Source organism: Leuciscus leuciscus (genome assembly GCF_965113295.1).
Source record: "Leuciscus leuciscus genome assembly, chromosome: 4".
Classification (NCBI taxonomy): domain Eukaryota; kingdom Metazoa; phylum Chordata; class Actinopteri; order Cypriniformes; family Leuciscidae; genus Leuciscus; species Leuciscus leuciscus.
Genome location: NC_138728.1, coordinates 28,731,775 through 28,803,863, shown reverse-complemented (window position 1 = coordinate 28,803,863; position 72,089 = coordinate 28,731,775). Strand labels below are relative to the sequence as shown.

General features: G+C 39.2%; 1 protein-coding gene and 1 long non-coding RNA gene across 3 annotated transcripts; one reads left to right on the top strand and one right to left on the bottom strand.

Moving 5' to 3' along the window:
• The first annotated feature begins 16,811 nt into the window (after positions 1–16,811).
• LOC309497713 lies at positions 16,812–22,459 on the top strand. The gene is made up of 2 exons (XR_014205673.1): positions 16,812–21,820; positions 21,913–22,459. It is a non-coding gene; the product is annotated as an uncharacterized lncRNA (long non-coding RNA).
• A 405-nt stretch (positions 22,460–22,864) lies between these two features.
• LOC309497635 (uncharacterized protein) lies at positions 22,865–39,590 on the bottom strand. 2 transcript variants are annotated; one of them, XM_082167923.1, is made up of 3 exons: positions 39,539–39,590; positions 38,631–38,759; positions 22,865–25,210 (listed from the first exon to the last, which is right to left on the bottom strand). In XM_082167923.1, exons 2-3 carry the CDS (start codon positions 38,713–38,715, stop codon positions 23,451–23,453), a joined length of 1,845 nt encoding a protein of 614 aa, XP_082024049.1. In that variant the 5' UTR covers positions 38,716–38,759; positions 39,539–39,590; the 3' UTR covers positions 22,865–23,450. The 2 variants fall into 2 exon arrangements, with proteins under 2 accessions (XP_082024049.1, XP_082024048.1); XM_082167922.1 differs by having other exon boundaries at positions 38,631–38,772; positions 39,539–39,586.
• Positions 39,591–72,089: the final 32,499 nt, after the last annotated feature.

The following is a 72,089-nucleotide window of genomic DNA, read 5'->3' as shown; positions in this document are numbered from 1 at the left end:
TTGACGGCTCAAAAGAAAAATGAATTCTTACAAAAATTACAAATCTGAATCAACTTGAGGATGAGTGACCCTTGGGTGGATTGGGTTAGGGCGATCAAAAGACAGATAGCCCTTGAAGCCCTAAGACCACACTTGAACAGATTTGACCTTCCCAAAACTACCTTTTTGGATTCATTGCTGACTAAATCAGAAATAAAGCTAAATCCATTGTACATCCCATACCTGAAGATAAATGCGTGGTACACTTGGCAACGGGGTTTGGGAGGAGCCATGATTTTGAGGAACATGTATATGGTAGTGAGCTCAAGGCCAGTACATTGGGAAAGTGACACAATCGTTAAAGTTGGACAGGGAGGAGAAATCAGACCAGCACTGGTAGATAATTGGACACTGGAAAAACTGGTGGTCGTGGTAGTTTTGAGGAGCAACCCCTAACCATACCAGTCATATGTGGGTAGAAATTCATGAAAAAGACATTCACGAGTTCACATCTACATATGATTTATTATGGTAAGGGTTATGCGTATTTGGCGTGCTGTCCGGAGGGAGGGCTACGAGCTCGGAATTCGGCCCGAACCCAGAGTACTCCCCCCGGTAGGGGTAGATGGAACTAGAATAGGGTAGATGGAACTAGAAGAGAGGAGCTGGGGTGGAGGTGGGATGCTGCTGAACTGTCGAGGAACAGAGGTAAGTTCAGCTGTTATTTATACTGTCCTGGGTTGATTACTGATTGCACTCCACTTGCTCTTGTCAGGTTAATCATCTGCACCTGTTCCTCCCGAACCTTGTTTAATTAAACATCATGAAGAGCAGTCAGTTGTCAAAAAAGAGTAGTCAGTAACAACGGAGAATGTCGCAACGATTGACAAATAGGAGGGGCAGGAGAGGAAACAAGGAGATTTTTTTTTTTTTTTTTGATTTATTTGAGCCATTAAAATTACCTGAAGCCTAGAAACCTAGAAACCTGCACTAAGGAGGAATTAAACATTTCAATCACCATGTGGGGAAGCCATGAAGTGAAATTGACCCCATCTCTCACTTATCTATATAGGGCAGGAAGTGTAACTGCACAAGGATTCCAAAAAAAATTGGCTTTGTCGTCTATTTGGCCATTCTTCTGATTGCAAGAGCTGTGATCCAGCCGGAGAAAAACAGCTTATCCTGAAAAATAATTAGGCTTTGTCTCTTCATTGTTACAAGAAAAAATTACGAGTAAAAGTGTGTGTGTGCGTGCATGTCAAATGCACAGATTAGGACTGTTTGAAAAAGGACGATATTCATTTATAAAGAGAAACTAGAATTATGAAAGAACACTTGTTCTCTCTCATATAGCAAAAGTAAATGGTGACTGTGATATGAGAAAGAGAGGCAGAAAGGAGGCGCTGCCTCTGACAGAGAGAGGAGGGGCTGCAAGAATAAAGTGAGACTGCGTGTGTGTGTGTGTGTGTGTGTGTGTGTGTGTGTGTGTGTGTGTGTGTGTGTGTGTGTGGCAGGGGATCTCGGAGCAGCAGTGGGCCCCAGAGATGTGGTGTGTGGGCCCACCACACGGTGGACAGGCCCTGACGCCCGTCAACCACTGGCCCAGCTATGGGCAAATAGCCCCACTGCCTTGTGGGTTAGCCTCTTGAGGCAAGGCTAAGGGAGCACACCCCAACAGGAAAGTAATGCGCTGGAGGCGCGCAATATGTGGGTCTAAACAGAGCTAGGTCCCGGCAGCCCCCTGCAGCCAGGACGTGGAGCTGGTCGTCCTGGGCCCACCCATGCCACCAGTCCTACCTTGTCATGGTGAAGTTAGTGCTACTGGGGAGAGCGCACCCCCTTTAGCACTTAAAATTATTTGTGCAGATTTCCACTTCTGACAAACTGTGAATATTACCTGGATCTACTTATGGTTGAAGTCTGGTGGCGATGGGGTGTCTGACGACGGGGGCAGGTTTGAGTAGACTGGGAGCTCTTAGTCAGAGCCCTGCACGTCAGCGGCACAAGGTATATGGTCGCTAACAGCTGGGGCTGAGTGGCAGATCCTTGTGCGACTGAGCAGCCCTATTCAGGGACTGCACTGCTCACCTCAAGCTAAGGAAGGGCCTAGAAAAGGTGGCCTAAAAAATGCCCACTTAACTCACACCTGGACAGGATACCGCGCCTGTCGGGTCATTCCACTTCTGCGGTCGAAACAAAAGAAACAAATCCTACAACCTTAAACTGGCAACACGGAACATAAGAACCCTCCTGAACTCTTACGGTAGGTCTGAAAGACCCCATAGAAGGACAGCCCTGGTTGCAGCCGAGCTGAGCCGCTACAATATCGACATTGCTGCCCTGAGTGAAACCAGGCTCCTTGATGAGGGGTCTTTAACAGAGGAGGGCATGGGCTACAGGAACAGTAGAAGTAAGAGGAAGGACTGCACGATATTGAGGAAAAAATGCGATATTCAATATGCGATACAATATTGCTTAAAGTATGTAAAATAAATTAAAATTGTGTCAGATGGTGCAAGTACCGCAATGAGTTGTATACGCGACATATTGTGCTGAATAATTTTTTTTATGTCAAGCAAGTCACACACAAGTAACAGTCTTTTCTATTTTCTGATATATGTGTTGTTTTAAAACTTTGACTTTTAAAACTTTTTGAAGCAGCCTATTAAAATTATATAGATATTGTAAGCTGTAATGCAGGATAATGAAGAAAGAGAGATAAGCACATCAAGTTACAGGGAAAAGGTCTCTGCATGTCACTGTCTTTTCTCGTGGCAAAGTATTTTTGATTAAATGCATTTCTCATATGTATTTTCTCGTTATTTCATCTAACTCCATAAATGAAAATGTTTTAATGATGTCTATGCATCATTAAATGTGAGCGAATGTTTGACTATTCTTTTTAACTCTTTACTGAAAATAATGTCAGAGTCGATTTAGAATAAAATCAAATGTTTACAATTTATTATGTCAGGTAAATGTATCAGGTCAATTTCATAATCAGTTCAAATATAATTGTAGATGCAAAGTCCTAGGTTAACTTCACTGGTATAGTGGCAGGAAAAAAACGTTCTTACTCGTCACAGAAGTCAGTCAAAAAATCCATAAACAAGTGCGAGTTATGAGGCAATCAGCTATACTTTCCCCTTAAAACAAGTCTCGGTGCATCCTCCAGGCCGCGTCGGCCGGGACACAATTGGGACACAGCTACAGAAGCTGACGCTATTTGGTTCAGGTGTGCTTAATAGTTTCCTGGTCGATGACGTCCCCCGCCTATGATTCCATGGACGCATGATTCCATACGTGCTTCATGGCGCAAGCATGTGCAGGGTTTCTGCAGGTATCTTCAAATTAAATTGAATGCTTTTTAATGCCATATATATATATATATATATATATATATATAATATGTGTGTGTGTGCTGTCAATCGATTAAAAAAAAATATTTTTTTCTGTGATTAACCGCGATTAATCGCAATTAAAAACACTTACATTTTTGAAGGTTTATATTTAGTTCATATACACATTTATAATGTGTTATTTCATAGTTAATCTCCAAATTAATGTAGAACCAACATCTTTTTATGAATAAAGTATTAGTGATGGGTCATTCATGAACATTCATGTGACAGACGTTCATTGCGTCTGTCACATGACAAATAATCCAAAGACTTGGAAGGTTAAGTAAATATTTATGTTCCCTGTAAATTATCTTTGGCTGTATTATAATGATTTCTTAATTCAGAATATGATCAAGATTGCGTAGGTGGATGTGTTTGGGGAATTTGGCTGTTAAAAGTATAACATTTATATAAAAGTTATAACAACTTTAAATTTAAGTGAACTTCAAACAATCCTCACATAAACCCATAATAAATGTCATATTTATCTGTGCCCTTCCTGTCTAACATAAACAGGAATATATATTAATCCTTATGAAAGCTACAAAAGTTCTTTAGTCAAGAGCAGTTAGTAATTTTCTTTGCTCCCTTTGTTCTTTGATTAACATTAATGTCAGACAGAATTAGTGGCTACTGTCCCTTTAAGACCAGCCGATGCTGACAGAGACGTGGATCTCACACGCGGCTCATTCTCTCTGCACGTTCATTTAAGACTTTATTTAACTCAAAAATGCTCTTATGTTATGAGGATATTCGTCCTGCATTCTCTGGGATTTTGAAATGCTTTTTTGTACAAAATGGTACAGTCACTTGTGGTGTTTCCAGTTCAAAGTGAATGGGAGAGATCAAAAAGAAGAGAAGCGTTCAGTGTTAAGGACCATGTTCGTGTTCACATATGTGCTCACTAGTATCTTGATCAAGAACCCAGGAAGAATCTCGCAGTGAAGGTGCATCAGAAGATGAAGACATCACTGAGCATGCAACAACTGACGAGAAACAATCTAATGAAGGCCCAGCCGATGTTGTTACATTCTGATCGAAGGATGGGAATTTGCCATGGTCTTCATCCCAACCTAGTAGGGTTGTCCCCAAGATGTCCCCAGGGCTCACAAAATATGGCATATCCTGGATTGATAGTATAAAATCCTGCTTCGAACTGTTTTTGACAGAACCAATAGAAACATAATAATATCTGTGAATAATTTAGAGAGGAGACAGGTCTATAAAGAAAACTTGAAGGAGGTAATCCAGACAGACATCCAAGCATACATCCGTCTCTTGATTCTGTCTGGGGTCTACAGATCCAAAAATTAATCTACCACTATTTTATGGGATGCAGACAGAGGTAGTGCAATTTTTCATGCCACCATTGTACTACAGACTTTTCATGCGTTGTCACGGATGATTCGTTTTTACAAAAGAGATACAAGACCTCAACGCCATAAACCTGACAAGCTTGCACCAATTCGCAAAGTCTGGGACAAGTGATTTGAGAGCCTGCCAATCATCTGCAACCCAGGTCCGGATGTCAGTTGATGAGCTTTTAGTCTACTAGACATTTTGATTTCAGAAGACTACAGAATCAATCAAAAATAACATTTTATTCTTAAGGTAAAAATGTATCATGCCAATTAGGTAATTAATCAATAAGAAGCCAAGTTTAGAAATTATAAATGCATAAATCAAATGCCCAAAGATGGATCCAAGAATGAGAGATGCATGTATACCTGACAGCAAAGAGACACAAAGCAGTTTGTGAGTGTTCTGGGTGTAGGACTCAAAAGACTTTTAGGGTTAGTCTGATTACAGAACCCCGATAACTTTATTTTAGTTGTTTATTATTTTATACACGTTGTCTGTTCTTGTGAAAATCAGGGTTGCTGCACACTTTGTCAAATCAATTTAAAGACCTTTTTCAGAACCAAACAAAGAAACATTCAAGGGTTATCGTGCGTTCAAGTCATGTCGAAAAGATTGTATTTACGTGTTGAACACACATGAACGCCACCACAAAGTCGTAAACACGAGTGGGAAGCTCAGTATTTTCTTAAAGCCCCAATCTTTACGAGTAGGGGGCGTCTCAGTGAGAAACATGGTGGAATCAATGAATGAAATGTCTGTAGTTGATGGTACATTTTTGTTGAAATTGAATGTTTACTCATCCTAGAAACTGTCATTTATCATGTGCTTGTTATATGCAGCAAGTTAATGAATTACAACAAAAAATGCTAACATTTGTACACCTATAGGCGAGAAATTGTTTGATTTGCGACATTGCACATGGATTTTGTGAGAACATTTTTTTTTATCTCTGTATTTTTATAGCATTTGTTAATACTGAAAACCAGTTGCACTGGGATCGTGGTCTGACAATTCCAGTGACCCAGGTCCTGTACCAAACCGAGGGTTCCCCTTTCATTTATCTTGATAAATTGACAATACGCAATGACAATACGACTCAACATAATCAGCTCCACAGGTAATTGACTATTTCTTATTTGCATCAGTTTATAGTTTCTCACTATGTCTGAGACACATTTTGAATCTATCGACAAATTAAATTGTCAAAATTATAAATATCGGTCATAGAAACATACAGTCTGTGTTTTCGATGTAAAAATATAATAATGTGTAATTTATTTCTGTGATCAAAGCTGAATTTTCAGCATTATAACTCCAGTGTTTAGTGTCAAATGATCCTATAGAAATCATTATAATATGATGATTTGCTGCTCAAGAAATATTATTTATCTTTATCAAGATTATTATTATTATTGCCAATATTGAAAACTGTTTTTGCTGCATAACATTTTTGTGGAAACAATGATACCATTCATACATTTGTGGTAAGATTAAAAAAAGAGAGAAATTATTACTTTTATTCAGCAAGGATGCATTGAATTGATCACAAGTGACAGACAACATTTATAATGTAAAAAAAGATTAATATTTAATAAATGCTTTAATAAATTGAATAAATGCAAATAAATGCTGTTCATTGAACTTTCTAATAATCAATGAATCTTGTACAGAATCTTGAATTCGTTATCAGTTTGTAGTTTGTATGATTCTTGCATTTCTGCTGTTTCCACAGATTCCAGCAGTTCCCCTGCTTTTACCTTTAACACATTGCCATCCTACACTACCTACTCCACTCCCTAAACCTTCTGTCTTCACCACAAAAAACTAAACCACTAAAAACTGCTAGATCTGCTTATTTTTCAACCCTCTTAGAAGAATATCAACAAACACAACCCTAGGTATTTTTTTGAAACAGAGTCTAAATTAACAAGAAATAAAGCTTAGACCCCAGACATTTCCAAACAGCAGCAGGAATGACTTTATGAACTTTACTTACAAGTTTGATATTAGAGAGAAAATTATAACTATGCAACCATCTACTATAGTATCGCATCAGAAAGTGCATTATAGTCTACCTGAGGAAACATTTTATTCATTCATTGCTATAGGAGAGGAAGAATTGTCTAAACTCGTCAAATTATCTAAATCAGACCCTATACCGACTAAGCTACTGAAAGAGATGCTTCCAGAGGTCATTTATCCTCTTCTTAATATCATTAATTTACATTTACATTTACATTTAGTCATTTAGCAGACGCCCTTATCCAAAGCGACTTACAAATTAGGACTAAGTTCAGCGAGTCATCATAAAGAGGCAAAAGCAACAACAACGCAGGAAGTGCTCAAAATACGAAGTTCTGGTATTATTCAGAGTAGCATAAGCCTGATAAGTGATGTTTCAAAGGGAAAGGATTTTTTTTTTTATTTTTTTATTTTATTTTTTTTATAAGGTTAAGTGCTCACGGAAGAGATTGGTTTTCAGCTGTTTTTTGAATGTTGTCAGGGATTCTGCATTCCGGATGAGGGTGGGGAGAGCGTTCCACCAGCATGGAACTGTAAATGAGAATGTTCTGGAAAGTGATTTTGTGGCTTTCTGTGATGGAACCACGAGACGTCGCTCGTTGACCGATCGTAGGTGTCTGGTAGGGATGTAGACTCGTAGGAGTGAGTGAAAGTAGGAGGGAGCTGAGCCTGTGATAGTTCTGTAAGCAAGCGTCAGTGCCTTGAACTTGATGCGAGCAGCTAGAGGTAGCCAGTGCAGAGAGATGAACAGAGGAGTGACGTGGGCCCTCTTGGGCTCGTTGAAGACAAGACGAGCTGCAGCATTCTGGATCATCTGTAGGGGTTTGGTCGCACATGCTGGGAGTCCAGCCAGAAGGGCATTGCAGTAGTCAAGCCTAGAGATGACCAGGGCCTGGACGATAAGTTGTGTTGCATGCTCAGTTAGGAAAGGCCTGATCTTCCTGATGTTGTGCAGTGCAAACCTGCATGATCGAGCTGTCTTTGAAATGTGATCTGTGAAGGTCAGCTGGTCATCAAACGTTACTCCAAGATTTCTGACCGATCTTGATGGGGTGATTAATGATGACTCTAGCTGGATGGTGAAGTCGTGCTGTAGAGACGGATTGGCAGGGAGGACGAGAAGCTCAGTCTTTGCCAGGTTGAGCTGCAGGTGGTGTTCCTTCATCCATGTGGAGATGTCCGCCAGACAGCTTGAGACCCGTGCAGCTACTGTGGGATCATCTGGTTGAAAGGAGAGGAAGAGCTGTGTGTCATCAGCATAGCAGTGGTAGGAAAAACCGTGTGCCTGTATGATGTGTCCCAGTGATGTGGTGTAGATGGAGAAGAGGAGGGGACCAAGAACTGAACCCTGGGGAACCCCTGTGGTCAGCTGATGTGCTCTGGATACCTCGCCTCTCCATGCGACCTTGAAGGACCTACCTGTGAGATAGGACTCAAACCAGTGGAGTGAAGTTCCTGTGATGCCCAGTGATGAGAGGGTGGACAGAAGGATCTGATGATTCACCGTGTCGAAGGCAGCAGACAGATCCAGGAGAATGAGGACTGAAGATTTGGAAGCAGCTTTTGCGATCCGTAGGGCTTCTGTGACTGACAGTAATGCAGTCTCAGTTGAATGTCCTTTCTTGAAGCCAGATTGGTTGACATCCAGCTGGTTGTTTAGAGACAAGAAGGATGTTAGTTGGTTGAAGACAGCTCTTTCAAGTGTCTTCGCAATGAATGGTAGGAGAGAGATAGGTCTGTAATTCTCTACCAATGATGTGTTTAGCGTTGGTTTTTTGAGCAGTGGAGTAACCCGAGCCTGCTTGAATGCTGTAGGGAAGGTGCCAGTGTGGAGGGATGAGTTGATGATGTGTGTGAGTGATGGTAGAAGTGTGGGAGAGATGGCTTGTAGAAGGTGTGAGGGGATGGGGTCAAGCGTGCAGGTGGTAGGGTGACTGGAGAGGAGAAGTGTAGATACTTCTTCCTCGGTTAGCGAAGAAAAGGAGGACAGAGGGGTATTGGCTGTGGAAGGGGTCGGTCTGGGTTCCTGATTAATTAATTAATTAATCCACTGATTAATTAATCTTTATCATTAGGATAAGCCAAACTTTTAAGATGGCTATTATTAAACTGCCTGTTAAAAAAAACGCAACTTGGTCCTACAGAATTAGTCAATAACAGGCTGATCTCGAATCTACCTTTTCTGTCAAATATACTAGAAAAGGCAGTATCCGTACAACTATGTTCCTTTTTAAATGGTATCTGTGAGGATTTCCAGTCAGGATTTAGACCGTATAATAGTACTGAGACAGCTCTCATTAGAGATACAAATGATTTGCTGTTATCATCCAATCGTGGTTGTATCTCTCTATTAGTGTTACTCGATCTTAGTGCTGCATTTGACACTATCGACCACAACATTCTTTTGAATAGATAGATAGATAGATAGATAGATAGATAGATAGATAGATGCCTTTATTCATCCCCACAGGGGAAATTCAGATGTCCAGCAACCTACAGTGTGTGCTGTTACCAACAAACATTCTCACTACAAGACACTCATAAAAACACACAAAGAGTCACAAAACAGTTAGTAGAAAATAATTGATGCACTTCAATCAGATCCATTATGCAATCTAATGGCAGCCGGAACAAATGACCTCCTGAACCTCTCAGTCCTGCAGCTCATGGAAAGGAATCGGTTACTGCGGCTACTTTGCTGAGCAGCCACAGTGTCATGCAGTGGGTGGCTTCTGTTTCTGAGGATGGATTTCATCATGCTCCTCATTCTTCCCTCCAACAAATCTCCTACAGAGTCCACCCTCCTCCCCAACACTGACACACACTTCCTGACCAGTTTGTCAAGTCGGTTCCGATCCCTGGCTGTCATACAGCTGCCCCAGCACCCCACAGCAAAGAACACTGCACTGGCCACAACCGACTGATAAAAAAGGTACAGCATCTCATTACAGACTTGGAAGGATTTTAGCTTCCTGAGAAAAAAGAGTCTGCTCTGACCTTTCCTGTATGCTGCATTTACATGTACTGACCAGTCCAATTTATGGTCCAAGTGGACTCCCAGATATTTATACGTCTGGACCACCTCAATGCCCTCCCCCTCAATTACCACAGGTAGATGGTGTGACTTACGCCTCCCAAAGTCCACTATCATCTCCTTGGTTTTCGATGTATTAAGGATGAGACCATTGCACCTGCTCCAGGTCACAAACTCTGAGATGACCCTCCTGTACTCCTCCTCGTCTCCTCCTCTCACACAAGCCGCCACCACAGTATCATCAGAATATTTTTGTATGTGGCATGCTGACGTTCTGTATGAGAAGTCTGATGTATATAGAGTGAAGAGGAAAGGCGATAGTACAGTTCCCTGAGGGACCCCAATACTTGTTTCCACAGTGTCTGAGACCGTGTTCCCCAATCTGACATACTGTGGCCGCTCTGTCATGTAACTGATGATCCACTCAATGAAAGCAGGCTCCATGCTCAGATTCTCGAGTTTGCCTCTCAGGATCTGAGGCTGGATGGTGTTGAATGCACTCGAGAAATCGAAGAACATCAGCCTCACATACCCCCCTGTCCCATCGAGAAAAGAAAGGGCTCGATGAAGCAAGTAGAGGACAGCATCTTCCACTCCCATGTTTGCTCGATAGGCAAACTGCAGGGGGTCAAGTGCCTGCTGTAGTTGTGGGCCCAGGAGCCGGAGGAGGAGTCTTTCGAGGGTCTTCATAATCACAGACGTCAAGGCAACTGGTCTGTAATCCTTGACCCCGGAAGGTCTCCCACCCTTAGGCACTGGCACAATGCAGGATGTCTTCCACTGCTTTGGCACCTGACTCGTCTGGAGGCTCCAGTTAAAGAGTGTGTGCAGAGGAACCGCCAACTCCGCAGCACAGTCCTTAAGAAGCCTTGGTGGTATTCCATCTGGTCCAGCTGACTTGCCAGGGCGCAATCTTCTGAGCTCCGCCCTCACCTCCTCCATGCTAAAATAAGCCCTGTTGGGTACTTCAGCCAAACAGGAGTCAGCAGCAGCGGTGGCGCAACCGCTGAAAGGAGCAGGGCAGGAGGCAGCAGCAGAAATGGAACAGCCGCTGGATGGAACGGGGCAGGAGGCAGGAGCAGAGATGGAACAGCCGCTGGATAGTGCGGGGCAGGAGGTAGCAGCAGAGATGGCACAGCCGCTGGGGGGTGCAGGGCAGGAGGCAGCAGCAGCGATGGAACAGCCGCTAGATGGAGAAGGGCAGGAGGCAGCAGCATAGATGGAGCAGCCGCTCGATGTAGCAGGGCGAGAGTTAGCAGCAGAGATGGCACAGCCGCTGGATGTAGCAGGGCAAGAGACAGCAGCCAAGGTGGAACAGCCGCAAGATGGAGCAGGGCAGGAGACAGCAGCAGAAATGGAACAGCCGCTGGGTGGAGCAGGGCAGTAGGCAGCAGCCGAGGTGGAACAGCCACCAGGTGGAGCAGGGCAGGAGACAACAGCAAAGGTGGAACAGCCGCTGGATGTGGCAGGGCAGGAGACAGCAGCAAAGGTGGAACAGCCGATGGATAGAGCAGGGCAGGAGGCAGCAGCAGAGGTGGAACAGCCGCTGGGTGGAGCAGGGCAAGAGGCAGCAGCAGAAGTGGAACTGCCGCTAGATGGAGCAGGACAAGAGACAGCAGCCAAGGTGGAACAGCCGCAAGATGGAGCAGGGCAGGAGACAGCAGCAGAAATGGAACAGCCGCTGGGTGGAGCAGGGCAGGAAGCAGCAGCAAAAGTGGAACAGCCGCTGGGTGGAGCAGGACAGGAGGTAACAGCAGAGCTAGGACAACCACTAGGTAGAACAGGGCAGGAGACAGCAACAGAGGTGGAACAACTGCTGGATGAAGCAGAACCAGAGGCAGCGGCAGGGGTGGAACAGCCGCAGGGTGGAACAGGGCAGGGTGGAACAGGACAGGGTGGAACAAGGCGAGAGGTAACAGCAGAGGTAGAACAGCCGCTGGATGGAACAGGGCAGGAGGCAGCAGCATAGATGAAACCGCTGCTGGTTGGACGTGGTGGAGAGGCAAAAACAGGAGCAAACCTACTATAAAAGTGGTTAAACTCCTTAGCCAAAGAGACATCTCCTTGAGTCACCTCTCCGTTATCCTTATAGCCAGTAATCACTCTCATTCCCTTCCACACTTCTCTTGTGCTGTTGTGCTGCAGTTTTTTCTCCAGCTTTTCCTTGTAATCTCTTTTAGCTTGTCTTATGGCCTTCTTCAAGTCACGTTGGGCAGCTCTAATCCTTTCCCAGTCTCCAGCTTTGAAAGCTTCCCTCTTCTGATTCAGAAGGTGCTTTATGCTGCTTGTAATCCAAGGCTTATTATTTGGAAAACATCGAACTTCTCTGACCGGAGCCACCACATCCTTGCAAAAGTTAACGTAATCAGTCACACATTCAACCGCCCCATCAATATTATTGTCTGACCTATGAGTGTCCATAAGTGTGTTCCATTCAGTAGACTGGAAGCAGTCCCTTAGAGCTTCACTGGTCTCCGGGGTCCACCTCCTATAAGATCTAATGGTTGCAGGCAGTCTCATTACACAAGGTCTGTAGGACGACCTGAGATGGATCAAGTTGTGATCTGACTTGCCGAGCGGGGGCAGGGCACATACAGTGTAAGCATTTTCCACATTAATATAACAGAGATCTAAAATACTGTTATGCCTCGTGTGACAGTTAACATACTGTGTAAAGCCGCCCACAAATGAGCTAATGTCAACATGATTGTAATCTCCCGAAATGGCAATCAGCGCATCTGAGTGTTGTAACTGTATTCCTGCAACTGTGTCCTGAATGACGTCACACGCTACTAATGACGTCACACGCTACTGAGGGCTAGACTCGAAAATGATGTTGGCATTAGTGGAATTGCATTGGCATGGTTCAAATCATACTTATCTGACCGTTATCAGTTTGTAGTAGTAAACGAAGAGATGTCATATTGATCACAAGTTAAGTATGGAGTACCACAAGGGGTGTATATGTAAAAACAAATATTGCATCACAATAAGTGTAATTGTGATTGTCAAAACATTTGGTAACTAAATAGAATTTTATGAAGTTTAGTGACAACATGTTACAATGTTTACATTGTACAATGACTGGTAGGATACAGTTTTTATTATTGTTTGACAAAAATTTCAAGATTTCAATTCCATTCTTGTGATTTGATTCTGATTTTGATTCAATATTGACTATTTTGGATACATGTTTATTTAAAATTTTATTTAAAAAAATAATCTTACCTAATGCTGTAAACATAGAGGGCCCAATCTGCTGGTATTATTAAAGGTTAAAAATAACAAATGAAATTAAATATAATGCAGTTTTTGTTATAATAACAATTATTTAATGACATAAGTAAAAATATAATAAATATGTAATATAGTGCTCAGCAAAATCTCCTCTCTAGCTATTTTTTCTATTCAATTAACATGCTATGGTCATTAAATGGCTTTCCTGAGGTAAATGTAACGTTATGTGACATAATTGTTCTCCTGCTATTATATATTGACCTCTTTCCGTGGTTGAAAAACACGAATTGGTCGATATTATGTATACTTTCGGTAAGTTGTACTGCATCTTTAAATAAAAAAGTAACATGATCAGTTCACGTGCACTTGAACTGAGGCGCTCAGCGATCTGTCATGTCACATTTACAAGCGGCAAACGTATTTTTGTCTGAATTTCGTAATAAAATTGACGGAATCTAAGAGCTGAGAATTAGTTTAATATTAAAAATACCTCTTTGCTCCACAATTTTTCTGTGCGTGAGAAAATGGATGTGTGGCGTGAGAGCGTGTGAAAAGTGTCAATTGCGTGAGTCTCACGCTCAATGCGTGAGAGTTGGCAGCCCTGAGATGTTGTATGAGTTATATCAGGTCAAATTGTAGTTTCTCTAGTAAAGAATGGTGTATCAACCTCCTGCTAATTTCAAAGCACCATGCTAATACAGCTAGCTAAACAATGGGTGACAGTGGCGGGGTACGTTGTAACGTGTTTTGAAAGTGTTACAACCATCCCCTTACATACAAATAAGAAAATGTTTGTGATTTAAAAAATTCTATAGAATGCCTAGAACTTGGGTGTGAAAAACAGATCATGGAGTCGATGCCAGTCTTTTAAAAAGAGCAGCAGAGGAAGTTAGGAGAGGAAAGTCTGTCAGGGCAGTGGCAAAATCCCACGGAATCTACCATGTCACCTTGAACAGATATATAGCGGAATAGGCGGAAATATAAAGAACTGAAAGACCAGGGATCGAGGGACCTTCCTCGTGTAGGATACTACAGTCCTCACCAAGTCTTCACCAGGGAGTAGGAGGAGACTTTGACACAGTATATAAGCCAGGCAGCCGATATATACTATGGGCTTACTCCACGTGAGGTGAGCATGATGGATAAGCGTCTTGAGAACAGGGTAGAAAAGGCAAGATTCAAGACCTCTTAATTTGTATTGGACCTTTCATGCAAACTCAATTTAATGTTTGTGAATGATGGATAAAATATTTAAAATCAGGCAAAAGTTAAATAAATACCAACACATACATTTAGACAATTTCAAAAAAAAAAAATGTGTGTCCCTACTCAGACATTGTGTTATGATTTCTTTTAGGTCAGAAAGTTTGCCTATCAACTCGTGGTGAAATTCAACATACAGCATCCACAAACCTGGGATGAGAAGAAAATGGCACGGCCTGATTAGTTTAGCTTGTTTATGAAGCGGAACCCCAGACTTTCAGCGAGGAGTCCACAGGCAACTAGTCGTTCAAGAGCCACCAGTTTCATTCATGCTAATGTGGAACTCTTCTTCAGTCGACTGGGGGAGGTGATTGATAAAAATGGTTCGATGGCAGTGACATATGGAATGTCTACAAAACCGGCGTGACAACTGCCCAGGCACCACACCGAGTCGTAGCATGCCGGGGTGTGAAGCCGGTCACAAACACACACAATATGCACATACACTCCCCATATTCACATTTTATTGTTGCAGCCATTCATTTAAAATAAAACTATTGTTGTGGCATATCACTTGGAGTACCCTTAGTTTTTGTGCATTGTGTCTACCTATTACAACTTACCCCAGTATGTGTCACTACAACAAAGGACCACCTTGTATTTGTCATCATCTCACAAAGTCTGTGATATAGTTGAAGAAATTTAAATTGTTGCCATTTGTAGATAAATGTGGGTACTTTGCCTAAAAGTTTCAGACATGTAGCTAAAAAAAAAAAAAAAAAAAAGGTAGTTTTAGCTGCTGAAGAAAAAAGTGTTACAACCATACCCAGTCTCCCCTACAACAGAATGCTCTCCAATGTTTTCTTTTAGCATCTTTTATGACTTTCCTTACCTTAGCCTGTGCTGTTATACTTAATAAAATCCTCAAATACAAATGTTTTCCTTACTTTTCTTAATGCACGGTTTCTATTCCTTATTGCTTTATTACTGTCACGCTTGGACTCAATGAGGAAGATGAGGCAACAGGTAACAAAATAACAAGAAGCTTTATTCCAATAACGATAGTATATCCAAGAAGAAACAGCATGTGAGGCACATATAGTGTGCACTGTCCACAAACAATCACCGACAAGGACATGAAGGGAACTTAAATACACAGATGATAACGAGACAACAGCTGAAGACCATGATGATGATGACTGGCAGGTGCGGGTAATGGTAGAGGAGGTGCAGGTGTGGGCCAAGGAGGATCATGGGAACTGTAGTGCAGACAATTACGATGACAGTGACAGTGAAGAAGATGATGACAGTGACAATGAACGTAATGGTGACAATTACATTCTTCCGTCCACCATGGAACTGCTTTCTTCTTAGACTTTTCTGTGTTTTTGCAATAATCTTTTTTGCAGTATTAATAACAGCTCCACATATTTTATCATTAAATTCCTCAATATCTTCATTTACATCATTTATGCAATACATTTTTCTTAACTTTTTTCCTTTAAAATATTCCAATCTGCTGTTTTGAATTTCCACCTAGGTATTATTTCTCTAATTGCTATATCTACTTCAACCCCTAATTTGCATATTATAGGGAAGTGATCACTACCCATTAGAGTATTATTCAATACTCTCCCAACACTTATTCTAGCTAGATTTTGAGACAAGTTAAATCTAAAATTGAACTTCTCTCTGGTGCCATATCCAATCTTGTTGCATTCCCATCATTGACATATTAGGTTCTCCAAATCTAGAAAATCTTCTACGACTTTCCCATTTTGGTCTGTACACCTACTTCCCCATAATGTGCTGAGAGCATTAAAATCACGACTCCATATTATCCTACTTATTCCTGTACTAACGTTACCTAATATTTAATTATTTACAAGGATAATGAAAATTAACTACTCTTATATTCTGTTCCCCAATCTACACCTCCGCCACTAGTGCTTCATGTTCAGAATTTATTTCCACTTTCCTAAAACCTATTCCTAATTTAATGAGAGTAATTACCCCTCCACCATTTCTGACTGTCCTATCCCTACGTTAAGCCGTATAACCCTGAACTACAAAACTCAGGTAAGGTTTGAGCCATGACTCTTGAACACAAATTATGTGTGGTTTATTTTTAAGTCATAAAGTTATTATAAAGTCATCTATAATTTTTTTTTATTTCCTAACCTGGCAACCACCGTACCCTGAACTATGGGCCCCTCCACAATTGCAACACTTTATTCCATAGTAGAAAAAAATACTATGGAAGTCAATAGGGTCCATCAACTGTTTGGTAACCGACATTCCTCAAAATATCTTCTTTTTTGTTCAGCAGAAGAAAGAAACTCATAAAGGTTTGAAACAACTTGAGGGTGAGTAAATGATGACAGAATTTTCATTTTTAAGTGAACTATTCCTTTAAGTTTAACAGTTTGAAAAAGATTGACCTATAGGTAGTTTTGATGTTTTTTTTATGTCTGAGTGAGAAAATAATTCATGTAATTTGACAGCCCACTGTCAACTAAAAAAAACATTATGTAGATGTCAGAAATTAGTCATTGTAGAAAAAAGTTCTCTCAAATCAAGGTTTTCTAGTTATCGTCTTGCACTGAATCAGTTGAGTTGATTTTACTTAGAATATTCAGTACTGTCAACATAACATTTAATGTTGTTGAACCTATAAAGTTTAATTGGAACATCTTTATGAAAGCAACTTTCATTTTTAATTGCACAAAATCAAAGTTAGAGTTCAAAACCATAAAAATAGCAAATATGGTAAACACACCTTCCATCTAAAACACCATTGTCATTTACTTACCTGAATTTATCAATAAACCTGTTTGAGTTAATTTTCTCTCTCTCCCTTTCGCTCTCTCTGAAACATGATATAAAATAATTATTTACAATTGAAATAAAAGAATATATTTTTAAAATAGTTTATTTGGTTTAACTAAGAAAAACAAGCCAAATTGGTATTGCAATCTTAACACCTTAGACAGTGGGCCAAAAAAACAGAGTGATCTGTGGAATTCACAGATCTGTGAATCAATTACTGTCCATACAGGTTAAGAAAGCAAGGGCACCTGTTGCCTATGGATGCCAGGACACTTCTTGCTACACCACAAGATAAAACATCTGTCAGATAGAGAGGAATGGTGTCCTTCTCAGTGTAAACATTGATGGTATCCCTCTTTTCAAAAGTAGCAGTATTCAATTTTGGCATTACTGGCAAAATATTTTGTGGACAAAAGAAGCCTAGTCCCCTTGAGGAGTTTCCTTCTCACTTCTTGAATGAAGACGAGCATCTTAAAGACAATGGAATAAGTTATAAAGACCAGACATACACCATCAATATTGAAGCTCTGATCTGTAATGCGCCAGCAAGAGCATATCTAAAATGTATTAAGAATCACAATTCCTATAAAAGTTGTAAGAGATGTGTAATCAGAGGCGATCATGTTGAGGGAAGAATTGTGTTCAATGAACATGAATGCCCTTCTCGATCAGATGAAGCTTTCAGTAGAGCAGAGTACAGCAACCACCAAACCAGTGTCAGCCCCTTAATTGCTGCAGGAATTCCTTGTGTAAGCTCATTTGTATTAGATGACATGCATATTATGTTCATCTTAGGAGTAGTCCTCTTGACATTCTTGACTCGTGGCCCAAAACACTGTCGTTTGTCTGTAAGGCAAAAGGAAGAGATATCCCAAAAACTACATGTGCTGAGAGGGGAGATGCAGAGTGAATTTGCACAGCAACCCCAGGGTTTACACGAACTGGACAGGTTAAAGGCCACTGAACTACGGCAGTTTTTGTTGTACACAGAACCTTTGGTGCCTGGTTCAAATGTTTACTTTTTTAACATTTTGATTACAAAATGTATGCTTAATATGACGTTGCATCACTAAAGCTAATAAAACTGAGTTTTTCTTTTAAAAGAGTAATATTTTAAACAGCACACTGAACTGAGTAATATTTATGTATAAATTATCTTGTGAATACCTGCAGAGTAAAGAGATGATTTGTGTGAGGATCTGTATACAGTGTTTAAAGGGATGGTTCGGAGGAATTTCAACCTAGGGTCCTTTGCACCATGACCTCGAGCCAAACACCCCCCCAGAAGCCTTCTTTCCCTTGGTCCTTCATTATTAAAGTTAGAGCTTATTTAGAGATATCAGCCGAATCGCTTAGTGCAGGCGGTAATGTATCCAAGTTAGTATCTCGTAAATTACCCCACTAATAATGCCAGGAATGCTACCAAACTTCTACAGTAGTACAAATAGGTTCTGTACTCATAAAACGAGGCATTGGAAAGTTTGTAAGTACATCAGGAGTTTATTTAAATAACACTTGTTTGATGGCTCATGCTACCGCTAACCCAGACATCGAGGCCACTTCCGTGATTTGGGAAAAACCCATAAAAGTCCTCCCAGAAAGTAATGCATAAGGATGTAGTGTAATGATGCCCAGTTCCAGGAATGCACTAATATTTTGTTGGTAGTACCAGTTTGCAACAATTATTAGGTTTTTTTGGGGATATATTTTAGTTCAAATTTGTTTATTATTAAGATAAACCCCTTGAGATGTATCTCGTTTTCGAGGGGGTCCATATTTCTATGGAGTGTTAAATTCACTAGCTTTTCCCCTACACTTGTGAGTTTTGCAAAGGACTTTTACAGGCTCTAACTTTAATAATGTTTGGCTCGAGCTCATGGTGCAAAGGACCCTAGGTTGAAATTACTCCGAACCATCCCTTTAACAGGTAAGACAAAAGCAGGGCCAGAAAATTGGCAGAAGTCATTCAAACAAATCCAAAACAGCAAGGTGGTGGTGGAGCCTTCTGTAAAAGATTGTCCAAGTAAAGTTTGAATCAAGTGTAGTTTGTTCAAACAATGAGAAATAAATAAGAAAGAAAGAAAAAACAAAGACTTGACTTGAACAGACTTAACAGAAACCTTGAATGTGGACTCAACAGCACAGGGTTACACATAGCAAGGAGATGGTCAGGCCACAAGTGATAATATGTACATGACAAAAGGGGAAAAAAGCATCAAGGTCAAAGTAAAATGAAGTGAAGTTTGCAAATAAAAGTAGTAAACATGGGCAAATCACTTGTTAAAGGAGCATTTCACCCATGGGAACATTGATCTTTATTGAAAGTGGGTCATATATGTAGTCGAAATGTAAAATAAATTTTGAATTTGGTGCCTTCTTGACTGAGGAAAAAAAGAAAGTAACTTCAGGACGCATTTGTATGAAAGACAACAACTCCCACAATGCACCACATTGCACAGATGCGCAAGCCACTCCCACTAATCCAGAACAGCATATGAATCACTCATCCGTCTATAAGGCTAGCTAACCACCGGAGCTTGAAATTCATTTCACACAAAATGTCTAACGTTAGTTAGTTGGCGAACTCATTAGTGAATTACTCCTCATTTGTATTTCTTTCGAAGTGGTGAATTATTGCATGGTAACGTTACCGGGATGTTCAGTCAGATGCGGTGCGAAACTAGGATGGTTCACAACACAAACGTCCGTGTCCTCGTCTGATTCTGAGATTTCGTCCAGGAGAAATTGGCATCGTTTAAATTCTTCGCAGCAGACGGACTCTATCTCTGTGTTCGTAGTTGCATAGTGAGATCACCGGCGCCACCAGTCCGCCCCCAGCTCGAGCCAGTCTGGGCTTCTCGTCCGCGACAGGCAGGTCTTCTGCCTCGGCTGCTCTTCGCTATGCGGCTTGTAAAGGTAGCCACAAACACCTGATTCGAGCATCAGACTTCCGAAATCCTCTTCTTCTACATCATATTGAGTAACGTTACCCTCCGCTATTGTCATATCTTCACAGCTGGCTCCACAGTGCCTGTTAGCTTAGCTTCCAAACAAGATGGAGGATATTACTTTTAGTTTCAGAAAGTGAAGTCCCACCCACTGATCTGTAATAGGCCTGTAGCGTGAGCGGGTCCCGCCCCCTGGAATAATGAGGAGCTAGTGTTTGAAGTCTCTATACTTTTCAATGAAATGTGACTTCCTGCTTATTATGACGCAAAATGATGATTTTTACGTCATAATAAGCAGGAAGTAAAACACTTAAATCCTTATTTCTCCCATCTCAGGGAAAAATTAATGAAAAATCCACGTTTATTATAATATATGACTGGGTTTCTAACAATACAAAGCTTAATGCAAATGGGTGAAGTGTCCCTTTAAGTCAAGTTACCTTCATTTATTTAGCACTTTTAACAATATAGATTGTTTCAAAGCAGCTTTACAGTGATAATGGGAAATTAAAGTAACAGAGATTGTTTTGGCTTTAGAGCAGCTCTGGAATAAAGTTATTGTCCAAAAATAAAGTTAGTTTTGATTGATTCACTTCCGTTGCAAAGATCATTGTTTATTAACTTAGGGTCCGCTTACACAACACCATTCTAACAGAAAACACCTAATGCGCTCCGACCTGGTGCCTGTTTCAGAAAGGAGGTTCAACCAACTCTGAGTTAAAACTTAGCTTTCGGTTACAGAACAGCTGAAATGAGTTAGTTCGATCAACTCTGAGTTGACTGACTGAGTTAAGCACGTGCACCACAACTATAAAAAGCCCTTATCAATGGAGCACAGATATTATGACTCACCATGGCAACAGCGCCAGACAAAAAGAGGTCTTCATATTTCTCACCAGCAGAACTGGATGAGCTTCTGCAAGCATGGAGAGTACAAACACATTATTATTATTATTATTATTATTAAATATCGGCTCCGGCAGCGAAGGACAGAGAGTTAGCTAGGAAGAAAATAGTTGCTCGAGTCAATGCATAAGTTTACATTTTAATTACTGTTATACAGTGTTGGGTGTAATTAATTACCAAGTAATCTAAATACTGTAATTTAATTAAAGGGATTACTCTTAATTCTTCTGTAATTTAAAGTAAAATCTGATGTAATTGCATTAGACTATAGAACAATTCTGTATATTTAACATACATTTTTAAAAGGTATATTTTTAATGTAACCTTCTCCCTCTACACACTTTGGTCAATTCAAGAATAATTCATGCAATTGTATATTGTTTATTTGAAAGCATTAAAAGTGCAGTTTCTTGTCTCTCCTTGTATTGTTCAAGTGGTTGAGGTTGATATGGGATTTAGTAATTATTAATAAGTAGACCAATATTTTCTAAAGATTATTACAGTCATTATTACATTAATCTAATTACACTGTTGAAGATGTCATTTGTAGTTAGTAATTAATAACTATTTTAGAGTAACTTACCCAACTGTTATAATATCAGAGGTGAAACTGGAAGAACAGTATGTTATTCAACCTAATCTTAATTTTCATGTAGGTGCAATCCTGCAGGTGTTAAAAGAACATGGCAGCAGCTGAAAATTAAATATAAAAACATAGTTCAATCAGGTAAGGCTTGAGCATATCATGGGTGTAGGCTACCTGACTTTACAAACATTTGACATATTAAATAACTAAATAGCATCCAGTGTCAAGCAGTGCAGCAGCATTTTTGGCTGAGGGAATTCCTGGAGGAACTTCAGAGCCAGTCACTCCCGAAGATCCAAGGGCCTCATAAAATGTAAGAGGTTTACATGTGTTTTATATATATAGGCTATTTTTTATATTTCCATTTATTTTACTTTGGGTTGGGTTTTTTGTTGATCCCAACAGATTCTGATGGTAATATCTGTCTTTTGGAGCCTCCTGTCCCAACAGAACCCCAGGCAGTTGTAAGTCGCCTACTCAATACACCAGAAATTATGACAAATAGTGCTATAAAGTGTACTCAATCAAATGCTCATCTTCACAGGACGATGGGGATAAAGAAGGAGTTTCTGCTGCCACAGAGAGGCCTACAGAGGTAATGTTAATATTATGTGTCTACACATCAAACAATCTACACATTCACATTACATTTTTATGTGGAGTAGCCTATAGAATCTAAGTTTATATCTAAGTATAAACAGGTATTCTTATCTCTCCCCCCGCCCTCAGAGTGTGGAAGAACAGCAGGAGGACGGTCCATCAACTTCTGGTGCACAGATGAACACAGTTCAGTGATTTTCAGTAAATGCCAATGTTTAATTCTGTAGAATTTGTTTAGAACTACATTATCATAACTCCTTAACTGGCAACAGTTACATATAGACTTCATCTTATTAAAAAAAATTGGGGGGGAAAACAGCAGTAAAAATAGCAATATTTTATTTATTAATAAGATTAATTTTATTAATAAAAATGTACTGAAAGAATGAATGAGGTGTTTAAAAACCACTTCCTCTTTAAAAAGGGGGAGGAGACCAATAGAAACTCTGGGTTTACCGGAGAAAACCTGCTCCTGACCAGGTTAGGTTCACAGAGTAAGTTACCATGGTAACTGTATAAGTTACCTCTCTTTCAGAAACGGGCTTGACTTACTCTGCTTTCTCAGGTTTAACATACCTCCCATTCTGAAACAGAAAACCCAGAGTTTCCCTCATTTCAGGGTTAACATACTCCGAGTTTTCACTTAACCTCCTTTCTGAAACAGGCCTCTGCTCATTCGCACAACAACAGTGCCTGGCAGCTCGAGAACGCAAACTTTGAAATAGGTGCCAAGGTGCAAGCGGTATTTTTTTTTGAAAAACGTTATCGTGCAAATGCACAGTACGTGTTCAGTTTATAGGTATGCGTGTTTGAATATACTGTATATGTGCGCAGGTGTGTGAATTTCTTTACAAATTCATAATACTATTTTTTTTGTCGCTTACGCGTATCCATAGGAACTGGAATCATCGTGACAACGTTTTATCTGTACAGAGGTAGGAAAAGGGTAGGAGGCCTTCACAGGGGAGAGACTAGTTGACACTTCAGGACTGCATTGTCGTCGTGTCCAGGTGCAGGTCCTTCATCAGATCTGGATCCGGCTTGGATCCGGCGGAATTGCAGTAAACCTCAGAATAAACAGAGATACTAATATTAGCGTAGACGCCATTCTTCTTATGATGTAACGAGTACATCAGGATATATGGGAAGTGTTCCCGGTTCCAGCTGACTTAATCTATGCAGCCTAACATTGATGCGATGAACATGCCAAGGTGGAGCTTCACCTGTTCAGAAAAGCATCTGATATAGGCCACATTTAAGGGTCATGTGAACAGCATAGAAAAAAAGAAAAGAAAAAAGGAAAAAAAACTGCATTTGAGCAGATAATCAGAATGGGGCCACATTCAGCTGCGACGTGAACGTAGCCTTAATTTAACACATATCCGTATTTTCTGGTGCCATTTTAAATGGCAGAGCCATTTAAAATGCTTTCTACACAAAGAACATGAATAAGTTCTCACATTTGCATGACTTTTCATATGTATTTGTAAGTGTGATGGCAAAAGAAATTCTTTATGACACCGATCACAATTAAATGATCTTCCTCCGGAGTGGATAAGCAGATGATTTCTGAAATTACTCCTTTTTATAAACCTCTTGCCACACTCTAAACACTGCATTTTCTTTCCAGAATGAGTTTGCAAATGACGTTTTAGGTCTCTTTGATAAGTGAAACTCATCTCACACTGAAGACACGTGAAGGGCTTGTCTCCAGTGTGAACTCTCATGTGAGTCTTAAGGATTTTTTTGAATCGGAAACTTTTTCCACACTGGTGGCATTTATAAGGCTTCTTTCTGTTGTGTCTGGATGTAAGATGCCTGTTAAGGCTTTTCAGGGAACGGCAACTTCTTCCACACTCATGACATATAAAACAGTTCTCTCTTGAGTGAATCCTCGTGTGCTGATTAAGGGTTGCTTGACGTCTGAAACTCTTTCCACACTGATCACATGTGAATGGCCTCTCTCCAGTGTGACGGTTCATGTGATATCTCAGATTTATCACCCGTGTGAAGCCCTTCCCACACAGTTTACAGGTGTAAGGACTCTCTCCAGTGTGGTTTCTCATGTGGACGTCAAGGGATTTTTTATATGTGAAACTCTGTCCACACTGAGTGCATGTGTAAGGCTTCTCTCCAGTGTGAAGTCTCATGTGGAGTTTAAGGTTTCCCTTTTCAGTGAAACTTTTCCCACACTGATGACATTCAAAACAGTTCTCTCTTGAGTGAATCTTAATGTGGTTATTAAGAGTTATTTTACGTCTAAAATTCTTTCCACACTGATCACATCTGAATGGCTTCTCTCCATTGTGAATGTTCATGTGATATCTAAGGTTTAGTGCTACCGTGAAACACTTTCCACACACTTTGCAAGTGAAAGGCTTCTCTCCGGTGTGAATTCTTATGTGCCTGTCAAGGGCTCCTTTTTGAGTGAAGCTCTTTCCACATTGTTGGCAGGTGTAAGGCTTCTCTCCATTGTGAATTCCGATGTGGACTTTAAGGTTTCCTTTTTGAGTAAAACCCTTTCCACACTGTCGGCAGATGAAAGGCTTCTCTTCATTGTGAATTGCCATGTGGACTCTAAGGTCTTCAGGTTGATTGAAACTCGTGCCACACTTAAAGCAGGAGAAAGCATTCTCTCCATTGTGAATTCCCATGTGGACTCTAAGGTCTTCAGGTTGATTGAAACCCATTCCACATTCAAAGCAGGTGAAATAAAATCCAGTTCTTGTCTTCTGAGCTCTTTTTCGTGAGGAAGTCTTTTCAGTCTGCAAGGAACTACATGATTTTTCTCGAGTTATGAAAGCATTATGTTTCTCTTCCATTTCAATCAGGACTTTACTCTCATCTTTCAGTGGCATTTCTCCATTGTGAATTCCCATGTGGACTCTAAGGTCTTCAGGTTGATTGAAAATCGTTCCACACTCAAAGCAGGTGAAATAAAATCCAGTTCTTGTCTTCTGAGCTCTTTTTCGTGAGGAAGTCTTTTCAGTCTGCAAGGAACTACATGATTTTTCTTGCACTATGAAAGCATTGTGTTTCTCATACTGATCTTTCTCTTTCATTTCATTCAGGTCTTCACTCCCCTCTTTCATTGGCATCAGGTCTAAAACAAAAAAAGACAAATAAAAGTGAATCCCACTTTAATGGCACAAAGCAACAGATATAAAAAATATTTAGACATGTAAAACATCAAAAACTAACATAAAGCATCAAAACCAAAAACATGTATGCTAGATCCCATAACTACTAAGCTACTGAAAGAGGTGTTTTCTTTAATGTCAGAACCTCTTCTCAATTTTGTCAACTCTTTTCTTTATTTAGGACACGTCTCAAAAACATTCAAACTGGCAGATCACACACAAAAAAAATGTGTCGCCCAGGGGAACTGGTTAACTACAAACAGATCTTAAATCTGACATTGATGTCTACAGTAGAGGTCGACCGATCCATCGGTTTTGCCGATTAATCGGCACCGATAGTTGATTGGTGGAACTATCGTTATCGGCAAAAATACATAACAATAGTTTTTCCTGGTTGCGTCCGTTGCTGGAGCAGCTGAGAAGCGCGCGCTGTCATTCATTACACAGTAAGAGAGAGCTGAGAAGGGTCTGCTGGCATCATGCAGTACAAGAGCGGCCTCTAGAGGTGTAATAAAAACTATCACTGATGCCTCGTGTTGTTTATTTCGACACGTGATTCTGCGTGCTGCACTGAGAGCACACGCTGCGTGGAGAGCGCTGACATCAGATGCGTGTTTAAAGCACCGACAGCTAAAAGGTAGCCTATGTATACACTACATTTTTTCATATCATTATAAAGTGATTAATTTGTTGACTAAATGCTGCATTAGTAGAGAAAGAACAGCACAACAGTATGTTTGTTTGCCTTCGAGGCTGAGAGGACGCTAATACCTCAAGCGGTTAAAACACTGACAAAAATAAACGTCCGACCCGAATGTTTAATGTCACAATTGTTACCATCTATTTGCATTAGTTTACATCGAGCTGGTCACTTTTATGCATTAAATATGCAGAGAAGTTGCATATTTAAAGCTAGAGACGTAAGATAGCAAACTGATATGTTCATACAGCCGACAGAAACATAAACAAATCAGAAAAGCATTCGATTTCGGTTATTTTTTCATCATCACTTTAAAACATATTTTGTTATTTTGATTAGATAATCATCAAGTGTTTATAAAATAGAAGCAAAAGTGTGAGACTACATGTAATATTTATGTCACTTCAATGCTCTGGCGTTGTAGATATTTAAAGTTGGCCATCTTTAAGCATGACTGTTTGGATTTATATGAAATGATAACACTTACAGTAAAATTCCATATGTAACATTAACTAAGGTTAATAACTGCTGTATAAGTATTGTTCATTATTTGTTAATTAACATGTACTAATTTATATTAAGTACAATATATACATTTAAATTAAGGTTTTTATTTGTTAACCATAGTTAATGCACTATCAAACTAACATGAATGATCAAGGTGCAATTGTATTGCTCAAATATTTTACCGATCAAATTTTGTTACTTTTTTATTCATTAAGTTGGCTTGAAAAAGAACAGTTACATTTTAATGTTACTGGTTTTATTTGTTATTTAGAGTATTACTTTTTGTTTCAGTTTGAATGAATGTCTTTTATTGACTTCAATATTTATTCATATTATATATTTATTTCATTTAGCATGTTTTCATGGTTCAATACAGTTTTATTATTTTTATAATAAAGTTCAGCACTGTTTTACTTGGAGTGTTATGTTTTTTTTTAATCCAGAATCAATTTGAAAAACTATCGGTGGATTAATCGGTTATCGGCAAGTATGGCCCAACCTAGCTATCGTTATCGGTAAAATCCACTATCGGTCGACCTCTAGTCTACAGTATTAGAAAAAGGTCCTCTCAACTATGATCAGTCATGCAAAGTAATTGTACGTGTAAAATAAATTCAGCCAGGATTTAATCCCTATTGCAGCACAGAAACTATGCTTATTAAAGTTACATCTTTCATCAACACAGACCCCAACATTCTCTAAGGGCGCTTTCACACTGGCAGTTTAGTGCGGACCGGGGCACGGTTCGCATGAAAAATCGCTAATGTGAACGGTGTCATCGCACCCGGGTGCGCACTAGAGTACCGAACCCGGGACTACCTGGAGGAGGTGGTCTGAGCTCGGTTGCTCCCGAACCGTGGTGCGGTTCGCGTTAATGTGCAAGCAACACGGACTCGGGTGCGTGCTTGTTCAGGAAGTATAGTATCCCGCACATGCGTATCACTGTCGATATCATTGTTTCCTCACACACGACAACCATGAGTGGCAGGGGAACGTTGTGGGACACTGAAGAGGTGAGGTGCCCCATTCAAATTTGGGAAGAACAAACCATACAATAACCATACATAAAACAAACCATACATAAAAAAAAAATCTTCTGCGAGCAGCAGAAACACGGCGTCCCCTGGATATGTGCTGAATTACACCATGTAATGAACATAAACGTAGTTGTCTCTCACTATGTTGTGCATAATAGCACCAAAAAAACAGACAAATTACAGCTATGCTCAGTCGAGTTGTATTTTCCATGCGTTTTCCGTGTGCGTTTGCGATGATGTAAGATCACTGCAAACGCACCTGGGTTCGATACAACTAATTGAGTGTGAAACCAGACCAACACTGCGGGGGGCGCCGGGAACGAGCGCACTCGGGTTCGGACCGCAGCAAACGAACCCAGTGGAAAAACGCCCTTAGACAGCTTGAGAATTGTTGACATTTATGGACAACCATTAGCAGGTTCGGGTCCCATCTACCCAACATTCACTCTAAGTTGTGCACTTATAAATGTCTCAACAGCAACATTAATAAAATAAAATGTAATAAAATACAGCCTAGAGGACAGGCACCAAATGTGTGAGGAAATCCATTTGATTGTAATCTAAATGAGAAATAATTGCAGTACTCTGGTCAACCGCTATAGAGTTAGTACCAATGAATGCGGTTTACAGTATTCATAGAAAGAATTGTGTGAGTGGCAGTGAGCCAAATCTTTAAGTCGCTGTTCTTTAATGTTTCTGGACCAAATAGCTCAATACCAGAGGCAACGCGAAATGCAAAGATGTGTAAAATAAAATGTCATCATGTTTTAAAGAACAGTGGCTTGATTAAATGGTGGAAATAACTGACGATAAACACCGCAACGTAACTCCCGAGACATTTACAAATGCAAACTCAAAATACCTGTTCGGTATGAGTATTTTACTCATTCAGAAAAAATTCACAGTTCGGATCATTTACGTTTTTTGAGCCACGGATCGGATAATTTTTCAATCAGCAAAAAAATTAAATGAAATATAAATGTGTGTGTAGGGCTGGGCGATAAAACGATAACGATAATTATCGCGATATAATTTTTCTCGATAAAACGATATCAAGAGTTCGATAAATGTTCGATAATGTTTATGCGCCAAAAGCGGAACGAAACTCATTTGAACCGCGCGCCACACGGACCCTTTATCCGCTCGGCTCAAAGTCCAAACGGCAGCGCAGCGCGAGCTCACTAGAGCCGATGCGTTTACTCTGACCGGTCTCGGTCACGAGATCCAGTGAGAAGCGCTTGAATTCAGCGAAGAACACAATGTCTGTGTTAAACCAGTTTAAAGGCAGATGAAACAGCGCTGACAAACAGGAGAAACACGGAGCGCAACGATACAGTCAGAAGGCTTTTCCATCTACAAATTCCCATCATTTACTATGGATTTACTGTAACGTTAGCCTAGTAATATTAACTGCACCATGAAATGTGGGATATACGTATTGAATTGTATTATATTATTAATGTAGACAATGTATTAAAGGACTGATGGAATATAATTACAGTATTTAATAATGTATTTAGGCTACTGTTTTTCATACAAATACCATAGAAACCATAAAGTTACATTTTGCCATGATAGTGAGGTTATCATGATCTAAATGCATGATACTGGATGACCAATGGTTAAGTTTAATAAAACTCAAACAGTCAGAATATTACATTTTACCAAATAAAAATGAGCACATGCAGAAACTAAGAAATTAATTGTCCAATAAAGATATTAATTTTTTTAAGGAAAAATGACAAATGTTTGAATGTTCTACCTCAGATTTGTGAAATGTTCACCAGTTTGGCAAGTGTTTGTCCTGATATGTTCTGACAATAAAGGGTAGTTTAAAACCACAATTAACGCTCTGGTTTCTACAACTTTCACTTAGGAGCAAAAATCTGCCTTTAAACTTGAAAGAAATAAAGATTTGACTTTTATCGTGATAATTATCGATATCGACTGATATAAAAAAAATTATCGTGATTTTTTTTTGGCCATATCGCCCAGCCCTGTGTGTGTGTGTGTGTGTGTGTGTGTGTGTGTGTGTGTGTGTGTGTGTGTATGTTCGCACATTATTTAAAACAAGTGAACAGTCAGTAATAAAATAAGAACAAATACACAAATTACAATTTGTGTTCGATTGAACTGGTCTGATTCAAGATTGCCCCTGTGTGTTTTGCATGCCGTCTGATGCTCTCGTTTTTGATTATCTGGTTGTTTGCTGTGTCTCTAAACTGCTGAAAGTTTCTAGTCTACGACCATCAAGCTCTCCTAAACATGTATGTAAACAGGTATGTAAAGCACCACTTACTACTTACTATAAGGTATAAGTGTGACACTGTCACACCCATCATACATATTAGGTACACTAATGTTTAGTTGTTATCATTAAGTATGGTCATTGTCAATTATGTTTTTTTTGTAGTGTCGAGTTGAGTTTCAGTTGTCCTTATCTTAACCCTAGCCCTTGAGTTATCCTAACCATAGCCCTTAGCCCTAATAAGGTGAATAATAACCTTGGCACTTTGTCATTGCTATCAACTCCGACTCACTCAGGGCTCGACATTAAGCCTTTTCATGTGCTTGTCCTCTGGACAAGTAAATCTGTCATTCACTTGTCCGAGTAAAAAAGTTGACAATTTCTTTTCCTTAAAGTTATTTGACAAATTCATTTCCTTAAAGGAGAACTCCAGTCAATTTTAACATTGAGCTCATTTTGTTGTAAATTTGGAGTGCTGTCGGTACAGAGAACAATGACAAAAATCGGTGTTGCCTACACCGTGTTATCCTCTTTTAAAATTTGCACCCTGTTGACTTCAATGGGGCATATTTTAAACCTGCTTTTACAAGTGCAAGTTTACATTACAAGTGCACAGGTCATGTGAGTGATTCCTTTAGAGTTAACACGGGTGAATCTGACTGCAGTAGATGTGAAAGATATGAATAAAGTTAATTCGGCCAGCGCTCATACCTGTGTTTACATCCTGTTTTCGGTTGAAGTCCAAAGTAGTCGATTGTCGAGTTCACGCGCATATGTTTAGTTACCTATGATCACGCGCGTGAACTCGACAATCGACTACTTTGGACTTCAACCGAAAACAGGATCTAAATACAGGTATGAGCGCTGGCCGAATTAACTTCATTTTAACGGATGGTGTAGCAATATTGTTGTCCAGGTGGAAATCGGGAGAAATTCGGGAGAAAGGTCGGTCCGGGAGATTTTCGGGAGGGGCTTTGAAATTCGGGAGTCTCCCGGAAAAATCGGGAGGGTTGGCATGTATGGGCGACCGTCTTAATGAGCGAGTCATTGAGTCATTCATTCAAACGATTCGTTCAAACAACTGATTCATTCAAGAATGAGACATGTTTATGAATGGGACATTGAATCTTTGACTCAGCCAATTCGTTCAAAACGCTGAATCATTCAGTAATGAAACACGGTTAAGTGTTGCTGTGAGATGCGTTACGGTTCTGCTGTGATATTTGTTTGGAACTATTTTTGCTGCTGAAACAGAACAAAAACAGTCAATATTGTGTCTAAGATGTAAGTAACTTAATTTGAACTGTTTATTGAACTGTTGTATCAAAACAACAAAAGCAACGACCATTTCAGTCGTGATGGTACTAGAAAACAGCACTCGTCGTGTGAGGTTGCTAAACTGTATCATATGTTAAAAATATTAAAACACATTTTGAATTTTGGCACTGGCAGTATGTTGTTAACTGAGTTTAAACTGAGTTTACATTTGTTTGGATTTCTCCTCAAGAGGCTGCGCGAGCCTCAACAGCACAACCTTGTTACCGTCAGTAATACTCATCCACTATCGATCGCAACTTACAATAAATATAATACAATCAGAATCATTCTCTCATTTTAGTGATTCCCTAGTTTTTTTTTTTTGTTTTTTTTTTTTTTATTGACGTTTAATCAGGATACTTGTCCGGTCGGGCAAGTAAAATTCTCTTTTACTTGTCCCTTAAAAAAATCCACTTGTCCCGGACAAGCGTTAATGTCGAGCCCGTCAGGTCCTGTTGTTAGCACCGTATATATTTTTTAATTATGCTAGATGAAGTTAAAATATGGAGACACAAATATTAAGCAAAAAAATGGAAACTCATATATTGAGGTGGTGATGAAAAATTTACTACCAAGTCAAATTGCGTTTGTTACCTTTTACTACCTTTCAAGGGCCTTCATTTTGGTAGATTCTTTTTACTACCTTTTACTACCGCTCGGACACCCTGTACTGGTGGCTGATTTTAATATTCATGTTTGCTGTCTGTCTAATCCATTGTCGCAGGAGTTCCTTAATCTAATAGAAGCTTTTAACCTATCACAGTGGATCAAAGACTCTACAAGATCCAACGAATGGCCCTGAATATGAGTACTCTCTTATGGATTTGACGTTACTGATCTTGTGTTCTCAGATGTTCTGCTCTCTGATCATAAGCCTATTTTATTCTCACTGTCTTTTCCGGATATCTCTCAACTTTCTATTATACCTGTAACATTGTCTCAGTTCTACTCTCCACAGTTTAGCACAAACTTCAATCTGTGCTTTGCTGAACTGCTCACAGTTGCACTTGGGTATTGACATGCCCCCACGGAAGAAAATTTTGAAAAATAACCCCTGAAATTATGACTTCTGGTGAATATTGTGGAAACTAATTGATACATTTAGATAAATATATTTCATACATTTTAGCATATTATAATACAACTTATTAGGCCTATATATTTATAGAATAGCAAAGTAGGCCTAATCAATATAAAAGACTGAACCACATAGATGTGAAATATAAAGGCTATCATGATCATTTTGCCAACAATGAACCATGGATTTGTTTACTTTATAATACGTTTTATTTTAACTTAAACAAATACAACATATAACCACTAGCGGCGCCAGGATTTTGATTGTAGGTGGGCCTCCAGAAAACTGGATGGGCCAGTTAAAATAAGGCAAAAAAAACAACAACAAAAAACGGGTTCCCCTTCATATCCGTTTCAGCGCTTTTCTGGGCACTGAGGACAGTGACTCAGTAGCCTAACAGTTACCTGAATTTAATGCGTAATTAGCATAGGTAAAACAAAGAAAAGAAAACTTAAACAGGAATTTTTTGTTGCTTTTTTAATACAATTACAATTTCATTTAATTTATTGTTTAGTAAAATTATAGGCCTATTATTTTTAGTTTATTAACAGCAACAACAGCTGTAAAGATGAAGTTGACGATCGCCATATCTCCGTAGTGAACGCGCCTATAGAGAGAAATGCACATCATGGATTACATCTCTGATTATGTAGCCTATTTCTTTTCGTTTTAAATTGTTAAAAAGACATTTCAAGCTTTCTTAAGATATATTTCATGTCTGTGAGGCCTACGCTGAGTTTCGTTAGGATGAGAATGAGATGCGCTCCAGTTCACAAGCGGACGCCTCCATGATTAGGCCTATATCGTCTGCTATATTTGCTTCTTGGTTCCAGGCAATTGGTTGATAATTTTTTTTATTAAAATTAAGATACAATTTATACAAAACGAAATTCACTTAAAAAAAGTCTTTCTACAAAACAAAACTTAATTAAGTGGTCAAAATCATGTCTGACCCACGCCATGTCTCTCGAATATATTGCGCATCCTATCTTACTCGTGCGGTTCAATTTTCATAATCAACATAGATGAAAAAATAACATTATAATATTTTAACAAATATGAAACTAAATGAGCTTATTTAATGGCTACAACACGTATAGTAGACCTACAGACTCTCTATTTGTACAAATTGCTGCATTCATTTTATTCTGAATTTTGCACACATAAGTTGAAAGTCATTTGTTTGTGCATAGCAAAACATATCTGCAACATTTATCAAGTTCACTGATAATTATGCGTGCATTTATTCATTATTATCTTAATGAATAATGAAACAAGGACGAAGCATGTAAACTGTGTTGTTTGTTTAGAATGGAATGGATCGCAAATAGATCCGAACGAAGAAACGTACAAAACCATAGTAGAAAATGGGTGGGCCCAGACCTAAAATGGGTGGGCCCAGGCCCACCCGGGCCCAATGGTAGCGCCGCGGCTGCATATAACATTCAAAACTCATCGGCTTAAACTGCATTTGAAGAAAAATAAACACAACAGTATTCATTGTCCCTCACGCATTCCAGCCACGGGTAGCTGCTAGTCATTTTCCCATTCGATTCTATATTTTTGTGCTCTTTTCTTTTTCGCCAGATGCTCGGAGGTAGTCATTTTTACATTTCCCGCTGTTGTCACTTGTCGTCATCGTTGCTACGATACGTGACTCACAATGACTGAAACGACCAATTAAAAGGGCATTCTCTGATGATGTTCCAAGATGTTAAAAACGCTACGCTGATCATAGACAAACAGAGGAAGAAATTAGTATCTACCGCACCGTCTGTTTTTTTTTCTTGTCTTCGTTCTGACATATATTAGAAGCTATGTGTCTGTCATGGATTTGCACTGAATTGATTCTCAAAAATACGGAACAAAGTGCGTTCCGTATCAGTTCAATACGGAACAAGACTTTTATGTGTCAAATACGGGACGATTCCGTATTATATGGAACGGTTGGCAAATACTGCCAAGTCTGTGAAAGCTGCTTATTTTTCTACCTTAATTGAATCCAATCACTCTAAATCACTCTAAAATCTTGCATCAAAATAATTGTATTGTGATTGTCAAAACATTTTATTAACGAAACAGAATTTTATTAGGTTTAGTGACAACATGTTACAATGTTTACTTTTTTTTCTGGTCAGCTATGGTTTTCTATTATTGCTTGACACAAATTTCATTTCAATTAAATTCTTGTGATTTAATTCAATAGACTCATTTGGATAAATATTAGGTACATGATAGGCGTACATTTTTCTCAAGAAAAAAAAACTCACCTAATGCTGTAAACATACCTAGAGAGCCCTATCAGCTGGTAGTATCATTTAAGGTTAAAAATAACTCAAATTAAATATAATGCGCTTTTTATTATAATAACAACTTTATTTAATTTTGTGCACCTGAGACCTGCTGTCAGACTCTCTAAAATGGAGAGTTTGCTCACAGGGTCGCAAGACGACGTAAAGTACATGCATCTGATGAGTTTTATCGAGTTGATGTCAATAGCACGCGCTCTCTGTAGGCATATTCATATTTTGCCGCTATGTGAAAAAATCCAGCAAAATGCGCCGACGCGTTTGTCGACCCCAGAGGATTAACTTTAGCATAACCATAAATTGTGATTAAAATATATATGATCACCCACATCAAGACGCCGCTGTGATGGTGGAGTCCATGCAGGAGGAGCAGCGTTTGGCACTGCGTCGCTTTTCAGCGCGAGCTGTGTGGAGAAGCCCATTTCCACCTCTATTGCGTTGGAGAAGCAATCCCGTGTAAAATGCAGGTTTCCCACTCACGGTCTTCCAGGCCAAGTGCATGCAACCACTGGCGCCTAATTTACAAGTCTGCTGGAAAGCTATGCAGTCCAGCAGTGCTGTTGCAAGCAGCAACACTACACATACCCTCCTGACCACTGTACAATAGAGATAAATCTACGCTAGCTCATACCAAGGGCGTGGTGAGCTGGAACCTGCTTACGTCACCTGCCACCGCTTACATCACTTGCCACCGCAAACATCCAATAGGAAAATTCAACTGCAGTAGCCATCGTTCAACCTGAAGAGGGCAGCACTCAGACATATTTACACCATTTATTGTAAAATTAAAACACTTTATACCCAAATGTCAAAAAAGTTACTTGAATCAACAAACAGCACTAATAAAGCCCCATTCTTACAGATCATTAACTAAAAAAAGTTGGTTTAGGGTTTAGTTACCCTTTAAAATATTGTGTCTGTATACAGTACTTTAGTTGGTTTGTTTATGTTTGTTTGCTGTTACAGTTATAATCATGTAGCTAGCCTACATTGTTGGCTTTTCATGTTGCTCTGATTTGCTATTGTTCTAAAGCTGTATTAGCATCTAGCCTATATCACTAATCTTTGTAGTTTAGAGAATATCGCACTCTGGCTAATTTTTTAATGACAAAGTTCTCCATGTCCACGTATATTGAAGTCATGTTACACATAACCAGAGAAAATAAAATTAACCCACTGGTTCTTCAGAGGCTCGGATGAAGGAACTAAAAAAATACTTTTGTGTTCATTTGTACATCCAAACACACAACTACCATGCTTTGCTCGTTTACAAGCCATGATGTCTCAAGGAAAAAAATTAAATATCGCGCTCGCACAGTCGTAGCTCATTTTCTCATGGGCAGGACAAATTCTCTGGGTGGGCATAGCAGAGAAAGGGGAGGTAACCTTTCCCCGTATGATGACATATAGGGAAGATTCCAGATTGGCCCATCTGAGCTTTCATTTTCTCAAAGGCGGAGCAGGATACCCAGGGCTTGGTTTACACCTATTGCCATATTCAATATTGCGTCTAAAATGTAAGTGATTTATAACTATTTGTTTATTGAACTGTTTTATGAAATCAGTGTCACATTTTCAATCTTGATAGTATTCAGGAAAACCGCACTCTTGGTCGTGTGATATTGCTTAACTCTGTCATAAGTTATATACAAATTTTCACCGCAGTACGTTAAAGGAACACTCCACTGTTTTTTTGAAATAGGGCTTATTCACTTTCTTTCCTACATTTAGATAGGTGGGCAAATGCATTTTTGTTTTAGTTTGACAGGGTCGGCGCTAGCTTAGCTTAGCATAATGAATGGAATCCTTTGTTGCCAGCTAGCATGTCCTGAGTAAAAGTGATATAACATTTTTTAAAAACCCACCTAATTACTTCTTGTGGCCTGCGTATTCACAACAAGTACAAATAGTGATGCAGATTAACACTAGGCGATTTCCTAGGCAGATATTGACTTATATATTAAGGACTATATTAGGGGGAAGCACAGGCGAAGCACTGCTACTTGGGCGTGATATCTCTGCGCCCAAGTAGCAGTGCTTCGCCTGTGCTTCCCCCTAATATAGTCCCAAGTCAAAATGTGCATAGGAAATCGCCTAGTGTTAATCTGCATCGCTATTTGTACTTGTTGTGAATACGCAGGCCACAAGAAGAAATTAGGTGGGTTTTTAAAAAAAATTTATATCACTTTTACTCAGGACATGCTAGCTGGCAACAAAGGATTCCATTCATTATGCTAAGCTAAGCTAGCGCCGACCCTGTCAAACTAAAACAATGCATGCACTGAGACAAAAATGCATTTGCCCACCTATCTAAATGTAGGAAAGAAGGTGAATAAGCCCTATTTCAAAAAACGGTGGAGTGTTCCTTTAAAGCTACACAGTGTAATTTTTTTAGTTGATTCTTAGCAAAAAACACTTAGTTCTTTCAAAAATATATGTGCTCATTAATGTATATTTACTTCTTTCAAGTAATAAAGTATTTTCGTGAGTTCATAATCTGCCATTGAAAGTACATACGGGTGAGTGGTTCGAATGCCGGGCGCCATGTTGCCCCTCCATCTTGAAACTACATTAGCCAAAGAGGGACATACCTTTAAATTCAAGCATCGCCTTTCGCACTTTACACTCAGTGACACAGAGACGAATGCGAGGGGGAGATTACTCACGACTGCCGGCAGATTTGAAAGATTGCTGAAGATGGAGGATCACGCCTATTTTCAAGGACATGTAGCAGAGTCGCCAAGGAAGCGAAAGAGAGAATTAAAACGTCAACGCGACAGGCAAATCAGCAAGACCAAAGTCAATACTGGAGTAACTTTTCCCAGATGGAAAGAGCTCGAGGAGCAAAGATTTTAAAACGGACGCCGAAGTTGCCTGCTTTCTTCTCGGCAGGTAATCCAGCCTATTTGTGTAAATTCGAAGTTTTATAGTTGCTTGTCTAACCATAGCATGGTTGTGCATAACGCCAGAACGACCTCTAGTATAACTTGCGTTACTTTTCCTCACGTCAATGATGAAAAAGTATTGTTTACCTTGTAACATAAATCTGTGCTGCGACGGATCACAGGTGATAGTTTTAAAGGCGCAATTGGACGAAGTCGAACTGGAAGCCATGTTAATCTTGGAATAATATGGCCACCGAAGGAGTTAAAACGCCCTCGAAATTTAAAGGAACAGAAACTAATATTCACTGGGTAGTCATATACAATTTCACCGCTAGATGGGGGAAAATATCACACAGTGTAGCTTTAACGGAGTTTCTTTGTGTGCTGCGCTCATTTGTTTAGATTTCTCCTCAACAGAGCAACCTTGTTACTGTCAGACAGTACATTATTAAATTATCCCCTATCAATTGCCACTTACACTAAATTAAATCAGAATCATTCTCACATGTGGTGATTCTCTAGTTATTTTATGTTATTGACATTTTAATCAGGCTACTTGTCCGATCGGGCAAGTATAGTTCTCCTTCTAAAATTCTATTTTCTTTAGATACAAAGAAGATGACGACATATTACTCATGTATGAAAATGCAACGCGCAATATGGTGGAATAAGTCCTGCCTTCTGAATAATAGAGCCAATCGCCGATTATTAATGTCATCACGTCACTGCAGCTGCTGTTACATGCTTCGGTTGATACAGAAACGGTCAGTGTTTTGAGACGCACACTTAGGACCGCATATGGGCATCATTGACATCATTGACTGGTCCAGTCTGAAAAATATGCTTTTTTTTAACACTTTAAAAAGCTTTTTAAATTTGAGCATAAGAAACACAATTTATGGGACATTTTGACAAATTTTGTAGCACATTTGAAATATGTCATTTGATTGTGAATTTGGTAAGCAGTTTTTGAGATTTCAGAATTGTCCAATTCAAGTAAATAGGACGGTCCTGAAATAGGCGGAGACAAATATGCCCGCAGAGTGAACCAAATTTCCTTGAAAGGGACTTTGGTATATTATTATTTATTATTACTTTTTAGGCTACATTCATTTTTTTTATTGTGTAACATATAATAACAGATGCCCAACTTTGACCGATCCGTTTCATGTCAAATAAAACCACTTTAATTAGGACATAAACACATATCTGACATTCTTCATAAATATCATTCATTTCTGTAGAGCTGGACATTTTAAACAGTATCAAATGACTGAGTTCAGTTTTGAGAATGAAACCAACCTGTTTGTTCCTCAGTATCTTCTTGTTTGACACTGAATGTTTCTTCAATCTTCATGTCTTCACTCTCCTCTTTAATAAACGCCATCTTTATAACATTGTCTCAGTTGCTTCACCACCAGTTTTTCCTCTCTGTTTAGACACTCTGTCAAGATTAAAATGAGAATAATTATCAGGATGAAAAATAAATCCAAAATCTCTGGGTATGTCTCATTCAGCTCCTTAGTTCAGTAGTCAGTGCACTGGTAATAGTCAGTCAGAGAGAATGGCTTTAGGCTAAATGACCTGATTAGCCAAAACAAACTCAAAACTAGCACAATAAAACAATTTAAACACAAACTATGCAGACACTTAACATTTAGTTGTATTCAATGATTTGTAGATTTCAAAACAAACAAAAAAATAGGACTAGAAACTAATAATAATAAAAAATAATTACACCTGACACTTAATGTTTAGTTGAATTTAATTATTTTAATTAATTAATTTCAAAATGTTGTTACTAGTTAATAAAAGTTGTCATCGTTTATGTTCGTTTTATTTGTACTAGATTTAATCCAACATGCATCTTCAGCATGCGATGATTCGAGCGCTTCAAATCACTAAATAATTTTGCAAACCTTATTTGGTTCATTTGACGTGGAGCTTTGAAAAGCTGTTTCTTCATCATTAATTGCCGTTACCAAATTCGTGTTTACGATCAACTGATTCATAGGGAGCAAAATGAGAAGCACATCGTGTGTGTGGATACGCTTTACTTACAAAAATCACGTTCATTAATGTTAGACAAGCAATGCAATATTACTTTAAATAATAATTCACTCATTTAACATCGTTAGTAAAAGCTATACATTTGAGTGAACGATTTGTATAGATTTAAACGCTTTAAATAGCTTCTTAAAAACACAAACCTTTCTTCAGCCGAATCACAACAGACGCGGGATGCGGCGCCGCCTTATGACGTCACATCACAGACCAAAATAAAAGTCCTTCTTGAAAGTTTTAATGCTGTTGGCAAATCAGTTTATGGTGCATATTCTGCCACCTACTTGGAGTGTGGAGGATTGACGTTGAATTTATTTGTGTGTATATATAAAATAAAGTAGCAATTGTATACCTAACTCTTCAATATTGTTTCTAATTTTGTATAATTTAAACATTTAAACAGTGTGTTAAACACTCTTAAACATTTTTAACTGAATCTGCAATGACATTGAGTAAGCTCTTTGTGTCTCTATAAGTTGTGATATTTAATTCTCATAACCTCCACACTAGGAGAAACAACTGTTTCAAGTAGATAAAATCTGGCATAACATACTGATTCATGTTTTCTAATGTTATTAAGTGACTGACTGAGTGAAGAGTGTCCAATTCTGAGATTTTATTCTATCTTCACTTTTATTGCCAAAACTTATTTTGTGTACACATCCTTCGACAAGTTCTGTATTATATTACAATGAATCCCCCCCCCCCCCCCCCCCCCCCACACACACACCTACACCTTTTCTACATCAGCGTTGCAAAAAACAACAACAAAAGAAACACAACAAAAACATTTGCTTTTTAACATTTGTTTATTAAACAAAGAGGAATATTTTATTATCACAATTGTGTTTTATGTTATTGCCAATGCATAAAAAGCATAAAGAACTAATGCACACATTAACTTAACATAAACAGGATTTAGAAACTACAAAATGCAGACTATTACAGCCTCTCCTTTAGCTAAATTAATTAAAAGACACAGGTTTATCATCTTAAGAGCTTCAAAGTAATTTGAAAGTGAAATAGCTTGGATATATTGCTACGTTTCTTTTCTTTTTTTTTTAACAAAGATGAATGTGAATTTTGGCAAACAACAATAAAAGATTAACAATCAGTTATGCATTCTTATTTATTTTGTTCATGTTATAGAAACCAGACAACACATTCTTAGACAGCAATCTAAAAGCACATTTCGGTTAATACATTTACATTTAATAAAATCAATCCATTATATTTGTGTATAAGGACAACCCCCCAAAAATATGAAGTGCTGCTTCACTACATTAAGAGCAGCTTGTGTCTACATCTTTTTATTTTTTAAATCTATGCTTTGGCTATGTAATAATTTAAATGATACTTCCCTTAGTTTGTTAGTTATTAAACTATAAAGAGGATTTTAAAAATAAAAGAATCAGGGCTCGACATAGCTAGGACCCCTAACCGAGGCCGTCGTGATGTCCATCTACAAAACACGACTGAGACAGTTATTTTGAAAAATAAATAAAAATGTAATTAAAAAAGAGGGAGGAGACATGGTGAAGCCTTGCCAAGCACAAGGGGGAAGACTGGAAGCTGCTCTTGCCAGTCTTAGAGCTTCAATAACCGAGAGCAGGGCAGTCTCAGTTGAGTGGCCGCTTTTGAGAAAAGTGTGAGAAAAGTAGAGACTTGGTTGAACAAGACTCGCTCAAGTGTCTTAGCAATGAATGGAAGAAGGAATACCATTCTGTAGTTTTATAAAAGTATTTAGAGTGGGCTTTTTAAACAGTGGGGTTATCCAAGCCTGCTTGAATGCTGTGTGAAAGGTACCAGTGTGATTAGAGGTGTTGATGATATGAGTGAGTGCAGGCGCAACTGTAGAAGAAAAAAGTAGATGAGTGTGGATAAGATTAAGCGGACAGGTAGTAGGGTGATAGGAAAGGATGAGTTTGGAGACTTGTAGAACCCACAACTAAAACTGAGCGTTATGTATAAGTCAAAAGACATGGGATGAAATGAGGTAATTGATTTAACACAACTGTGACGCATGAGAATAAATTAAAAGCAATAGCAACAGATAAACAGAAACCAAGGAAGGTCTCCGGTTACTCTCGTAACCTTGGTTCCCTGAGAGGAAAGAACAAGGCTATGAGGTTTCCCCCTCCTTCCTCGGATTTCATCTCAACAGTAAAACAGCAATTTGCTAAAGCTTTGCATTACGATTTGCATTAGGGGTTTAATCATTTTGATTACAAGAGTATTTACTATAGTAATAACTATTTTTTTATTAAATTAGGCATAATCACATGCAACTAACCCTAAACCACACCCTAATCCTACCATAACCCTATAGTAAGTACATGTAGCTAATTAAGATTATGCAATCCCAGAGTTTAGTGTAGCTGTGGTTTAGTGGGGAAGTTCACGACACCAAGCAAAAAGTATCTGTAGTGTCACATTATGACCAACAGATGTCACTGTGGTTTAACCTTGAAGCTGTATGTGCGCTAGTAACACTAGAACAGCCAGCCTGTCAGCCTATTATTGTTGTAATGGCGTAATGGCAGAGAGAACATACTATACGAAGATAATCTAAATCTTTAGATATGTATATAGATAATTAAACTTAAATTTTTTTTTTTGTCCAACTGGCCATAGTGGGTGCTTCTTAAAGGGGGATAGACATCCTCCTGTATGTAATATTAATTAGCTGCTTGTTTCTAATTAATGCTCTTTTATTAATTTCAGTTTCTGTTACACCTACTTCTGAAGACATTCAGCAGCATGTCCCCTGCAAAACTGGAGTGGACCATTTTGAAAAGCTGTCTAGATCTTAGTGATGATCTCTTATATGGAGCAGATGCTATTTTCATGACCAGCACACCAGATGCCACTGCAGTTTTTGAAGACTCCCTTCCACTCTCACTGATGGCACCAGGGCCTTCCCTCGATGCACTGTCTGCCGTCATTCCCTCCATGTCACTCCCTGAGCTTATCCACATCTATGTACCAGACCTACAACTTACACCCGCTGCACCAGCCTCAGCCCCAGAGATGACAACCCCTCAACCCTTGTCTGTCCAGAAGCTTGTCCCAAGCTGTGAGGCCACAGCAACATCAACTCTTCAGAGCCCATCAGTAGACCACCATTAAGTGTCGGCGGCAATGCTCTGCCAAATTTTCAGAGTGACATCAGCATCAAGCTGATGTTCTACTTGGAGAAAGGCCACCAGTGCGGCTATGACACATATCGAAAAGCTGTAAGCTCTAAGAACATCAGTTTTGCCAAACTCGGAGAGGAGGAGTGCGAAAGCTGTTTGTTGCAAGACCAGCACACAAAGGAAAAGCACCAGAAGGAGGCCCCAGAAAACTGTTCGCAGTGTGACAAGTGGAAAAACCATAAGGCCAAAGCTGTTGAAACCAGGCTACACTACTGTGCCGATGCAGATCGAGATTGGCCCGAGAGTACGTCAGTCAGAAGTGTAGACCTGTAGAAAGTGATAATGCTTCCTAGAATGCCTGGTATGAAATCTGCGCTCTTCACCAGGCGCATCTGTGTTTACCACGAGACATTTGCATCCGTGGGAGGGAAAACCAACAAAAAGAAAAACATCTCTGTTGTCTGGCACAAAGGAATTGCAGGGCGGAGTGCAAAGGAGATCACATCTGCATTAGAGAGTTTCCGATAAAAAATTTTCCCTCCCGATACCGATTCCGATACTCGTGCTATGGGTATCGGCCGATACCGAGTACGATACCAGTGTGAAAAAAAAAAAAAAAGAAAAGATCATAGCCTACTACGCCTGCATGACTGTGATATGATTATCATTCTGGTAAGGCCTTGCTCAGGTTAAACCCTTTGTAAAACATGAATGAATACAGCAAATGGAAGCCATTTATTTTTAAATGTAATTTTAAATAGAACAGTATAAAACAGTAGTGCAACAGCAACTTAAATAAATATAGGAATAAATATATATTTTTAATTAAAGTGCATCCACAATATTGTAAAATAAAGACATCAGTTTCCAGAGTTTGCTGCTGCAGTTCGTCCTTCTTTTTGCCCTTAGATTTGGTAAATACGTCGTGCTCTTTAGCGTGACGCGTCTTCAAATGTTTGATTAAGTTGCTGGTGTTGAAATTTGCAACACTTGTGCCACCCCTCAAAATTGTAAAGTGCCACCGCGGTGGCTGAGTGGCACCGGCGGTGGTCCGGCAAAAAAAAATTTTTGTATGTGAGTATTGTTTTACATGAATATTATGACACGAGTGAAGCACAAACCTTTGTTTACAAAATAAATAATAGGTTAGCAATTAAATGTTACATCGCAGCCATGGAAAAGTTTGGATTCATGACGAATGAGAGAGTTGTGCGTGAGCCCATAAATGTACTGTAAGCTTTGTCGGCTTTGAATTCTGGTTTGCGATCTGGTCACCCGATTATCAGTACATTTAAAAATATTCCATTAGTTATTCCATATAGAAAGCTTGAATTGTCTACTTTTAAACAAAACAATTCAAAACAAAAATAAACCGACTATGAATTCCGTATGAAGTGTGCATTTCTCTCTATAGGCGCGTTCACTGCGAAGATGGCGAGTCAGCATCGTCAACTTCATTTGCAGCCCGACACTGACACAGAAAACACTAGTTTATTAATAACAATTAAAATGTCTCTTTGCTATATTTGACACATTCATAATCATTACTTTTGCCGGTTCTTTTTGACAGCTGTTATATGCGTTATTGGCAGCGTCACCCTCCGGTTACATGAACGCATCACCACCGCATCAGCACCAGAACATGGAGATTTTATTTGAGAGAATAATCGCACAACCCTTTTAGATATTCTATAATTAAATCAACTAATCGAATATTCAAAAATCGTGACTCATTCCTGTGTGGAATCTCGTTTCTTTTCCCAAATCTTCACTCACGTCTCACCCATTTTCTAAGGGGATTATAAATGTTTCTTCCTTGGTTCGCTTTTAATTAGGCCTATTATATTCGTATTCTTTACTGTGGTAAAGTAGAAAAAACATTGTAGGACAGATAGCCAAAATTTTTACTTGTATGTCAGATTCCTTTTAACACAGTTTGTGCTTTTTATTAGACATATGGTAATTGGTAAGGCACATCAAGTTTACTTGTAAAGCTCGTTTCACACGCGCAGGTGATTTTTGTTTTGCTTTCTCTGGCAGCGCAGTATCAAACATAGCCTAAATGCCTTGTCCTTGTGGAAGATAAAACACCTTTTCATACCTTTTACAATAAGTAGAAATCATGAAGATATCAGAAAAGAGATCGATATGGTCTCTTTCCTGCTTGTGTCCCACATCCCTCTCAAAGTGCAGAGTGGTAAGTTATATCAAGCGTCTTTGTGTGGAAATATTAAACAAATTATTATATATTTTTTTATAGATTCAACTTTATTATATTATTTAAGTTACCAGTATTTACTGATATTTATTTCAATGCTTTACAGGCTTAAGTTGGTTGTTTCTTTGTTTTTTTTATATTTCAAAACAACCCCCCAACCACTGCACCACCACCAGTAGTTGGTCCATTACCAATGCGGTGGTAAAAAACTGCCACCGTCACAGCCCTAAAATAGATTCCTATTTCTAATAAATTACGTGGTATCGGATCGGTGCCTTGACTCCAGTACTCGCCGATACCAATGCCAGCATTTTCGGCAGTATCGGAGGCATTTTCGATACTGGTATCGGAATCGGAACAACTCTAATCTGCATATGTGGTGGCACTAGAAAAAGAGAGGGACTGCAAACATATAATCTACTGGGTTGACAACTGCAGTGCCCAAAACAAGAACTGGTGCCTTCTTTCATCTCTTGTGTCCTTGGTCAACTCCAATCTTGTAGCAACTGAAGATATCACCCTAAAATTATTTGAGCCTGGTCACACTTTCATGAGTGCTGACAGTGTGCATCATGGCGTGGAACAAGAGATGAGACGCAGACCAGGAGGAGTGGTGTATGATTTTGAGGATTTTGTGTCAATTGTCAAAAACTCTAATTCTAAGAAGATGGAGGTCATGGAATTCAAAAACGAGGCCATCAGGGACTGGGTGAATGGCCATTCCATCTCAAAGCTTAAGAAAATGCCCAGACTGGCGGACCTGAAAGTGATCCAACTGCGACGTGGGTCAAGGTCCATGTGGGTCAAGACATCACATACGGCAGAAGAGTTCATGGAGTTTGACTTCCTACAAAAGAAGTTCAGCACCTGCATACCCTTTACCTTGAGATCTCAGGACCTAGGTGTTGAGGAGGTCAAGAAGAAGGGGATTTTGCAGAATCTTGTTCCCCTGATGCCAGCTACCAGGAGCTTTTTCTGGAGGTCACTAACTGTACGAAATGACTGTGAGGATGAAGAATAGGGAGGGGAACAATCAGGCCTCATGTCCATCTGCAGACTCACACAGCTCTGATCTTTAAACACACACACACACACACACACACACACACACACACACACACACACACACACACACACACAAATTCAGTTTTAGAATCAGCTTTTCAAAAAAACTTTAAATATTCCACATCTTTTATACTTTAGTGTTGTTTTATGAAATTCATGTTAATTAAAACCATTCATACTTTTCCAACTATTCTCACTACTTCAACTTCTTGTTGATACATGTGAAGTCATTTTTATCATAGTGAGTCCAATAGGGTTAATATTGCTTACATTTTAAGTGTTATCATAACATTGTGCTATAAAATAGAAGTTAAGGACTTTTGCCTTGGTATGACCGATTGTCATTTTGTGGGCAATGCTAAGGCAGAATACAGTAACTTCCGAAAAAAGGGTCAAAGGTCAAATTTGAGTTCAACATTTTTTTGTAGATAGGTTAATACAGGTATACACTACAAAATGTGAAAATTACAATATTATACCTATAACTCAATTCTCAGGACATTAACCCCCTGGGGTCGGCTTTAAACAAGCCCGCACTGGCCCTTTATGGGACTAGCCTAAGGGCCTAAGGGCAGGCTGCCAGCGCAGGGCCCATGAGAATTTGCTCGTTGGCAAAACGTTGGCCCCTCACTTAGCCCCCAGGAAGCCCGCACTATTAATCTACAACAAAACATTTTGTTTCACTATAAATACTTTTCAGCTACTATAACTATAAGTCTTTGGGGACAACAATTATTCTATACATCTGAAATGGATGCAGTCAACACATAACTAATGTCTGTATTGTCAAAAATGTACAGTAGTCAGAGGGATTTCAAATCAATGTATTTATTAATTACAAAATATAAAACATTCAATTCAGGTTAATACAGGTTAATAAAGCTCATTTAAGACTCTGAAAGGAACTAAAAATTCTCTATACAAATATAAAAATAATTCAAATAAACATAAAAATAAAAAAGACCAAATTATTACTTTGACCTTTGCTGAAAATATGTTTGGTGTGCTAATTATTCATTGGCAAAGCTCACTCTTCCCCCGAGGTCTCTTGACTAGTCAGCAGACAGTGGTAGCGCTCCTTTCGTCCACCCGTTCTGTCTCTTGAATTCCGCAGCCACACCTTTATCTCACTCTCAATTTCAGAATCAGGAGGACTTGGCTGAAAGGAACATTTTCTTACAGCCTCTGAAAAGCAAATAGGCATGAAACAACACTGTGTGTGGGAAGTAATTAATAAATGCCATTTCTAATGGCACATTCTAGCTTACCTGTTACAACCCTCCTTAGCCTCAGGTTCTGAAAAGGTCTCTTTTGGTTTGAGCCATTCCAGTTCAATTGAGTGGCTAAAGAATGGCCAATCAATGTTGTCAGTATTCTCCTAGTTGCAACTTGGACATTACACCCACCAATGGTTCCTAGATAGGCAGTCTAACAGGAAGGAAAAAACACAAATTAAAAAGTGATTTGCATTGGTAAAAAATTAGGTTCAGGACAACATTTTTTTTAAAACTTCCAGTCAGTGAAAAGTACAGTTCTAGTTATGGCAGAAATTCAGGTGCAGTTGCACTGTTGCCAGTTTGGGGACAGTAGGTTCTCTTACTTCAGACCCCCCTGGTGACTACTTCTCAAAAGCAATTTCTTTGAAATTTCTCTGCGACACTTTGTTGAGAAGCTACAGTTGTTAGAACAGCGCCACTAGTTGATCAGGACAATGGGTCAATTCCCAGGCAAGGGACTGTAGGTACACACAAGTCTTAGGCATGTTAATATCCTAAGGCATGTTACTAATGTTTTAGTAACACTAAATTTAGTGTCATTGTAATACTAAATTTAGCATTGAATGCTAAACACAATAGCATTGAATGCTCTACAAATAATTATTATAAGTTAATAACAAAAGATAGCCTATAAATTACATGAAAAATAGCGCTATGTCGTTATCCAAAGAGCGCTCAATCTCTATCTCGGCAGACCCTTTCCTTCTAAATATTTTTAAATTGAGTTTATAGCCTAAAGTTAAACTTATAATCTCCAATGTTGTTTTGAGTGTTGTAGACAATGGTGTGAAAAGCAACTATAATGAATAAACATTTATTTTACTTGACTGAGGCGTTATTATATCCAAGATGGCGCCGCGGATGGCTGCCTCGGTGTGGAGCTCTCCAGTTATTGTGTTGTTTTTGTTGGTTTGTTCTGCGTTTAGTCATTCTTTTCCTATCAGTTTCACCAAAGACGAACTACTGGACATTAGGAAACACACACCAGACAACTTTTTCACAGATTTTGATTACTCAGACGTTTTACTGGACATTCTCGTCGGAGGGGCAGCGGTGTTGTTCAAACGCGCGGTCAGACGCAAACGCGGGAAGCGCGCTGGCGCGCTGGTTAAACTCCGCGAGCGCGGCCTCCGCACTGCACTCCCTAGTATTCATCTTGCGAATCTCCGATCTCTTCCTAACAAAATGGACGAACTTCTTCTCCTCACCCGCACTAACAAGGATTTTTTAAACTCCGCTGCTCTGTGCTTCACTGAAACCTGGCTGAGTGAAGCCATACCGGACAACGCACTACATCTGCCGGGCTTTCAGCTGTTCCGAGCGGATCGCATCGCGGAACTAACGGGGAAAACGAGAGGTGGTGGATTGTGTTTCTACATTAACGAAAGTTGGTGTTCAGATGTAACAACACTGAAGAAGATGTGCTCTCCTAATTTAGAGGCACATTTCATAAACTGTAAACCTTTCTACTCGCCGCGGGAGTTTTCCTCATTCATTCTCGCGAATGTTTACATTCCTCCAGACGCGTGTGTGAGCGCGGCGATACAACAGCTGGCTGAACATATAGCTGAAATGGAACAAAGGTACCCAGACTCTCTTTTAATCATTCTTGGGGATTTTAACAAAGCAAATCTCTCCCGTGAACTGCCAAAATACAGACAGCATGTTACATGTCCTACCAGAGACAGTAATATATTGGACCACTGTTACACCACGATAAAGAATGCGTATCACTCCGTCCCACGGGCAGCTTTGGGGCTCTCTGATCATTGTTTGGTTCATCTTATACCGACCTACAGGCAGAAACTGAAATCAGCTAAACCTGTAATAAGGACTGTAAAAAGATGGACCAACGAAGCAGAGCAGGATCTACAGGCCTGCTTCGATTGCACTGATTGGACTGTTTTTGAAGCTGCAGCCACCGATCTGGATGAGCTCACAGATACTGTAACATCATATATCAGTTTCTGTGAGGATACATGCATTCCTACCAGGACATTCTTATCATTCACTAATGATAAACCATGGTTTACTGGGAAACTCAAACAGCTTCGTCATGCCAAAGAGGATGCTTACAGAAGTGGGGATAAAATCTTGTATAACCAGGCCAGAAACAGACTGACAAAGGAGATCAGAGTTGCTAAAAGAAGCTACTCTGAAAAGCTGAAAACCCAGTTTTCAGCCAACGACCCGGCATCAGTCTGGAGAGGCCTGAGGAACATCACCAACTACAAATCACCATCCCCCCGATCTGTGGAGAATCAACAACTGGCTGACACTCTCAATGCATTCTATTGCAGGTTTGAGAAGCCCAGACTCACACCTCACACCCGCTCTGATGTGCACTTCACACATCCACCATCACCTCCTGCAACCCCTCTCCTCCCCCCTTCTGCCATCCAACCTGAGCTTAAGGTCTGTGTGGAGGACGTGAGCCGAGTCTTCAAAAAACAGAAGACTAGGAAAGCTTCAGGCCCAGACGGCATCTCATCTGCTTGTCTAAAAGCCTGCGCTGACCAACTGGCCCCAGTCTTCACGCAGATCTTCAACAGATCATTGGAGCAGTGTGAAGTTCCCTGCTGCTTCAAACGCTCCACTATCATTCCGGTTCCCAAAAAACCTAAAATCACTGGACTTAATGACTACAGACCTGTCGCTCTCACGTCTGTGGTCATGAAGTCGTTTGAAAGACTGGTGTTGGCCTATCTGAAGGACATCACTGGACCCCTTCTGGATCCCTTTCAGTTTGCTTACAGAGCAAACAGGTCTGTGGATGATGCAGTCAACATGGGACTGCACTATATCCTGCAACATCTTGACAGACCTGGGACTTATGCACGGATCTTATTTGTGGACTTCAGTTCGGCCTTCAATACCATCATCCCTGATCTTCTCACAGCCAAACTGACTCAGCTCTCCATGCCATCCTCAATCTGTCAGTGGATCTCCAGCTTCCTGACCGACCGGCAGCAGCGAGTGAGACTGGGGAAGCTCACATCCAGGACCCTCACCATCAGCACTGGCGCCCCCCAAGGGTGCGTTCTCTCCCCACTGCTCTTCTCCCTGTACACTAATGACTGCACTTCTAAAGACCCCTCTGTCAAGCTCCTGAAATTTGCAGACGACACCACCGTCATCGGTCTCATCCAAAATGGTGACGAGTCTGCTTACAGACTGGGGGTTGAACAGCTGGCTGTCTGGTGCAGCTATAACAACCTTGAGCTGAACACGCTCAAAACAGTGGAGATGATTGTGGATTTCAGGAGAAAATCCCCAGCACTCCCCCCTCTCACCATCATGAACAGCACTGTGGAAGCAGTGGAGTCATTCAGGTTCCTGGGCTCTACCATCTCTCAGGACCTGAAGTGGGCAAATCACATTGACTCCATTGTGAAAAAGGCCCAGCAGAGACTGTACTTCCTTCGCCAGCTGAAGAAGTTCAATCTGCCACAGGAGCTGCTGATCCAGTTCTACTCAGCCGTCATTGAGTCTGTTTTAAGCACTTCCATCACTGTCTGGTTTGGTTCAGCTACCAAATCGGACATCAGGAGACTACAACGGACAGTCCGGACAGCAGAGAGGATTATTGGTGCCCCCCTGCCAACCCCCCAGGACCTGTACTCTTCCAGAGTGAGGAAGAGAGCAGGTAAAATCATCACAGACTCCACTCACCCTGGACACCCCCTGTTTGAACTGTTACCGTCAGGACGGCGACACAGATCACTGGCCACAAGAACATCCAGGCACAGGAACAGTTTCTTTCCACAGGCCATTTCCCTTCTGAACACTTAACATGCCCCCCAAGGCATATGCCTGTAAGTGCAATACTCCCACTGTCTAGTGCAATATTCTCTTAACTCAGGTGATATTTATATTTATATTATTCATACTACTCAAAATACTGTAAATATGTTCATAATCTGTAACATGCACTAGACTCCCACTGTCTAGTGTAATATTCTTTAACTCAGGTGATATTTATATTTATATTATTCATACTTCTCAAAATACTGTAAATATGTTCATAATCTGTAAATGTTTATTCAGACTAAACCCAACTGTGACCCCTTTTTTTTTTTTTTTTTTTTTACTTTTTATACTATTTTTATTTTATTTTTTTAAATATATTTTATTCTTAGAATTTGTATTACTATGTTTCTTGTTGTATTTGTATTTGTATATGTGCACTGGAAGCTTCAGTACCAAGAAAAATTCCTTGTGGGTGCAAGCACACTTGGCAATAAAGCTCTTTCTGATTCTGATTCTGATTCTGATTAGTCATGTGAACCTGTGTTTTCTTTCAATTTAATGTAATTTTTATTGTTGATTTTTTTTAGCTATATTAGAATGATATAAATGGCATTAGGCCTATACGTCTATGGGAAATTGTATAAAAACAGACAAAAAGAAGAGAGAAGTTTAAAATTAAATTTAAAATCAACTAACTCTGCCAGAGTGATGGATATCATAATAACTAGTTATAACTTCTTCATATCTCTGTACCATCAGTAACTTCACAATCTGACCTTCTCAAATAAATTAAAAGCCTATTGTTTTATTCCTGATATACAGCAGCCCTTTTAACATTAATCGGTGTCCTTTATTGATATTACGAAGATAGAACTAAGAAAATCGGAAAAGGTGAGCAAAATATGACTTGTTTGCAGCGAGGAAACTCTCGATGCATGATGTTTGTCCCGTGCTCGTGAGCAGCTTTAAGTGCGCGTTTGAACAGGAAATGCTTGTCAATTGAAAATATCTTATTTGCATCACGTTGGATTAATTCAATATTCTCTCTATTTGGAATTATTCAAAAAGAATAGCTAAATCCTAAACAACAAAACTTTATAGATTTTATTACAGTAATTTTTTAATAAATTTAACACAAAAAAACTGTTGAAAAAACAAGAAATTAATTTTGTTAAATAAAGTTTACATATTAAATTTGATGAAATCTACAAACCCACAGAATTACTTTTTACAGTGCATTCACCTCTGAAGTTCAATAGTTAATGCTCACGAGGCCTGTTCTGGAGTTTCCCGCTGACTGACAACCCAGGAGGCAAAGCTGGTCGGTGCTCTTTTTTTCCAATTAATTCCTGACAAAGGTAAGGAAGATTATTTAATTTATATATGAAAATGTAAAAACTTTATGTAATATGAGCGTCATTAAAAAAAAAAAAAAAAACTTAGATGGTAGTGCAACGTTAGTAGTGCTCTTGAAATATAAGGCAACGAAGGCACTAATCCATTCATGTAGCCAATTTATTTAAAGATTAAGTTATTTTAACTGTAATGGGGAACGAGCATCATTATCTTTAATGATGGCCATAGTGTCGCATTTGCACGGAGCACAGCACATGCTTGGGACACACAATGTGTGTCCTATATCCACGTCATGCTTGCTCCATACATTTGAACTTGGATGTTGCTCATTAAAGCTGCAGTCCGTAACTTTTTTTGAGTTAAAAATTATCCAAAATAATAATAAATAAAAAAACATAACCAGCCAGTGTTCAAAACTATCTGCTTGTGTAATGGGTAGAGAAAATAGCCGCATATATTAGTTTCATTTAAAAAAAAGCCTTCCTCTATTTTTTTACTTTTATTATACTTAAAGCCCATGTTGCAGGTTAGAGTACCCAGTAAGCCAATGTTAGAAAAATAATGTAGGAACTAGATTTAAATATAAACATATACTTATAAAACGCTATTTAGGCTTCTGGAGTCGTTTTTGTGAGAAAATGTTACTTCCGCATTTGAAAACCGCCGAACCGGAAGTGACGCAACATGAGGGAGAGCGGTCAAAGTAAACAATAGGAAAGCAATGGATCGCAATGACAGCTCGGAAAGCTGGGGGAATTGTAGCCTAAATGTTTACTCGTATGATATAATTCATATAATTGATATATATGATGATATCATATAATTATGAGCCTGATATGAAGCCAAGTGAGCAGGACAGGCCAGGGTTAGACAGAACAACGGTGAGTTGTGGTGTGAGGAGAACAGGGCAAGAGAACAGTGTTAGCTTATAGATGTATTCACGTTAGCCGACGATATGTACAACACTATGCTCAGATCACAATACTGTACAGATTATTATCATCATGTATCAGGCAATAGCAAAGCTAGTATTTAGACCCTTACCTGCATGTGTTGTGTGTGTCAGCCATTAGGAGACAGTTTCCAGAGGAAGAGGGACTTTATAAAGGCTTTGAATTTACCCATTTGGTGACGATGAATACAAAAAATTATCACAATCACAACTGTCTTACTGTATAAAAACTTTATATGTAGAAACAGCCAACACAAACATTAAAGTCGGTTTGTACAGATTGAAAATGAATTATAGAACATAATATATTATATTTATAATGATAATAATAATAAGTGTTGGCTGCAGACTAATAACAAACACATAAATGCATTACAAGTTTATGTAGGATATGTTAATGAATTAAGACAAGGCACATTTTGTAAAACAGAATTTTATTATACGGTACTTAAGATAACATTCCCATGTATATCACTTCATGCCGGTAGATGGCGCTGTTGCACTGCTTCACCGTAGTGGGTTGCCGTGGAGACGGTAGCTTGAGCGCTCCGCTCAGAAATAAACATCCAGCGCTTGAGAAAGACATCATTTCTGTATCTCCATTTCTTTCCAACCCACAGGTATATTTTTAAACCTTTCCAATCTCTGTCAAATGGTATCGAAAGAGTATATCACCAGTACGGTTGTTTAGGTGATGAATGTTGTCATGTTCCGTGTAGAAAGGTTATTATGCTGTGTTTATATTGACTTGCAGCTTTAGCTAGCGAGCTAGTTGAAGTTAGCCTGTCACCGTCAGTGAAGGTTCCGTTCTCTCGTCTTTTTGTACTGACTGTAAACAGTTGTGTCAAGTGAACATCGGTTTGTTTAAAGTGTAACGTTAAGATGTAATGTCTACATATTTGAATTTGCTATAGCAATTGTTTCAAGATATAATATAATCTATAGTGTCATTTGGTTATGTATATTTGATATATTATACAGTAAGACTGGTATCTAGGCTATTTCACAATATGTTATTGATGGGTTTTGTATTTTATGATATCAATGCTTTACATATTGGTTTGTTTATTGTATTCAGTAGCCTATAGTTATAGACCATTTCTATATTATATGGTCCATGTTGATGTATATTTGATATATTATACAGTAAGACTGGTATCTATTTCACAATATGTTATTAATGGGTTTTGTATTTTATCTGATATATACCAATGCTTTACATATTGGTTTGTTTATTCCATATTATATGGTCCATGTAATGGCTAAAGTTACGGTTTATGATCTCATAGTATTATTGAGATATTTGATCCAAAAAAAAGAAATAAACATCCAGCGCTTGAGAAAGACATCATTTCTGTATCTCCATTTCTTTCCAACCCACAGTGCTATCCAGCCTGTGGCTTTGTACCTGCCCAGATTCCCCTAGGTCTGAGGCCGGTAACACTTGCCTTAGCTCGATTCAAATCGGTTAGCTTTTAATAATGATTTTAATTCCAGTGGTACTGGTGGTTTTCCGCGGGAAATTCGAGCATGTCTTTGTGTCATGACTCATTACGTCACATCTGTCCACATAAAGAAGGAGTCCCGGCTAGTAGGCTATATTGCGTATGAGGATGTTGGAGGTGGAGATTTATAGCCTTTTCTCACAGCACTTGAAATAATTTAAACTTATGGCGGATCCAGAATGTTTCAAACGACAATCACCAGTAACAACTGGAGATTCACCAGTTGTAAAACCCAAAAGACTTCGGAGTGGCTAGAGAAAAAAAAAGAGACTGCAACCAGGCCCATGCGAAAACAAGGATAAACATCAGCAGGGCTTTTGAAAGATGGCGTGAACTCAGTGTTTTAAAGGGGTTCAAAACGGACGCAGAGATGGCTTTATTTATTTTTTTGCTAGACAGGTAAGACAGTTCAACAGTTCAATTACGTAACAGTAGCTCACTTGTTCGCTTAATTTACACAGTTACGGAGTTTCCTTTGTTGTGCTTTTCTTGTTTTGCTATTATGGTAAATATGAATTATTTTGTGCTAGCTATGAGAGGGAGCAATTCACCTCTACTCCAAGAAAATCAAACCCGCCTCCGTTGTCAAGTATTGGATCTGAATCAGATCGGTAAAGTGAACATTTTCCTGTCGTAAGATGTTTATATTATGTTATATTATAACACATTTATGCATAACAGGAATTCCGTTCATACACCGTTTATTTCAAAGCACTATGATTGTTATTTGTTTGTACAAAATAACTGCTCTTCTATGATTTGCACGGTTTGATATGATATGATAAGCGATCGTTAGATTTAATCAGCGCGTTTTACTGCAATGCTTTTTCCCCCTTAGTTGATCAGAACAAAAGTGGATGTTACTTACTTGTTCAGACGTCATTTTCCGTTGAAAATTTGAATATTGGTCATACTTCCAAAAAGTATAATCTGTGATTCTGAATGCCCGTATCCACACCGGCGCGGTGATTGACAGCCGCACACTCTCCTCAAAACATTGGATTCATCCGTGCTGTTTCATGCCGATGTACAACCCCTTAAAGTTGATAATTCCGCAAATAACTGCAATTGCAGATTTCGAACAGAGATGGCGACAAAGAGGAAAAGCTACGGACTGCAGCTTTAAGTATGGGAAATAGCATTTTACACAGATTAATGGCTGTAGTTGATCATCGGATAACTTATGTAAACTGTTAGATAATTAATTGCATTTTTGGGTAGGTCACTTTTAGACAACCTTGTTAAATTGAGGTCGTAACATTTTGTTCGCTGTTTTTAAGGTCCTTTTTTGGACGTTAAGGCGGGCTGAGTGAGAGCAGTCGCCTCAAAACAGCTCTCTCCCCACCCTTCGCTCTTTAAGCCACGCTGCTGCTTTTGGCATCCAGTTTCGTCCGTGTTTATGTCTACGTATTTGACTTATTTGATTCTGTCTGACTGAAACGATCTCCAGGCGTTTTGCAGTCAGCTTGGTGTTTGGTGTGAGTTTCTACATTTGTGACAGTGCTTTTGTGTATTTTCTTTCTTTAATGTGTGTTTGCAGTATTCATACCTTGTTTATTTTGAGTATATTGTAAACTTGTTTTTCTTTCATATTGGTTGATATGGCCTAATTTAGTAAATTGACTTTGAATGTGTTTTCTCTATTTGATTTTGTTTATTTAAATTTGTTTAATTTATTATCTGTTTTTTTCTTTCTTTCTTATTTCTTTTTAGGAGCTGAGGGCTTCTTGGAGTGGGCTGGTTGTCTGCTGCATTATTGGCTTTGCTTCACCAAGGGTGTCATTATTGCGGTGTTATTATTGCCGTGTCACTACTTTTGTGTCATTTGCAGTGAATTTGGTGGGTGTGATTCGGATTGGCGTGGTTTGTATTGTAGACCTGCTGCTGTCACACTAGCCTGCTCCCTATAGGAAGGTTTTGTTCTATTTGACCATGAAATTTGTTAATTGTTGGTTTTAAATAATTGTTGGCCAACTTCTTTTACTGTACGTTCACACCGCCGCCGACTTGAGCTGCAAAGAAGCTCTGGCCGCCCTGTCAAGGACGCTTGTCAAAAAAGTACGGGGAAGCTTGTTGACGCTTTGGCCGCTCTGAAGTCTGTGTCACACCATGAAATGTAAACAGAAAAAAAAACAAGCAATACATTGATACTAGGAACCTTTTATAATGACAGCATTTTTATAACCGATTTGGTCGAAAAAAAAAATATTTTGATTAATATGCGCGAGGGAGAGAGAGCAAGACGTATTGTTTGAAGACGGTGAAGGTGAGTGCGCGCGTGCGGCCGGGGCTCTCTCTCTTTTGTAACTGGTCCCTATATGAAAATAACGTCATATCATAAATTATAGGAAACCCAGCAACAACGATTATCAGTTTCTCCTCCATTTTCTCGGAACTAATGTTTTGGTAGGAACGAAAGTTTACATCGTATGTTTCTCCGGAATCAGCCAGCGCGAAGGACGTCTATATTCCGATTGGTTGCTGGCGTTTGCCGCTGCTTGCCGCTGAACCGCGTCGTAGCTCATTACCATAAAGTTGAGATACTTTCAACTTTCAGATTGACGCTCAAAACGCCCAAAACGCGACGCCGATGGATTTGACGCTCCTTGCAGCTGAGAGAAGCCAGCTTCCATTGAAAATGAATGACTTCCGGTAACTTTGGAAGCTCAAGTCGGCGGCGGTGTGAACGTACAGTTAGCCTTAATAAAGACTTTTGTAAGGGTGCCCACCATGCCTCTTGCCTTTCTAGGTGGAACAAACTTCTGTGCTTTAGTTGGGTTGTTATTCCCCATTAACCTGGGGTGGCGTAGTCACTAAAATTGAGCCACTTGCTACATACACACACATATATATATATATATATATATATATATATATATATATATATATATATATATATATATATTATTATTTTTTTTTTTTTTTTTTTTTTTTTTTTTTCATAACAGTTAAATTGTGAAATGTACTCATGAGTCTTTTTTTTAATTGGTGCAATGAAATGGAGCTGTAAAGTTTGCAGATATAACGCAACAACGAGGGGTGACCTCTTACAACATTACAGATTATAACATTGGACATCTGGAACCTCAGTGGCGTGTCTTCATTTGGATTGTCCATGCTCTTTTAAGCAGTGTTGTTTTTGGCAGCCCTTTTAGTTTTAGTTTTAGTCTTAGTCTTTTGGACGAAAATGCTTTTTAGTTTTAGTCACATTTTAGTCACTTATAAACTTGATAGTTTAGTCGACGAAAACGCAAAAAGGTTTTAGTCAAGTTTTGTCAAAAAAAAAAAAAAAAGTAGTCTTTAACAAATTAATTTAGGTTAAAAAGTATTGGAAATGGGCTTAGGTTTGACAGGTTGTACTGTAGCAAGTGTTGCAATTCATAAAACAACAGTTAACCTTAAAACCTTTGCATAATAAACTAGACTTTCTCATTGATGGAGATGCAGTGCTGCCAAGCTGTACTTCATTGTCGCATTGGGCAGAAACCTTTTATCCCCATATTTCAAGTTATATTTTTTCCATGAATTGATGCTCTTCTAAAATTTCAGCACATTGGCTATTTTCACCAGTAATCACAGTAATAAAGGAATGGTTTACAGTTTAAACAGCAAAAAACTTTGAGCTACTACAACATTACACACAGATAAAGTGGTAACAGTGGAATCACTGTTTTACTCAAAAAAAGCCAGGAATAAAAACATTCTTACTTTGGCAATTGTGGCTTTATTATATAATTAGTTAAATAATCATTTATGTTATAATCTAAGTTATATAATAATTATATATTACTTTGTACCAATTAGCCCACTAAACTAATGCTCGGACACACTCGGTCTCTCTCGCGTACACTCGGTCTCTCTCGCGCGCAGACACACTCGGGGCCCTATCTTGCACCCAGCGCAAGTGACTTTGTACACCGACGCATGTATCATTCCTATTTTGCACCCGCGCAAAGCGGACTTTTCCCTCCACAGAAGCACGTCGGTTAACTAAGAAATACACTTGCGCTCCCGGGGGCGGTTCAGCGCAAAGAGGAGGCGTGTTCCGGCGCAAACGTTCCTTCTTGCTATTTTGCAGGTTTAGAAAACAATTGCGCCACTAACCAGGAAAAAATAGTTTAAAGTCAGTGGCGCGTTGCGCATGTTATTCATATGCTATTTTAAGGGCGCATGCTTGGCCATAATCAATGTAGCGTGTGCACAACGCACACTTTGATTCTCTCATCTACACAGAAGCAGCAGTTTTCATTTTTGCAAATCATACATTATTACGATAGATAGATAGATAGATAGATAGATAGATAGATAGATAAACAATTTATTATAAAAGCATACATCTAGCTTACACATTTACCCAAATTAACCGAAGTTAATTTGGGTGGGTTTCTCCATTTCAATGTAACTTCTCTCTTTTACGGCCGTGACGAGAGCGTTGCTCTCCTTGGCTGTGAACCGCTGCTGGCGCGCGCCTGGCAAATCCGCCGTTACAATAGCAATCCGCTATGGAAAAAGCGCATCTGCTCTTAAAGGGAATGTGAGATGACGCTCTGATTGGTTTATTTCACGTTACGCCCAAACCACACCTATGAATAATGAAGCTACTTCAGACCAACCCATTTTAGATTTGCGCCGGGCGCAAGAGTCATTTATCCCGCCGGGAAAATAGCAACAGCGCCGAGACCCGCCCACAAAGTTACTTGCGCTTTGCGCTTTGACACTTGCGTTTCAGATCGTTAAAATAGGGCCCTCGGTCTCTCTCGCGTACACTCGGTCTCTCTCGCGCGCAGACACACTCGGTCTCTCACGCGCACTTTCGGTCTCTCTCGCGCACTGTCGCTCGCTCGCGCAGTTCGTTTCGCTTTTGTCCAGTCCGGCGCCTCATATCGAAGATGTGTGGCGACCATAGACTGTAAAAAATATGGACAAAGCGTCTGTGACGTCACCCATAGACTTTCTGAAGAACGGGTTTGAAGCCGTTTATGGGGGGTATGGGCGGCGCCATCTTGGAAAATCTTGGGAAACCCTAACCCCGCCCACCTTCTGACGCAGCGCGCGTCACTCAGCTCGCTCTGCTACTCCGGTTATCTCTGTGTACATATTTTAGGCAACGAAATATGTTATAAAACACCATACTAACTCTTTTCGTTTTCATTTAAAGAAATCTTAAACATTATAGCCACACAAATGTGGTTCAGGCAACGCGTATTGATTATATTCACTGCACATAACGTTTGCCTATTTATAACAAAACGAAATATAAAACACAAACCTGCCTCTTTTCGTTTTAAATATAATATAAAAATATTAAACATTTTAATATGGTCCAGGCAATATGTGCATTTGTATTAAACAACAGATGTTGCAGTAAACAACATTACAGATCATCTTCGTTGTATTAAAATTTAAAATGACAAAACTCAACCCAGTCTCTTTTTGTTAAATTTCAGTTTTATCAATATTAGCTATTATAAAAGTATAAGTAAAAGGTAAAGTTACAATAAGCTATACAAATAAAGCAAACAATTCAGTCAAACATAAAAAGTCATGCGCTCGATCTAGTCTAACCATACAACGGTACAAGTTAAATATAGCTTATAAAGTTATGAAACTTCCCCTCAGCCAAAACGATTGCCCACGAGACCAAAAATCGCCCGTTAGATATAGACAAGACGAATTATATCTCATGTTTAACCACTACAGAGACGCCAGAGTCAGCGGCAAACCTCAAAACGTCTAGCCGATGAAAGGCTGCTCCAGGCGGGGTACATCGCGCCGAGCGCCCGGTCATCGCTGGATCTCACAACTGGATACAATTTTCATAAATCTTTATAAATAAACCACAGATTTGAGCTTTAAACAACTACATTCTCGCCTGAAAAACTCTTAAAACTACATTTCATGATACAGAAACAGTAGTATTATATGTCAACTGTATTAAAAAATGGCGCTTCTTATGTTGTCATTCTGCCTTTCAGCTGTCAATCAAGCTGTCAATCAAAGTTAACCACGCCCTTATTGTCATACATTTTATATCTAAATACTATCTAAACTAACGAGTTAGAAAAAAATTCACTACCCTCGCCGTTGTCAGGCACTCGGAACCTATCGAAAAATCCAATAAAAGTCCATGGGACCAACCTGTAAAAACATGATTTTATGCTGTGAAAACGGACATTTTAACATGGGGGCTATGGACATTTGCTCCCTTTTGGGACCTTCCCCTAGCGGATTTTCGATGTATTGCAGTTTTTCGCACTTCCGGGTAGGCTTCATTTTTCAGATCAGAATGTTGCCCCTTGGTGGCGACTCGTGACTAGCCGCAGCCGCAGGTGTTGTTGTTGTGTGGAATCTGGTGCGCGGCAGAGGCAGCCGGGTGGTGGGCGTACCCAAAACAAGGATAGGAAGCTGCAGCATTGCTGATACTTTTTTTTTTTTTTAGCTCAAAACAGACAGATTTCACGCAAATTAGGCAGAAATGACATGCATTGTGAACGTCAGACTTATAATCATTTTCGTTCCGTCTTGTCTCGTCAACGAAAACTCGAAAACGTCTCGTCATGTTTTAGTCACCTTAGAGCCATTTTTAGCTAGTCATCGTCGCGTTATCGTCATAAAAAAAAGGTGCGTCAACGAAATCATTTCGTTATCGTCATTGTTGACGAAAACAACATTGCTTTTAAGACATGGACTGCTCTCCGCACACATCTGTCAAGGTATCATACACAAGATGAAGTTAGGAAGCCAGAAGTAATCCTCTCTCTTAAGTGTGTGCTTTGCTCAAGTATATATAACAAATGAAAAGGAATATTTTCAACATCGTGGAAATCATTTGAAGAGTCACAAAACCACAGAGTGTGTGTTTATTGGATGTGCATTTAAGACAAATATATATGAAAATTTTTTACTCTCAAAAGCCGAAAGCACAACCCCCATTCACTGAGGACTTTAAGCCAGATGTAATTGGGAAGCATCAAACTTTATGGAATGAAACTGATTTGACCATGAGTGATAGTACTTGTGAAGACACTGGACCAAATTAGTCAATAGATGCCTCAAAATAAATTATTAGAACAATTGGTTCACTTCTTTTAAAGTTGGAAAGTGTTTACAATGTTTCTAGTAAATGCATTGATGAGTTGGTGGAAGAGCTTAATTTTATTTGCACTGCTTTTGCTCCTGTTATCCAACAAGTTGTTCATAGAAGTTTAGAGAAGTACAAGATTTGGATATGAAGCTATTTTAGAACCACTTCTGAAAGATCTTTCTGTCTTGGAACAGGAAGGAGTTTTTGTGCCCAGTGCTGGAAGAAATATAAGAGGAACTGTATATTGTATCGCAGTGCTGACAATCTTGCTGCACATTCTGTTGGACTTGTCATAAGTTTTACTGGTCATTACATTTGCAGGTTCTGCCTTGGACCACAGTCTGAATTCTGTCAAAAGCAGGGTCAATAATTTCAACAGAGAACAAAAGAAGCCCATGAATTGCATGTCAAAACTGTAAGAGAAAATCCCACAGTACTGCATATTTATGTTGTCAAGAGAGCTTGTCCACTGACAGAAAACCTAAGTCACTTTCATTTTGTTATTTTGTATGTCATTTTGCTGACATACTCCATGACCTTTTTGAAGGCATAGTTCCTTCAGAATTAGCACGTTGCCTTTCTATTTTCATTAACAATAAGTACCTCACATTGTCAGAACTAAATGACCTGATAAAGAAGTTTCCCTTCAAGTTTTCAGAGGTTGTTGATCGTCCCCAACCCATCCCAGAAAATTTCGCAAGTCGTTGTAGCATAGGAGGAAACGCTCATGAGAATTGGGCACTCATCCATTTGATCTTATTGGATTAAAGATTCCCTGTGATGATCCAGCATGGCAAATACTTATGACATTGAAAGACATTGTAGAGCTCACATTGGCTCCTGTCCACTTATGTTAAAGTCTAGCTTATCTTGACTTCAAAATCTCAGAGTACTGTCAGAGGTTGCAAGAAGTTTTCCCTAAGCTGAAACTGACAACAAAACACAATTTTCTGGTGCACTATCCTGCTCTGATAAAAGCCTTTGGTCCTCTAGTTGGAGAATGGACTATGCACTTCGAGGCCAAACATAGGTTCTTTAAATGAGTAGCAGACCTGCCAACCTGTACGCATTTTGCGTGATTGACAGATGCGTAAGGCCTATCATTAAAAAGAGACTGAAAATCGACACCAATAAAGAATCCCGGTCGATCACACGGATCGCATGGATTATATTAAAATACTCCGTCATTCATGGTCACTCAGATAAGTGGAAGACATCATTCAGCCATGCAAATTATAAAATGCTCAAGTAATGCTTAACAATAAATCTAAATAAATTTGAAATCGCTATGGCTTAGTGATTATGAAAGTAGGGGAGACCAGGGACAGTTGCAACACTTTTTGCATTTCTCTCAAGTACTCAGAGACTATTTGGACTAGACCAGCCAAATTTGTATTAAACTTGCATCTGTCTGCTAATTACCCATACCCAGAGCCGCCTTAATCTAATGTTAGGCCCCGGGGCTGAGAGGTTTTGTAGGCCCCCCATCCACTCGATTTATAGAGTCTCATTTTAAAAAAAGTGTAATATCTAGGTAATCTACATCACAAAATGCATTAGTTTCTTTCGAGACCTACAACAGTGAGTTTTCCCTCTTTGAGCCAGAAAACACCATAATATTGTGATTAACATATCACTGAGCCCACTTGAGCATAAACACAAGACACTTTATTTAACAATCACACACAGCAACTAAATTTCAACTTTATGCAAATGAGAAGCGATTTTTGCGAGCGACAACCAATAGGAAAGAAGCCTTTCAGTGGCGCTCAGCTCCCGTCACCGTCTCGAGTGCGCACTGCAAGACAGAAGAGTTCAAGGGCGATTTCACTGTTTTATATGATTTGACTGTAACTTACCACAAACATGGATATAATAAAATGATGCATGGAAAAGAAACTGTCGACAGTCTCAGTGAGTTTCATTCATACATTTATAGATCGAGTGTTGTAGTTTTACGATGCAAGTTTAGCACTGCTGCAGTTCATTTTACAGTTTCCCCTGCATTATGTTGACTATTAGGGACAAGAAAATGTATTATTTGTCAAATTCGGATGACGTTTTAGTAATTTATGACTTTAATTTATAGATTGATCGATCGTTAATCTAGTAAATTATTTAATCCACTGAACACTGCTGTGTGGTAATATAAAAACACTCTCCCGAACAGCATACTGTTTCTTTCGAGCCTAATTCCTAGTCAAATTAAAATAATATAGTTAAAATATGTTTTGTATAGATGTGGCCAGACGAGCAGTCTACCAATAACATTAGTGCGACAGCACTACCAACGCCCACAAGCGACTTCACAGTATAGAGACTAGCGACATACAGCGACAAAATCGGACAAGTTACAAAACAATATGACCTTTTCAGCTCATCATGAACCTGAACATGGGAGGCCCCTGAACTTGGGAGGCCCCTGGGCTTCAGCCCAGGTAAGCCCGTGCATTAAGGCGGCCTTGCCCATACCATTTAAAGATGATTATATATGACATATCGTTCACAGTATTTATTTGAATGGAAGAAGTCAGATGTTGCAACTGACCCCAACCCAGGGGACAGTTGCAACACAACCCAGGGACGGTTGCAACATGTTAAAAATACCTTAAATTTCATTAATTAACTTAAGCTTTTTGTCTCAATGAGCAAAGAATTCTGAAAATATTAACTGTTTTAGGCCTACTATAATATTATAGTATTATTTATTTCAATAATATTATTGTAGCCTATTATTTATTTATTTAGTCATATTTATCAAATAACAGTTATTGAGTTTTTGAGAGTTATTGAGGCCTACATAGATTCAGTGTGCAGGTGTTACAGATGCTATTCAATCTCTCCATATTTCAGTGTCAGACAGGAAGAATTTAACAATTTGCAATGCAACAAACTTTTATTAAACATGCAATTTATAACTTGTTGCAACCGTCCCCAAACCCTATCAGCCATGACAGAACATCATATGCCTGCTAGACACACTGACTTTGACACATGCTAACCATGTCACTTAGAAGTCAACAAAACAATAATTCAAACGAAGTAAGTTTTGATTAATTCATACAAAATTTCAGGACAGTGTGACAAAAATATATCTCATGAAAAAATGTACTTTCATACCTCCAAAACAAGTTTTGTTCAATAAATGCAGCAGCAGATGTTGAATATGTCTACTGTCTTCTTGGTGGGTGGAGGGTCTAACTGTGGTTGTGCAGTATGAGTGTTGTCACTCTAGCTTGTTTCTGATTGGAGAAAAATGACATGTTGCAACCATCCCCTGTTGCAACTGTCCCCGGTCTCCCCTACTGTGGTTTGGATGACTGATAAGCGCGAGTCTGGAGAAACAGGCATTTTATTCATTCTCAGTGTTGTGAAACGTAGCCTGCATGTGTTACGTTACTGTGTTAATATTAACTAAAGTACCTAATTATGTTACATATTTATTTTGTATGAAAACTAGCGCGTTAGTTACTTACGGATTAAAAGTACCGTTGTATCTGTCCTGCGCAAGCTCTCTCTCTCTCACAAACACAGATGTGCGTACAGAGAGAGAGAAGATAATTGTAAAATGAAAATTGACGGGCTAGTGTTTTTTTTGTCAAAATGTCAGAAAAAGCATTTTGTATTATCCATCCGTGTTTTTAAAATTCGTTAAATGACGGATGTTTTACTGTTAACACAGCCCTCATTATATGTCGGATTCGTCTAACTTATACTTGATATTTTTTTTAGAATAAGTGATTCATTTTGCTATTATTGGACTGTCATTATTATTGACTAACATTGTCAACTGTTTCCTATAAATATGTTTGTATTGGCTAACATTTATTCAGCTAATGCATGTTCTGTTTAATCTAGTTGATGTACTGTAGCCAAAACACGACAAAGGGCATCACTGTCCATTACTGTTCCTTCTTGTGATGAATTTTGTATATGTTTGTTAATCTAGTTAATTCAAATGAATTATAGTATCTTTATTTTTAATCAAATATAAATAAATAAAAATGTAATTTATTATGTCTGTCTTCTCTAATTTGTAAACATTTCTCTAGCCATCTGAAGAGAGAATTGTTTTGCCACCATGATTGATTGTGATAAGGAACCACATAGCTATTTTTTGTGTCCCTCCCCCAAAGGAATTTTTTTATTTTATTGTTTGGAAATAGTATTATATAGGTGCAGTTCCACACATTACTGATGGCAAACCATGCAGGACAATGACAAAAAGGTTCATCCACTGAACCTTTTAACACTGGTGTTCCACCCTGTTATATTCCGTTCCACCCTGTTATGCTCCTTTCCACCCTGTTAGACAAATCATTCTAAATAATAATTTGACAGCAACGTTAAATGTTTGGTATACTTTTGTCTTATTTTGTGAGGTGAAGAGCACGAACAGCATATATATATGTTTTTGAGCCAATTTATTATTATTTTTTTACCATACTATCCGCAAATATGGGCACAAAAAGTACCTGTTTTTAATAATCATGACATATACTATTCATCAAAAAATGTTTTGCTTGTTTCAAGAAGAAAAAAAAATTCTAAGATGGCATAAGGGATATAGCCTATACTACCCAAGAAAAGTTCATTATTGTTTAATATTTACATTATTAACATGTTGTGATAACTATGTATATGTCCCTAACAGGGTGGAATATTTTCATGGACAGTGTCTGAACAATCTACCCATAATTATTATTTTTTAAGTCCCTGAGCTTGACCAATATGTATTCCTTATAGTTAAACATGTCACTATTTTGGTAGAATGCTAAAAACATGAAAATCATGTACTTTTTTCCCAACACTTATGAAGCCAAAATGTCACTGCATACCAGGAATGACCCACACAAATATAGATCAAAGTGACATTACGTTAACCAACCATTCAGAAACGTCCTGTTCGAGCCTTAATTGTCGAACTTCTTCGGGGCGTCATCTTGTTCCGGGTCCGACTCCGGTTCAAATTGATACGGTTGCACAAATGTGTCCTCAGAGACTCCCGCTGCCATTCTTTCTCCAAAATATACCCTCAACTGTTGTCAAGGCAACACTCCATGTGTCTTGTGTCAAAACGTCCCACAGAACAGAGGGGCGGGGTGAGCAAAGCTCATTATCATTTAAAGACACATGCACTTAAATGGCGTGCTGAAAACAGCTGTTTTTGACCAGGTAAAATTAGTGTTTTCTTACAATACTAATGAGAATTTTTAATTAAAATATATTACAAACTTTTCATTTAGACCCTAAAGAATCATATTAACTTGTACAAAAATGTTATTATATGACCCCTTTAAAGTGTGATTTTCTATAGTTGACAAAGGGGGTTCTAAATATTTTTTTATTTCAGAATGTATAAAACCTCTTATTTGTAAATATTTAAAAAAAAAATGTTTCTGAGGGATATCATATTTTCTCATCAGTTGTTGGAATGACAACATATCAACATAACAAATATTTTACTTATCTTATTCCCTTATACATCCAGTTTTAAAATCCCTTATCACTTCTCCCCGGCACAAAATTTGTATTACCCCAAATTGGTGACAAACCTGACAATGTAATTGCTTCATCTAAAAACTTGTGAGCTTCATACAATACAGAAATGGTATTCCTAAGGATAGGATTATGCATATTTTTTTTGAGCATTTTAATTTAAGAAGAGTAAAGATACATCTGTAATGGATTTTTTTTTTTTTTTTTATCTATATCTATCCACGCTGGAGTGTCTGTATCTATGAAATAGTACATAGCAGAACAAAGTTGAGCTTCCCAATAGTAAAGTTTTATATTTAGTACTTTAAGCTAATAATTCATTTTAACTCAATTCTTAAGTCTTGTTGAATTTAATTAATAGTATTGCTTGTACCGTATTTTCCGCACTATAAGGCGCACCGGATTATAAGGCGCACCTTCAATGAATGGCCTATTTTAGAACTGTTTTCATATATAGGGCGCACCGGATTATAAGGCGCATAGAATAGAAGATACTGCAGTCAAACGTTTGACTGGGTTTGCGTTATGCAGTGGTCACCAACCTTTTCAAGCCTAAGATCACATCCAAAGTCCAAATGTAAACCAAGATCTACCACTTGCAAAAAAATATGAAAAAACAAGTGGCTGAGCTGTAAAACCTTGTTTATACTCGACGCGAAGGTAATAAAAAACGAATATCCGTCTGCTCGGGCAGATTCGGCTCAAAGTCGTGCATCTTCGGATGCGGAGGCGCGCGTGCGGCAAAATGACGTCATTGTGACAGCGCGCGCGCCTCCGCATCCGAAGATGCACGACTTTGAGCCGAATCTGCCCGAGCAGACGGACATTAGTACATCTCATCACACCGGCACCCAGTTTGCGCGTCTAAATCAGTTGTATGGAGGTGCGCGCGCAGTCAGCGGAGGCTCGCGCTCCGGTGCCAGGCGAAAGTATTTACAAAAGGTTTAAGTCAGCGGTTGTTTTACAGACATTAATATAAGGCGCCAGATCCATATATAAGGCGCTCCGGATTATAAGGCGCACTGTCGTTTTTTGAAAAAATTAAAGGCTTTTAAGTGCGCCTTATAGTGCGGAAAATACGGTAATCTGTTGCCACATTTTTTGATTTCCTCCTCACGTCACTGAATTCAGCATTAACTATTCACCTGAACAGTTAATAATGTTCCATTTTAGACGCCATGTTTTTTAACATTAAATGGCAGTTTGACGTCTACAGGAAGCTCAGGAAGAACCTGAAGTGCAATATTTTGAGCAGAGGTCATGGCGGCGTGTGTGTCAGGCAGGACAGGTGCGGCAGTAGCGCTTTTATTTTATGGATTAATTTTAAATGTATTAAAGCCCACTGATATTAACATATCAACAAACATTAAACAAACAACCCAAGCCACAACAAACTTCGGCTATGGGAAACATACGCTGGCAGTAACATTCATGTATCGACAACTGTACCATTCGACAAAGAAATACAAGCCTTCAACCAAGATTCAACAAAGCAATGCTTTGCTAATCACAATCTGCTTACTACTATCTGGAGATATTCATCCGTGTCCTGGCCCGCGAGGGGAAGCAAATACTATAAAACGCAACACAGCTGTTTCACAGGTACGCTCTCTTTTTTGTAACAAACCATCGATTGAACAGATTCAACAAACTAACCTCGATCGCCGTCTCTGCTCCATGGGTGCCGATGGACGCGGGTTACCTGTTCCTGCGGCCTGTCTCGTGGGAGCGTCGGTTGATTCGCCGGGGGTCTACGTGAGGGAAGCAGCCTTCGCACCGGCGGACCGGCAGCGAGACCAGCGATGTGTCGCGGTTCTGGCCGCGGAGGGGATTCTAGCGGAAACCGTTTCCAGCGGTTGCATCGCTGGATTACCAGGTGTCACATCTAGGCCTAAGTGTTCGCCGATTTCAACAAAAAAAGGTGATAAACACTACAGTTTAAGAGGGAGTTACTCATATAAAAACTCCCTCTACAAACTATCAACTAATCCATTCACACCGACAGCGGAACTATCAACAAATCCACACGCACAGACAGCGGAACTATCAACACATCCATCTAAGTCGTCACTCGAACAGACGGCGTGTACTGTAAAAAATAAGGCCGTAAGACATGCAATAACTACACCCAATCAAACAACATGCAGTGTACAATCACTAAAAACAGGAAATTTAATATATTCCAGACTGTCAATCACTCAAGAATAATCTGGGACCCCAAATTAAAGCCGAGGGGTATTTTAGGAGGGCACTTAAATATAAGAAGTTTTCAATCTAAAAGTGACCAAATCCATCACATTTTATTAGACTCTAATCTGGATTTCTTGTGTTTAACGGAGACCTGGCTTAATGAAAATTCACCTTCATCAGCTTTACATGTTCCTGGTTATAAGGTGTATAGAAAAGATAGAGTGGGCTCAAAAGGAGGGGGAGTTTTAATCTTTGTAAAAGATCGCTTTCAGTGCCATGAGGTAGAGGTCTTCACAGTGAACCCGAGACCCGTCGACCCGGGACCCGACCCGGGACCCGTACGGGTTCGGGTCTATATTTTAAATTATCAGCCGGGTCCGGGTCGGGTCCGAATTTATTACTTCGGGTCCCGGGTCTGTTTAACATTGTGTGTAATACCCGTGCGATCGGAGTCATTAGATCAGACTCGGAGAAAACCCGGCCGTGATTAGACACTGCTTGTGTTTTTTTGTAACTTGCAACTTGTAAAATTAGGACACTCAAAATAAATTGCGTTAAAAAGCATATTTTAGGTTGATCCAGCTAGCGTGCATGTGCAGTCTCAAGCGCGTGTCATGTTTCTATGGCAACCAGCAGAGTTTCAGTGAGGGACCGCCAAACCGCGCTTTAGATTTTACAATATAAATTAACAGTCTTGTTTAATCTTAAAGTTTTAGTGGTCAGATTCAGACTCGATGCAGAGCAGAGAGCACGGAGATGATAGCAAATAAATAACGTCAGCGGCCATGGCACTGAACGAGCAATCGTTATTATAACGTTAGTTCAAAAGGGCAAACAGTCAAAGTTATTATGCGAGTTAACTCGAGTCAGAATGTATGTTACATGTGCAAAGTTGCATTTGTCATCCGTCACCGTGACATCAAGTGGACTTTTGAAGCTGAAATAATGAGTGGATTAAGCTTGGACTTGGAATAACTAGAGGAATAACATGAATAACTTTCTTGTCGGAGGATTGTAATGCATGATCACAGCCAGTCAGGTAACGTTAACGTTACAAGGAAGGGAGAGGAGACTACTACGCTTCCATGGCTCCTTAAATTAGGTAAGACAAAAAGTTGTATTTTTCGCAACAGGTTTATTGACTTGTAATAGCAGTTTAAGGTGGAATATATGACAATCGGGTCCAGTCGGGTCTGTGTCTTCCCGGCGGTTTCGGGTCCAGCTTTCAAATAATAGACGGGTCCAGGTCGGGTCCGGTTAGGCATTTCTCGGATCTGCACGGGTCCGGGTCCAGCTTTTGAAATAATAGACGGGTCCGGGTCGGTTCGGTTTAGCACATTACGGGTCTCTTTCGGGTTCGGGCACGAATTTTTGGACCCGTGAAGACCTCTACCATGAGGTACAGTGGTCATGTAATGAATTGGAGTGTATTGGACTTAACATAACTTTATCTCCATCTATGTCCTTCTCACTTATTACACTATATCGCCCTCCATCTTCTAAGAATATATTTTATGAACATTTTGAAAATATGTTGAAGGAATGTAATTTTAATAAGGAGGTGATTATTATGGGAGACTTCAACATCAATTGGGAAGACAAAGCGTCAAGGAAAACATTAAAACAGATCACTGACGACTGTGATCTTACACAGTTGATAAATGGGCCTACCAGAGTAACAAATTCTACAAGAACACAAATAGACTTAATATTTAGCAATAGGCCAAAGCGAATTGTTAAATCTTTTAATATGCTGACTGGACTATCAGACCACAATATGATCCTAATAGCCAGGAAGCTAACTAACAAGCGTTTCACTCCATTTGTCCAAGAACAAGAATCTTTAAATATCCCCAAAAATATGCAGGGTCAGTTTATAAGTGCCATCCAGAGCATCAACTGGGATAACATACTTTTTGGAAGATCGTTGGAAGAAGACAGTCAAAGATTTACACAACAACTGCAGAGATCAATAGATAAATTTACACGCACACAACGACATAGGAAAAAAAAGAACACCATTCCTTGGATAACCACAAATATTTTTAATTTAATGAAAAAACGGGATATGGCTTTAAAATCTGCCATTAAATCTAAAGCAAGCAGTGATCGACATATTTTCACTATGTTACGGAATAGAGTAGTCAAAGAGATAAGGATAGCCAAAGCAAACTTCTTTTTGACCATAATTGAAAAAGCAGGAGGTAATACTAAAACTATTTGGAGCCAGTTAAGAAAATTAATGGGACATGATGTTAACAATGTCAAATCAATTGAACTTGTTGTTGGTGGAAAATTAAAAGATAAGCCAGCTGAAGTAGCTGATGCTCTCAATAATTATTTCATTGATTCAGTAGAAAATATCATCAAGTGTTTTTCTTCTGACTATAAGAACACTCCTTGTCAAGCCGAACAAACAGAGCCAGCTTTCAACATAGAATATATCACTGAGGCAGATGTTTTGAGAGTGATTAGATCTCTTAGGCCATCTCGAGCGAAAGATGTCATTGGAATGAACACTGTTATGTTGAAAGAGCTCTCTGAATCATTAGTATACCCAATTACGAAAATTGTTAATCTTTCAATTGCTCAGGGATTGTTCCCAAATGTGTGGAAGTTGGCTGCAGTCTTTCCTGTATTTACAGACCTATTAGTATCCTGCCG

What these genes read in the sequence shown, in the direction of transcription:
- LOC309497635 (XM_082167923.1), bottom strand. Translation starts at nt 38,715, where the DNA reads ATGGCGTTTATTAAAGAGGAGAGTGAAGACATGAAGATTGAAGAAACA. An exon ending in AGATACTGAGGAACAAACAG is followed by an intron (nt 25,211 to 38,630) that starts GTTGGTTTCATT and finishes TTTTTGTTTTAG; the next exon opens with ACCTGATGCCAATGAAAGAG.